Consider the following 62,744-nt stretch of genomic DNA (forward strand, 5'->3'; position numbering starts at 1 on the left):
GTCTGCTTTTTTGGCCTATTCCACAATGCTGAAAATGGATACCACAGATGGAGGGTGGGTGTTAAAAGCCCATTGAATACTGAAATTTTACTAATCTGTTATAACAGGAAACATCTGTGCTAAATGCAGTGTTTAAAAGCTCTTCCCACTTCAGTTGTGGAACATCAGTATTTACAGGACAATACCAAGAAATTGAGTTCGTATTCATGGTAACTTCAAATCTAATACTGACTGATTTGTTGCTGTGAATCATTTCAACAACTATGGACTTGGGAATACCAATGTACCTAATCAATTATCCTATGGTTTATCCAGACATCAAAGATTTGCAGTTCCAGAAGTAACAATGACACAAGCATTTAAATTCTTTCTAGTAGGCTACATTAATTACTATTTGTGTGAACAAAATCAACAATTCTGGTACTAATCTGGAACATTTTCAGGCAGTTTTTCAGACCAGATTTTCAGAAAGTTTGGAGAAGATTTTAAATGCATGTTTATCCTAACTGATGCTTAAAGTATTCAAGCTTCTTCATCCCTAAAGTAAGCCAATTTTCTATCCTATAATCTTACCTAATCTTGTAGAACTGTAGGAACTGCCACAATATATCAGATCCAAGAGTCTACCTAATCCAATATCTAAGTTCTACTAGGATGAGCAAGAGCTGTGTCAGGTCCTGGAACAAACAAAATGTTTGGGGTCAATAATTAAGCACTTAAAACAGTCTGCACCTCCCACAATTACTCTGTACATAATAATTTCTATTCTTCCTCTTTCAGCTTTCTTGTCTGTTTGTTCTTCCCTTTTCATAAAGACTCAATTTCAGCGACAGCAGCTCCACGGAGATCCAGGTTTTACTCCTGAGAGCACGTTAAGCTTTAAGAATCATCATCAATCAGCACTTGAATGTTTATTGTCTTTCAAGTTCCTTTACTTCAGCAGGGTTCTCTGCCTTTTAAGTGCTTTCATGTGTATCCCTTCAAATACATTACCTGCAAGAAGCCCTGCTTGTCTTGTCCTTGCTGCCTTCTTTATTCAGAAGAACCCTCAATCAACATCTGAAACAAATCTGCTTTCTATTTGTTGTTACAAATTCTCCCTCCTAAATACAGAGGCTAGAAAGGGAAGGGAGAGAACACTGTTGGTTTTACCATGGATTCATCTGTTTCAGATTTGCTTCTGTTTGATGTGAGGGAGGTGAGCAAGCAAGGCAGCTTCAAAAAGCATTGCTCTTGTGTTGGTTTTGCTTAAAACTATCACGCTCAGTCCTCAGGGGGGAGGGAGAAGGTTGGGCTGGGTTTCAGCCTTCCAATGAGCTTTATTTTAGGTGTTGAGCTGTTTCTTACACGGACCAATGAAGGGAAATGTCCTCAGCAGGCAGGCTGGGCTTTCCAAAAGCACATCTGTTCTTCACAGTTAAATCTATTGCCACCGCAGTGCTGATTCATGGAAGCTTTCCCACACATCACAGCCCTGTGAAAAAGCTGCTTTAAAAATCTAAATTCAATTCAAAATTTTACAGGCTGTATAGGTACCCCTGAAACAGGGCACTGACAACAGCAAAAATCCAAAATAAGACTAAGAAAGCAGATGGATAAAAAGTCTGCAGCTGCACTTACCCTTTCCAGTAGTGCATAACTATAGGGAAGTTCAGCCCTGTCTGCTGAAGAATAGAACTAATTGTCATGAAAGGCAGGGAGTAGGCCAGCTCCTCACCTGTTTGAAGGCAGGGGTGATAGCAAGCACACAATATCCTACACATAATGCAAGAGCATGGGCAGTCCAGATGTGTTGGGATCTGTTCTTCCCTTTTATTTGGTCCATCTAATCTGTGCTTTTCTGATATGTCAAGCTTTCAGAGACATACCCCAAGTGAACACTGTGTACCCATGAGAAAGACAAACACACAAGCCAAGAAACAGCATTCGTCTAAGGCAACCAAACAAGTAACGCATTGTTGCAAAAAGCACTCAGCTAACAAACTAGTTAGTAACTAGTAAAAACACTCAGTAAACAAACTAGAAAATGCCTTTTTTTAAAGTTGGAAGTAGGAGCAGATGACCCACTTATTGTACAACTATATTTATGCTTGGCAGCTGTATTTGGGTTCTCTTCTTTGTTTACAGCTGTTTATGATACGAACTGCTCAGTGTAGCATATTTCAAAAATAATTAAAAGGTAAAAATACACAAAACTTATTAAAAGGTACAAATATACAAAATGTGCTAAACTTGAAACGAAACTTAAAATTGCAAGAATGCAATGCCTAGTCCCAAATGTGCATCCAAGGAAAGTGAGATAATATTCTGGGTGATGAGTCATGGAAGAAGACTACCTTATCAGGAGCTACAGAGCATGAAATGCATCTCACAGGAGAAACTCCTATTTCACAACACTATGCTCATGCAAATGAGTGGTTTTCTTTCATATCAGAAAACAAAGTCTGCTGATGAATTATTTAGTTGTGAATTTAATCCTGAAAAGTCTGATGGCTCAATAGCTAGTGCTGTGAAGGAAGTTTTGGACTCACATGCAGCTGCTGTATGTTTGACATAGGCCATGAATCCACACACAAAACTCCATCTAAAACTGTCTCTTCAGAGTTATTTGATATTTTAAAATCCTAGGAAAGATAAAACAGGCAGAATAAATTCTGGATTTAAAAACTGCATTAAAAATTCAACCACATAAAAATTTTCTTACTCTATAACCTCAGATGTATTAGCATAACCATCACATGAATCTTTTTTTTCAGATGCTAGTGGCTTATTATAGGAACACAGGGTGGATCCTCAGCTGGTGAAAATCATTAGAGCTGCACAGAAGCCAATTTATGCTAGCTGAAGTTCTGGCCCATAAAATCTCTTCTAAACCTGAAAGAACATCTTGTACTACAGTATTATTGGTCTTCAGGTGATTGAAAACCATCTTGATGAACAGTGTGGTCTCAGGGAAAAGGCAGGACTGTATGCCTGACAAATTTGTGCCCTGTGTTCCTTTACTTAACTTGATTAGAAAGATACATTTAAGCGAAAACTTGCATGGTACAATGCATCATTAGTCACATGCTGCTTCTCAATAGTGAAACCATCAATTTTATTTCAGATGTGAATATGTGCAAGAGGTCTAACTGTAATTGGAACATTAGCCAAGAAGCAGATGGGGATTGTGATTGAGAGTTTACCTCCTGGGTATATATTGTACAAGCAGCATCTCAGCAGAACAGAGAAGGTTATCAAGCCCTCTTACAGTATATGCAAACTAGATATAAACACACCAACACAAGCTAGAAATTGGGCTTAGTACACTGTGTGTGTTTAAGAAAAGATACCATTTCATGTAAAGCAGGCAAAGCATTGGCCTCAATGCAATACTAAACATGTCTTCTATCTGTTTCACAGAAGAGCAGTTTGGATTCTGTATTTCTAAATTTAGAATGCAGATCACTACAGTTGGTATGAGTGATTTCAATGCGGGCAATGAAGTAATGTGCAAATGCTGGTTGTTATGGGAAAGAGAAATCATATCTACAGAATAACTTCTTTTTTAAAAGGATCCTTTAAATTTTAAGTCTATCTTATTTAACCATAACCATATCAAACCTTACATTTAAGAATTTAATTTCAGATATTTTTTACGCATCAAGGTTTTTGCAAATACCAAATTATCCACTTGCCTTACCCAGGGCATGAGTAACAAATATATCCAGTTCTAAAGAATAAACTTTACACTCACTCTTGACAGTAACATCAGGACAGTGTAGTTTGTATATTCCAGGTGCCATCAACCACACAGCTTTCCTTATAGTCCCTGAGATTTCTGTTCCCTGATTTTCTAATGTCTGTGTTTATTCAGCTGCTATAAATTTTGTCACTGCCAGTGACTGCAGCAGAGCAGTCTTACAGTTCATATGGCCCCAGCAGACCAGCAGACAACTATTAGTGCCTCAGATATATCCAGTTTCACTCAGCATCCTCCATGACTGACTAATAAGAAGACCTAGAGCATCTTCTTTTTTCCAGAGGATTCTCTCTTTTCCGCAGTGATTTCCACCCAGAATATTGCGGCTCCCAATCACTGCACCTCACACAGATCCAAATGTGGCTGGAAAAAAGCCATTCCGGTATGTGATGCAACGTGCTGCCAGTAACTCTGAGTAGCTACTGCACAGCCCCTTCGGATAAATACCTGTCTCCGCTCTTTCTATTCTCACAATGTACCAAAGACTCTTTATTGTTATTCTTTTTACATCAAGAACTAATTCCTAAAACAATTTAGGTTATATATTCATGGAATTTTATATATGCAATAGCAATACAAACAGCAGTTAACCCATCTGAGAGAACAGATCAAGCAAAGTAGTTATTAAGTGACCAGATAAACAAGCTGAAAACAGCAAACATCCCAATTTCAATATTTGGATTCACAGGAAAATTATTTATTGGGAGTTTCTTACCTCTAACGTTCATTACATTGCAGGTGACTCATTCTTTTCTTTATGAGTAGATAATAAAGGCAATTGGATTTACTCAAGTAAATCAAATGGAGATGAAAAGAAAACCCAACCCCACACTCCAAAAACACATTGTGTGATAATGCTGTAGAGGCCATTGGAAGCAGCTCCTTCCTCTGGAACACCATCACATCTGCTCTCTGTGGACTAATGTGCCATAACATGCAATTTTGTGCTACATAAACTCATCCTGAATATGCTCTGTGAAACCTCTCGTTCAAATGCTGCACAATTATTCCCACAACTCTGCTTAGGGCCGTCACCATTATTGGTGATACTTTGTGAACACTGAAAAGACAAATAAATATTGGCAATGGCTGATGCAGAATTGCTAAATGAAGTGAAAACCTGCCAAAGGAAGGCAGGTTTCTCCTTGTTTTCCCCGTTTTCCTCTTACCACTTTAGGCAATCCCTCATAAGATGCTCATAATGTCATTCAGGTTCCCAACACAGGCGCTATAGTGGGAAGTAAATCCAAAGACTGATTCCTCTAGTCTTTATTTTCAGGCAATCTCTTCACAAAGATCACAACAGCCCGTTCTGTCCCTAATAGATCTCCCACCTTGTTCCAGAACAATTCCTGTCTGCGGAAAATAGAGCTTGCAATTTTTCTCCCCCAAATGGTCTTGATTACTGTGGCTATGTCACCATTCAACCTGTCAGTCAGATCTGTCATCTTCACATCATCTTCAGCTAACATTTTTCTGAGTTCACTGCAAGGCTGTGCTAAATCACACCAGTAATTTCCACTAGTGTTAACTTTGCTAAAATACAGCATTTCCTGTCCATCATCACAGCCTAAATTCTTGTCTTGTCTTGTTCTTTCTTCTTGTCCAAGTTCTATCTCCTGTCTTCTTTTCTTACTCACTGAAAATGCTGCCCTGAAGAGCATTTATCATTTATCAAGAGTAATTTTGGCCCTATCACCTAATTTTCTGTATTTCCTCTTTTTTGTAATGTACTTTCAGACACACAAACTGATCAATCAGTCTCAACAACTTTTCAGATGTTGATGTGCCAAGATCACTGCCGGCTGAAACCCTGCAAACCCAGTTTGTAGGGTTTTCTGCTGTATCCTAGACTCAAAGCTCCTTGGAGTGAGCAAGGGAAGGAAGTGATCTGCGCTTTTCTCCTTTATTCATGATTAGTAGAAATGCAGGTTGATTTGCAGCCCATCCCAAGGCCTATGCTGCTACAGCTACATCATAATTGGCACTTCAGTCCTTTAGAATGTGCTAGAGTATGTCTCAAGAACTGATGTGGGAAAACTAGGATGCTCCAGGCTGATGCTAAGGTGGCCCAGAGGACCATTGTGTCTTGCTCATTTGTGAGATCCAACTTAGTGTAATACTGGCTGCCTATCCAAGGGTAATTTTGGTCCTCTCACACTTTGCACTGCACCTCTATTCCTTGTGGCATATGCACACAATGCTGCAATTAAAATTTTGCTCTGATTTCCAGTACGAGCCGCACCATATCAGTGGAAACATTTTCTCTGAGAGGACTCCTACATTTACTACACGCATTTTCTAATGATTCTTTTACTGGAAGTGGAGAGAGACTTTGGTTAATTGTGCTTCATTACTAAATTTTGTATGTGTTAAAATATGTTCACTTAATTTGAAACACTTAATGATTATCCAAAATCCGATACCAATTTTACTAATGAAATGAGAAAGGGTTTCATATATATAAAATTTTGATGCTTCCCTTGCTGAGACTTGTCTATGTTAATGAAATATTTAGATTAACCTTCAGGTCTTACCATTATTTTACAATGTGTTCAGACTGAGCTGTTGACGAACTGAATTTGAACTGGCTACCCATGGCCTTTACCAGTATTTCACAGAACAAATGCCCTCAAGCCCCCTGTGTTCAGAGCTGAGCACTGTTGAGCGAGGTAGAAGGATCCAGTTCCAAATTATTTCTGCCACAGGTGACATAAAATGAAAATGAAGAGACTGAAAACAGGCAAATTCCATTTTCACTTCCATAAAAGGAAAATCCGGGGTAGGGGACAGGAGAATTCAGGGTTAATGATTAATGGGCAAAGAATTTCTTGCAAAGCCCTGCTAATTCTTTCCTTTTCCCATCTCTTGGCAGAATTTAGCAGAACTCTCATTCAGAGGAACAAAAAATGAAAAGTTTGCAACTTCTTTCATTTTTGTGGCTTTCTTGTGTCATCGTCTCAGGAAACACATATGGAGGGAAGAAAAAAGGTAATATACTATCACATATAAATAACGATCATTAACTTTTTTTTTAAATGTTTATGCTATAAAAATTTAGTAGCATTGACTGACTGATCATCAGCATGTTGCGTTTGGGTGCTATGTTCCCTTAAACTATGGCATTTATAACTGACTGTGTTTATTGGAAAATGCAGTTGTTTGTAATTACAACAAATATTTCTCAATAGAAATCCATACTTTTGAGACTATAGACTTAAGGTACTGTGACCCTTAATAAACTTCTGATGAAGCTAATTTTAAAATTTATTGGTTTGAAAATATACACTGGAGTGATATTGTTATAATCCTGTTGGGCTGGAAGTATTCTATATGATAGATTCAGCCTCCTACTATGAATCATTTCAAACTGTCGGAGAGTGTTTAAACTTTTATTTTCTGAGTTGCCTTTCATCTCAGGTGGGATGAATATCTTGGAGTGAAAGAGGCACATCTGCAGTATGTTTTGTAGAGCAATACTGTGGTGGATCTTTGTCACTGGCATTTCCTATGCATTTGTGTTACTGCACATTGTGTCAGTATCTGAGGGACTGTTGAGTAAGTGCATCACAAAACTGCATTTCTTAAAACCTCTCAGATGTGATTGAGAGAGACAGCTCTGTGTTTGGCTTCATGTTTGACCCATACAGAGCAAGAATGAGTTTTCCTTCTTACTTAACCACATTTCTGATAGTCTGAAGGGGATAAATGTAGTTTTCTCTTTAGCTGGAAATAAAGCAAGATATGCACATTCACAGAAGTATGGCCTCTTTCAGTAGCTGTGTTTTGTATTTATGTTAATTTGTATTAACAGTTTTAGAAACCATTTGCTATAAAAATGCTTTATGTGCAATAGGCACAGTGATTTCAATCTATAGGAGGCAGGACCACCTTTCTTTTATTCTGCACATTAAATTTCCCCTTGGGTTTTATTTTGAACAATATAAAATCCTTGAATCAAAATGCTCTGAGAACTGTAAATTGCACTCAATGCCATAACTTGGCCTGGTTTATCAGACAGCAAGATCTGCATATCCTTAACAGTTGGTGAACCTTACAGAGCTGTTTAGAAACCTTGATCAAATTCTGTATTTTTGAGAGAACCAAAAATTAGAGCACTAACTTTAGTTTGAGGCATCTCATATAATCTTTGCCCAGATCTATCTAGATTCCACTGTGTGGTTAAAGTTTACTTCACCATAAACACAAACACTAGGCAGGGAGAGGAAATAATGGCACCCCTGTTCTTTCACAGTCACAGGGCTTGCCTTATGCAGCTCCACTCCCCCATCCCACCAACTGTGGCACTGTTCAGAGCAAGGTCAGTCGCTTCACTCTCTCCATCTGCCTTTCCCCTCATGACCTAGGGCTCCTGTATCAATGGACTTCACTTGTTTGCTTATTGCTTCTGCACTTTAAAACCTCCCTTGTGACAAAACACAAGTCACAAGTCATACTGACACTAGCAGATATGCCCAGTTCGTAGTATGTTGAGATAAGAGACTGATTTCAGAAGTAGAGCAGGTTCATTTCTAAAAATGCAAGAAAAAGCTGCTGTACTTCCTTGTCGAGGCTATCCACAGCCTAACTAGATCTGCTACATAGGGTAGTTACAAGGTTAAAGGACCTGGTTTTTCACTATGCTGAACCTGTACCCTCATCTCCTGCCAATTTTAAATCGGTCCAATCTAATTCCAACTATCCATTTGCATTAATGTATATTTCTGCATTTTTCACTCCCTTGTTATCCTTCTCCAATCCAACCTCAGCCACACCAACCTTGTCCAGAAGATAATGGAACTCCCAGTTCTCAAACCCTTGCCTTATTTCTATGGCCATTTGATTTGCCAGCAGAGCTCTGCTGGTGCTGTCTGTCCTCAATCAGCTCCGGTGAGTTGGCCACACTTAGTAATCTCAAAGAGTTTTTTCTTCATTTCAATTCCCAAGGAGGCAGATTCTCTTCCCACAATGGCATATGCAAATGACCATAAGGCATTACCTCTCACTAAGGAAGGGCAGTAAAGTTTTTAGTTCCATATAAGAGCCCTTTAAATGCTGTCAGATGGAAACAGCTTTCAATGAGCATTGGATTTATTTTACCTGGATACCCTCACATCTCAGAGCTCCCTTGTTCTTGCTTTAGCAGGAACTGCAGCAATGAACAGTATAACTAAAAGGGTCTGCAAAGCCTTTTCAAAGATTAATGTCTGGTATGTAATTCTAGCAAAACAATTACCTGTAAGGGAATTATTCTCTCAAAGAACAATCAAAGTCCTACTCATTCATTTGTACCCAGAAAATAACTTTGCTTGAATTTTTTTTTTCTGTATCATTTTATCCACCTGCATAGTAAAGAAATTGAATTACAAAATCAGGATTTATAGGAATTAGACTGCAGTGGGTAAATCAATTTAGATAAGTGTATGTAAATAATTTTTATCAAGTTATATAAAATATACATACTATATGTTCTTATTTTATACTTTATTACATGGAATAAGATTTGCATTACCAAGCAAAGGCAACATTCCATTTAAACCACACACAGGGTTATTTAAAAAAAAACACAGAGGGTTTCTGAAATATCATGGTTTTCTTGTACATTTAAATAGCAGGAAAGAAGTTTGTAATTTCTGGCAAAGGTTCATTATCTAAAAGCAGCATCCCAGAACCAGAAATAAGCACCTAAAAATAACAACCTTGAAGTTAAGCCAAGATGATTCTTCCTAAAAGCATGTGAAAAATGCTTCAACATAAGCTTCTATTTATTTTGATTCTTCTTCTGTAAACATAAAACTAGGTGGGAATATATTCCATTATTCCACTTCGCTGTGCAGAGCAGAGTTCTCCAGCAGCTGACATGAAAATGCCTGCTGTTGAGCTAGCACTTCTTACTTGACAGTCTCACAGCTGGCAGCTGAGCTGGACTTTTTTTTGCCCAAAAGAGAAAGGTAACAGTTGTCATCCAGTTCTGCTATGTTTTAAGTATAACAGTGCTAATATCTTAGTAATGTAACATAGACCACAGGAATGGATTACAGAGAAACCTGAATAGCTGTTACATTTTCTTTATTCCCCAAGAGTATTGCAGAGATATAAAAGATATGTTTGGTATATCAAATCCTCCAAAGCCTAGATAAAATTTCTCAATAAAATGCAGTGTATAGAGTATACACTATCAGATCTGAAAAACCTGAAGATTCAAATGCCATTTAAGCTGCAGAAAAAGAGAGCTAAAGTCTGCTAAGACAAAGACATGGTTGCCTTTAACATGGAAGGTGAATATCACTTTTACCATCTAACAGTTCTTTAAAGTCTACCCTAAATGTAAAAATGTAGAGAAGACCTTCATTTCAAGTCCTTGAAGCATATTCAGTGTAATAATAATCTGCGCCTTAAGTTTTCACTAATTCTGTGCGATTCAGGTTTATATTAAATGATGGAAGAACACATACTAAAGCAACAAGGTCACAGGATATTAGTAATCCCAGCCTACTTCCAGTTTGAGAGAAAGTGCTATGAAATTAAACTGGCTCCAAAAATTATTGAAAAAAAATATTCTTTTCCTCTCCCTCTTCTTCATACACCATGATTACAACCCATAAAAATAAGACTAAAAAACATTAATATTCCTCATTTACTTCACTGTAATTTGTGCATCACCTCTGAAGTTGAAGTTCACATCACTTCTAGTTAGGTCATTTAAACAGGGACTCAGGAGCTAAATTTTATGACATACCAAAATACTGATCCAAGAATTCTTGGAATTTGGAATTTCAGATGTCTGGGTACTAAGCAGTTACACGAATGATCTATGTTATGATATTAATAGAAGTTCTACTAAACTATTTGCTGTCTTTTTCTGACTGGCTGTGTTTCAGATACACTGTATCTGTACAAAGCTTTTGCAATGCTCTCAGGAGTCTCAGAATTCTACTAAATTTCTATCGTCTAAACTACTTATTGTTCCTTTTGGCACGTAGAAAACTCCACAAATATAATTTCAGCCATAGATTTTCACTAAAGAGTCCAAAATCCAAGTGTAGTCTAACAGAAGGCCCTTTGCTTTTCCCATGACAAGAGACAATAACGGAAATTTGATTGACAAAGGAACTATCCATGCACAAAACAAGTTTCAATTTTTCTACTAATGCAAGTGACTGAACATCTTAATGAGGAGCTTAAATTCACCAGAGGATTGTAATTCATATGACTTCAGCATTACATTCTTCTGAGCACTGCTGTATGAAGAGTGGTTGAACTCATGTGACACTTGAAAAACCTGACCTTACAGAACAGTTCTTGATAAGGTGGCACCCCAATCTAACTACTTAACTTATTTTCCTCCTTTTCTCTCAAACCAGAGAAGGTTATAGTTAGTTTTAAACATATATATATAGTTCTAATAGAAAATCAGTATCTATAAAAACATTCATTATTAAAGAGAACATTTTTCTTTTCTGCCTATTTTGTGTTTCACTCTAGGTTCATACTGCACATTTCACTTTGGAAAATGTAGTTAAGCCCAACCCACATGGAGCTGCAGGGATATTAATAGAGTTGCACCAACAGCAGTACAATAGTGATGATGTAGCTCTTAACACCATATGGTCCCCTTGGGTGGCCTTAGCACAGTGACCTTTTTTCCTCTATGTTATCTAGAGCTTAGAGACTGCTGAAGGTAAGTCCTTATACAGTGGAATAGCTTGGCAGCAGGTGGATGGGCCAGCAGCCACTTCCAAGCAGCATGATTAAGATTTCCTGGCAACATAAGCAATAACTGGCAAAAGAGACAGAAGGGGCCATCTATCTGCACATGCCAGGCCTGGGTGATAAAGTTCACTGCTTTGGCAACAGACCAAATGTGAAATACAGTTCTTGCAAAAAAAATTGTTTAATATCTCTATTCCAAGTTTAAAAAAAATTACCATTTTCACACTTTGTAGCCTTTCTTCTAGAAAAATATGCTGGTTTTAAAGTCATATCACTATGACAACTCTCTTGCTTGTTCCTTTTAAATTTTTCTTAAAATTGTTAGAGCTGCTAATATTCTCAGCAAGCATTAACTGCACAGGATTGCACACCCTTACTCATAACCATTGTGATCAGCCAACAAAAGCTTTTGCTGGGGCTGAAATGCTTCTAACACAAGATGGTTGTAGGAACAGTTGTTGCCTAAAGCTACAGAAATTCTCTTGATTTGCTTGCCTAGTCCAGTAAAATCTATTTGAATCCTTTATCAATAATATTTGGTATATAATAACAATACCCAAAATATTTGGTTTATATTTGGGCTCCTATTTGGCCTCCAGACTTTGTGGTGTTACTCCAGCTGCAACAAATGACAAGAAAGAAATCTGGAAATATTGGATATGAGTAGGCAAGGTGTTTGAACACATACTGCTCTCTGGAATGAAACCAGCATGTCCAGTCTGAAAAAACAATTTTTAGGAGAGAAACCCTCAAAACTTCTGCTTTTTTGAAATATTTGCTCCAAAAAGCATTTTCTAATTTTGCATGGTGGTTTACTCAGTAAGGGAAACTGATGGAGATTACTTACAGAGGGAGGTGCTGAACCATGGAGGAGATGATGACAGAGCGGGTCCAAGGACAAAAATAAAAACATATACACATGTTTGGTTCAATTTTGTGTCTGGACTTGACAAATGCCCCTAAAATTCTGCTACACTGGCATGTTCTCCCATATCTTAATGCTAACTTTGACAACAATTGTATAGAAACACTATTGAGATTTAATTTTTCATTTTAAAATTTTTTCTACATTAAATCACTTGTGGTTCTACTTTATGCTTCTCAGGCTGAACGTTATCTGCAGTGTCAGACTGAAAGATTTTATTTACCATTTCAAGCACCATTCTTCTCCCTTTCAGCAGCAATGGGTCATAAGGGATGTTGGAGGACAACAATTAAGGTTTATGTCCATGTTTGCCAGTCTGCATTTCCAAAAGTCCCTCAAATTAAAGATTCTGTCAAACTGGGATGGGGGTGGTATGTATGGGTGTTCCTTTGTTGTGCTAATAAAAGATACATATACTGAAAGACTATCCAATTACATTCTGATTTATTTATCAGGCAAATCATTGTCTAGTAAATATACTGTACAGGTAATTGTCCTGTCTTCAGACTAAAACTTGTCCAGAACTTATCTTTGATTGGAATTTTACAAGTTGTTATAAAAATACAAATTATTAAACTTTATGGACTTTCAGACAAAAAATATGATAAATTATATTCATGCTTTAAGAGGACAGTATTTTAATTTGTTATATTCCCATTTGATTCTGGGGGGGGAGTTGTAGTGCAATAGAAGTGTTACTTTCCATATTTATGTCGCTTGTACTTTTAACTGAAGATGACAGTGCCAATGCCCTCAAGGTTTCCTTTTGAGGGGCTGACGAGGAAGGGAAGGGACATGGGAGAAACTGATCTTCTTTTTTAAAGCAGAACCGTTTGGGCAACTTTTATTCAATACAAACAAAATATTTTGAATGGTATTATTCAGGCCATGCTTTTACCAGAGAGCTTACAATCTTCCAAGAATTTTTTTTAAAGTTTAATCATTTGTAAGAATGATGAATACTATCTAAAACCCTTATCATTTTTTTCAGAAAGACACAAATGCTACTGCATTTCTGAAACTGTTTACTATTACTGAAACAGATTATTACTTTTAGGGCCTAAACTGTGAGGAAGAAATAATATGAATTAACAGTGCTTTTAGGACATGTGGAAAAGGTTGAACCTCCAATTTACTATGCCAAATATATGGTCTGTAAACTATTCGTCCCCTAAACCTTCTACAGGTATTGAATCAAGTCCTTAGTAGCTACTTAAACTTTTTCAGTGTCTCACCCAATGCCTATTAATGCTGCATTATCACTTCTGTGATTCACTGGAGTCAGCACCTTCCAGACCTTTCAAACACCTGAACAATTTCATAACTGATCTTGACTAAAATAGCTTGTCTATGACAACACATAAATTGCCACCTACACACAACAGTGTCTGGCTAAACTACAAGGAAACCTGACAGCCCTAATTGCATTTAATGTGTTTATGCAAATGAGAGTGAGCTGGATGAAGCTGTCCCAGAGCAGAGGTTTACCAGCAGGAACAAGACTTTCACAGATTGTATCTGTGTGGGATTCCCCAAATCTGCTTTTCAGGTTAAGGACCAGCTGCAACCAGGAGACAAATGGAGTCTTCTCTGACTCTTGAAAGTAACCCCAAAGCAGTTTTTGTACAGTTTTCAAGAAATACTGAGGTGTTACACGGAGGATGCGTTCCTCCCTCCAGAGTACAGAGTAAATGGAGGGAACTGTGACCAGGTTACAGTTGATTCTCTGGCCTGTTCTGCCAGTACAGAAATGAGCAGAGCAGATTGAAGAATTAGAGTCTAGACCTAAACAAAGAAAGAAAGGAACACAGAATATTCAAAGAACTCAGCTACCAGTGTAAAGCATTAGTACTCGATCTCTGCAGCACCAGAAACTGCACAGAAAGCCAGCTGGCACATCATCTGAAAATCCACTGTGCTCTCTATCAATCATGCTTACCTTCTGCTTACCTGGGAAAAGAAATTAAGGCTTGTTCTTTTAATTGGGAACAGTTTTTTCATAAGGAACATCATAAATCATTCTTTACTTAGTAGATGAAATCAGAGAATCATGAAATCTGAGATACTAATAAGCTGGTTTTATTAGTAATCTTTGTCTATAGCTTACCCAATAAAGTTCTAAAAAGGTTCCAACACAAAACATTCCAGTGTGCAGTGCTGAAGTTACTCTTCTGTTTTCCATTGACCACGAGGAGGATGCAATTTAGCCACCTCTGCTCAAAATGGGCGGTCGGTACTTTGTGATCCTCAGGCTTGGTGGGCTCCTGCAGTCCCTGCAGGGAGAGTATCTGGGCACTGCCTGCGCCAGAAAGTATTCCATCTCAGCCAGCTGACCTGCACTTATTGCTCTCTAGGGCACACCAAGGTCAGCACAGAAAAAAGAAACTCTGAAAGGTTTCTTCCAGCCCCTAGTTAACAGTATTTCAAATACTACCAAACACACAGAGTATGTGCTAAACATGATATTTTGCTAACTACAAATGAATTGGTGACCCTCAGCCTCCATTCTACACCAGTACAAGCTGTGTGTCCCACAGACCTTTAGGAGGTTTTCACATTTTTCTTAGGGCACAGATACCTTTAGGGTTCAGTCTTGTCAAAAGCTTTGTGTGCCTTTTCTCTCTGCCAGAATGTTACCCACATCCCAATAACAATATCTGCACTGTTTCCTGGACAGAGGAGTTCAGCAGGATCCTGATGGATGCTGTTAACAATCTTAGTCTCTTCTCACACGCTCTGTGACCATAATGTGATCTTTAATAAGGTAATTTAAAGGAACTGTAACTTTTCCAAGAAAATTCAGCCAAGAAACACATCTCTTGGCACACTCTGGTTTGGTAGTGCCAGTGTCACCCCAAAAAATACAATGGAGATTCAGATCTGACAAGATGGGCAAAACTCAGAGTCTTTGATCCAGCTTACAGAACAGATAGTTGTGCTGCTTACTATTTTAATCTCCCAAATCATAGCTCAGAGTAAATGGCAATGGGAAGGGCTGCTGAATACATTGTGTTCTTCTAGCTGGAATTTTAGGTAGCAGGAATTAACACAATTATCACAGAGATTGCTGGAGAATAGAAATAAAAGCAGGAGTATGACATACTGTTCCAAGAGGAATCTGCACGCCCCTTCTCCCAAATCCATTTCTGGAATTTCAGTAAATTCATAGGATTTGCACTTTGGATTTGTTTGTTTTTTCTCTTATGATTCAATGCCCTCCTCTATCCTTCCAGTCTAGGTTATGAAGGTTATGTATAGCCATAAAAAATCTTCATCTTTACAAAACATGAAGTTCTAGTCAATTAATTCCACTGAGGATACCTGCATGGCTTTAAGATGTATGTCACTATTCACTGAAATGAAATGTTACTCCCGTGAACACCATCAAAAGAGCTGATATTAAGTTATTAGTTACTTTCCATCTATGAAGTATCAAGATTAGTTCTTTAATTGGCTTTAAAAAAAAGAATCACTTTGGATATTTTGAAAATAATCATCCTGATGAGCAGAAGGGAACAGAATTCTCAGACACCTGAGAGTTAACGCTGCATCTTCTCAGGGCTTGGGTACTCTGAGTTCACAAGGACTTCTCACCATCAGCCACCCATCAGATCAGCGTTTAGCACTCTGCCACCTCAGCACTTCATTGCTTCTGATTTCCCCTTTAGACATCCTGGACCAAGTCCAGAGTAATCCAAACAAATGGATCTTTAACAAGTGATTAAAGAATCTTTTACATCTATCTACTCTATAACATGCTGTAAGTCACAATTCAGCTACTGACTAGCTGCATTTGTGTTTTTCAAAGTCAACACAGCCACACAACTTAATTGTTGTACTATGGGACACTGTGGATCCCTGGAATTTCCAGACTGTTTGTTTCAGGTATTCCTTTATTTCATCAAAATGTAGTAATTTCCCCAGGGATTTCTGTGAGCTGACACTGCCTGGCTATCTCTACCTTCATTGCATATTGTACACTCTTGGATGGTGTGGGTAGTTGGAAAATGCAGTAAAATAACATTTTTCCTCCTGCTGTGCAGCCAGTTAGTCCCTCAATACATGACTGTGTTCCTGAGTAAGCTTAATTGATCATAATAAGGCAATTGAATGTGAATATTTTTTGCTCCTTGTTTTCTAGAATGCCATTTAACAGCAGAACCAAACTGAGACTAAAGACATGAATTATGCCAAATCAGAATTCTATCAGAAAATCAAATATTTATAGGAATGAAAGAGTTAATAATCTGCATTTGCCTAGCTCCGGGGAAAAACAAGGCCTCAGATACTTGATTTTTGTGCTTTGTATTTAGCCAGTGCCTAGTGATGGCAGACATTTTAGAGTCCAAGGAAAGGCTGTCGTTCATGACACACTGGGTGACATTAACAACTTCAGCAGTGCCTCAGGCCACTGGTGCAGGTACTTCCTGAGCCTCTCCCCTGAGCCAGCACAGCTGCTTAGTCACAGAATGATTCTACAATTTTTCTTGTAGTCAATCAGCCTGGAAACTGATCCAGTTGAGAAATAATCCTATTTCTTTCCTGTGATCCTACTTTTCAGCTGGATAAGCTCCCTGATCCTGTGCACTCAGCAACTCAGTGACCAGCTGTGCTGGGACAAGAATGGGGACCATGGGAGGTCAGGAGTGAGTGGGTGGAAGCAAGATAGGGAAGAATTCTGCCTAGAGTTCCTTGGGCAGCACTGAAGCCAAATGTCTGGTTAGGATCTAAACACCCTAACCCTTGAGTAATATTTTTTTAATTTCTTTTAAGTTCTTAATCTCGATTTTGAAAAGTAAATAAATCTGCTCCCTTTCCAGGCTTTCTATCATCACATTTAGGCTCTATTAGAAATTTAAAGATCCTTTCCTCTCCTCTAATTTGATTGGTTTTCAAAAATCACTTTAGCAAAAGGAAGGGAACTCAGAAAAAACCCTAATTTATCATTCCAGCTCATAAAATAATGTAACTCGTTGTTCTGGATAGTGTTAATAATATTTATATTGGAAAGGTCTAGGGAAATATCCTTGAAAACACAATTGTTTTCTGCACCATCAGCAACCTATTGGCCAGAAAAAAAAAATTTTGTACTTTGGAGATTTTTGGGTACTTGCTCAAATTAAAGCTTACATTTCCCTCAGACCCTCATACATATTTCAGCAAATTAACCATGGCAAAAGTACCAAAATTAGAGAGACAAGGTTTAATTTTGAACAATCCAATTCCTAATCTAATGCTTTCCTATTATTACTTCTAGATTTAAAAAGGCTATTTAGCCTACAGGAGAAATCTCTTCAATAATGGAATTCCAGCGCAGTATTTTTGGGAGATTTCTGCCTTTTTTCCTCTTGATTGTCCAACACCACCCACTTCTCTTTCCCCTACACACATGCAGCCACTTAGTTAATTGTGTATGATCCCTAAACACAGACTCATGTGGGCATGAGAGTCCCTAATCAGACAGGCACAGAAACAAAATCTCTGTCCTTCAAGGACAGGGTAATTTCTGTCAGGCATTTTAAAGCCAAGGCAGGTCACTGAAGTTATTATTAGCACTAATTAGCACTCCCACAAGCTGTTGAATTCTTCACCTGCAGCCAAAGGCCACTCAATATGGTGAAAAATTTGCTCATATCTTTGAAAGAATCAGAGAATTGGCTCCTCTTTAGAAACAAGGGGTTGGTCCATTGCTTGTGAATAGGCTTTTGCTAAAAATCTGTCTGATCCACATACCAAAGGATCTACAGAAGAGATATGATGAAACTGTTCCAAAACAAAGGAATTCTACAAATGTCTAAACAGATTTTGTGAGAAAAGGAAGACATCTGGCCTTACTTATTATAATGGTGCTGTATTTTAAACTTTCTAGCAGGTTACAGCCAATTCATACCCCATCTGAGCTACACTGCTGTTCTTTTAAGTTAGTGTTTTATGTAGGGATTTGAAGACAAGTCTGTACGAAAACTGTTATTTTTTCTCTTGTGAGCAGCCCTCCCTTGAGAATTAGAGGGATCTGAACTGAATCACTGGGCTTTAAATAAAACACTGATCCTAATTCTGACAGTGACTAAGAACTGATGAAAGCCCAATGAGCCGCCTCTTTTGTATCTTAAGCACATTTCTAACAAGTGCCATAACAGGGAAGCCTGGCAATAGCTCTCATTAGTAAAAAGCACTGCTACAGGGCAGTACAAAGATTTATTTGAAAGAAAAGAGAAAGAAATGTGTTAGAATCAGCTATTTTGGGTCTGTAAGATAATCCACACTGTGACCTTTAGTCTAGAGATAAATTTTCTACAAAAGTAAGCAAAATTGTACCAGGAGCAAAAAGCAACATATTATCAAAAATAAAATTAGCAAATATTTACTGTAGAACCTGCTATGCAGGAGCCTGGCACCTAAAGGATTCACCTCCAAAAACAAGTCACTGTCCTCTGTGGCAAGAAGTTGGAAACAATGGGAGTCTTGTAAGACAACAGGCAAGATGTCTCTCCAACTACCATTCCTTGCAAAAGTGAAAAGCAGAGTGAGAAACACAGAATAGAAACTGCTTTAAAAAAACCAGGCCCAGCTCAGTGCAGGCTGACAAGCTGCAGCACTTCATTAGCTGGACATGCAACCCACCATCCAAATGCCATCCAAACTGGGGACTGCCTGTGTCACTCTGAGCTGTATTTGTGTCTGTCACAGAGGCTGCAGCTTCACCACAACCTCCACTTGGCCATGCACTCCCACCTGTACACATCTTCAGACAGCCAAAAGTCAAATCACAGAGCTGGGAACAAGGGCCCCCAGGATCTTCATCAGCCCCTTCCATGGGACCCAACAGATCACACTTTGTGGTTGCAAAGGTCAGCCAGCCCCTTTTGATTTTATGTCATCCTTGAAGTACCACTCAATATTTTAAAGAACAAATCTGAAGCTCTGAAGTACCAGTAATATTAATGGTCACAACTTTAACATGATCAGTATCTCTTTAAATTAGACACCAAAAAACATTGCGTTTCCACTTACTATGAGACAGTGTTCAGTGCCAGGACTGGAATCCTTATTTTTAGCCTCTGAGTCCCATTCTTGAAGCATTTTCTTTGTCACATTGCAGCCAGGAATGCATTTCCTCTAAAACTAATATACAAACAGCATCAAAATTCTGGCCTTCACTCCCTCAGTGATAGCACCATTATGAAGATGAATCAAGGTCACTGCTATTTTATTTGTGTTATCCACTTCTTGAAAAGGAAGCCCCATAAACCGAGATGTGACACTGGTTGCTGATGGAATCTCTGTCATTTTCTGCAATTTGCAACAATTTGTAGCATTTTCATTATTTAGACACTTGATTTCCTGACACCAGGGCACAGCTACAAGGTAAGTTTCTGGGAAAACACAAATGACATAATCTATTTCCTTTAGTATGATGCCAGCAGCTGAAGGGTGAAATAATTGCCTGAAAGTGCATTGAGTTGCTTCAGCCTGCTAAACCAATTAGGATAATGGGAATTCTGGAACTAAATCCCTAGACACCTAACTAAAATTAAGCCTTTTAAACACTATGACAGAAATTAATGTCAAATGCATCAGGAACACTTTCCCTCATGGAGACAAACCTCTCTACAAAAACAAGCACTGGCAACTCATAATTAACTCTCAGAAAGGAAAACAGTAAAATTTTTTAACTGACTGTGATGATTCTAACACAGTTGGCTCATTGACAAGTCTTTTATAAGGTTACAAAGTTAAGTAAAGGTTGCCGAGCACTGATAGTATAATAGGACCATGGGATGCCTTGGATGTGCATTTAGAGGTCCTGTTTACCAAATAAACAGGAGCTGGAGAGATTCAGAGAATGAGGATGATGCTTATTTTAGGAGACGTTACAGATGGTTTTCAGTTTGTGTTTCAACAAATAATTTGTGCAAAATTAGAGAACTGAAATAAAAATATCTCTTTTTGTTATTGTGATGTGAGGGATCGTGATTCTAGTGTTTCAGGGCTAGAAGGCAGGTATACTACCCTGGCCAGTGAACAACTTAAACATAAAAATAACCAAACATTAAATGCATATTTATAAGCAAACAAAACTCAGCTGAGTGCGAGCATTAAAAAGTTTCACCCTCTATTTCCCTTAGTAAGGATTATTCACATTATCTCTCAATTGCTTTCACTAAATTAAGAGTCATGTGTTGCTGTTGCACCTTTGAACTTTTCCCATATGTTTTAGCGTGGATCAGTTCAGATGTTTAAGGCATTAAATATACTTTGAACAACAGCTGTCATCTCAGAGGAGGAATCTGACCCTGTAGGAAACCGCTTTGGCACACTCTGGTATTCACCTGGCATTTCCAGGCAGCCAGTACATCTCTGGGTGAATTCAGGGGCTTAGCATAGTAAGGGCAACAGGAAAATCCAGGGCATCATTAAGTGCATAGAGAGCAAACAATTAAAGAATTTCAGCTTTGCTTATCACACCTAATCTCCAGTGTCAAGCTATCTAAACCAGCTTGTCTTCTGTATCACCTATGCAAAATTGAGGAAAGCAACGCTGAGATAGCTATGCTTTAAAATAATGCTTTAAAATCTCTGTCTTTATCAAAATTATTCTGCTTCAGAAGAATATAATCTTTACAGCTTTAAGTGAATTTTTCTGTCAGAAAAATAACTTTTCCCTTTTCATCAGTGCTGACACATCCTGTAATCTACTCTGCATCAGTTACATATGAGCCACCACACAAAGAGCTTACACTGATCATTATCCATTCATCATGGAATAAGATGGTAAACAGGATTCCAAAGGGCAAGAGTTGTTTGTAGTTTCCATTATGACCAAATCTAAATGTTCCAATCCTTTGCTTTTCAAAACAAAAATGATGGTTGTCTCTGTTTGCTCTCAGTTTACCTATCAGGAGTCATAGAAACATGAAATGCTTGATAAAATATGATGATCTGTTCTTAACAAGGTATCTTCCCATAGTCAGGAGAAAAGCTTTCAAGACCAGCAGACAAAATGTTAAATAGAAGCCTAAATTCATCATTCTTATGTGGCCACTCTGGTCTCCTGAACCTGCTCAAGCCCAGTGATTTTTTTCAGTTTGCTCCATTCCATAAAAATCCAGACTTAGGTGACTCTATCGTTTCTATTAAGTTTGCTTCTGGAAAAGAAATAATCCAATCGGAGGAAGGAGACAAAAAGAGATTTGACCAACAGGTTTACAATTAGAGTTTTTTATAATATAGGCATTTTCCTATAAGTAAGTAAGTTAGAAAAGAGAATGGCAATTCCTGAACATACTAGTACATGAAGATTAAGCTCCTGGAATCAGGCTGTGCTCTTGACATCCTGACCAAGTTCTTAAATAATAGAAATGATGCAATTCTCTGAGAAGTTTCTTGCATTGGGAAGTAACCGGATAAAATATTCATGTTCTTAAATAGAATTGCTAATAAAAAAATAAGTAAAGGTTGGCTGTCAGTGCTGCTTGCAATGTGGTAGTGAAATGTGAATGAAAACAATAGAAAATATCATGCCAACAAGAGAATTTGAAAGCACTGAAGTAAATTTATATTCTTCTTGTTTTTCACTTTGTTTCATTCTTCACTGGTTTTAAAACTAATTTTTATTAAATATATCACTTGAGACTGAAAATACATACCTCAAATACGATAAGCAAGAAAAAGGCCCCGACATTTAATAATAAAAAGACATCTTCTTTCTGCTTTGGTTTTAGTTTTGGGTACACACTCCAATGCAGTATTGTGACAATATAAAAACAGAACAAGAAATTTCATATGGATTACATAATCTCCCTCAGCTTCCACAGGAGTATGAATTTATACACTAAAAGGATATGGCGTATAAGAAAGGCATTAGAAGTGCACTTTATTTAATCTATTATTTCTCCTTAGGAAATACATTTTATTTGTTCTAACTACTCTTTCTTCTCCATTACCAGCTAGTGATCTTGTTACAGTCATCTTGTTATAGGGTCTCACAACTACCTCATTGATCAAATTAGGATCATGTCTACTGCAAGAGGCCCCACAGTGCAATAACAGCATATTTGAGCAATGAGACATTTGGTGTAAAACACCAAAATGAGCCCACTCCAGGCCTCTGTGCCAGGGGAGTGGTTGGGAATGGCTCTGGGCTGGTTCTAGTCTAGTTCTGGGGATGAACACCCATCAGAAGCTGGAGCTCATTAGGTACACTCCCAGAGCACAGGTTTTGGTGTGTATTACTCTGCAAGAAGTCTGCTTTGAGTGCTCCCAGATCACTCCTCAATTCAAACACAAGCATGGAAAGATGGGTAGATTTGCTTTAAAAGTGATCTCCTGTGGGAGAACCACAAACCCAGCCAATGGATCCCCGTGACCCATCCCCTCCTAAATCTGCACTTTTTCTAGGGAGGCTACTTTTGACACTTCTGATTTTGAAAAAAGACAATATCATCAGCAAAACAAAATCAACAAAAATAAGGAGATGGCAGAAGATAAAATGTCAGATGAATTAGACCACTTGATTCCTGCTGGCAGAATCTCTACTCTTGCTTTCTACCACACATATTCTTTCATATCATTCCCTTTCATTGTGGGGCTGGAGAATGTCTGGTACCACAGAAAGAGTGAGACAAAGCCTCCACAGTGAGGATTTAGGCTCATTTAAAATAGCTTTCACACATGGTCATATCCCTAAAAATCTATTTTCTATTTATTTCATAATGGGCTCAATACTTCCTAAACCTATTTATAAATTCCTTCATCTTACGCATGCTGAGTATCTTGCTAACAACATCTTATTTTTAGAAAACTCCTTTGCCTGACAATTTTGCAAACCCTACCCAACAAGTTTCCTGATAAATTCAAATTAAAAACTTGATAATTAAATACAGAGAAGTATTTCATCCTGTCATAATCTTTGGCTGTCTGAAACATCAGAAGCTGTTATAAGGAAAACTGATTTGTCTCCATGGCAAAAAAAAAAAAAAAATCTAGAAGCTCATCTGCTTTAATTAATCTGTTGCAAGACAGCTTTCAGAGGAAGGCCCAGCCAAGCAGGCAAATTTTAGGCAATCTCCATAAGGTTTGGTGTTTGAAGAGATGTTTATTCTCTCATTTTGGCACTGCCACTGGCTCAGATTCCAACTCTCTTGCTCCTTTGGCTAAGGTGCTGTTTTCCCCTACACTGCAGAGATGATGACCTCAGTGAACAGTTCCTGTGGTGTATGTCAAATTGTCCTGTGTACTAATATGTTTTATTCACAATTTTTAGAGTTTGAAGTTAGATTAAATGACAAACAGAATACAGAGAGTGAATCACCAAAGGAAGTCCTTATTTGCTGAGCAATATTTCTGTCAGAGACCCCATAAGTTAACAGAAGCTTGTCCATGTCCCCACACTTCATATTTCCTCCTCCAAGATACTCTGCCTTTCCTTTCAGTAAATACAGTCTGCACAGTCCTACTGAAAGTTAACTTTCTATTCAAGTTAGCAAACAGGCCAGCTATTGTATCCTCTCTGTGAATACTTCTTTTATCTGACAGGTCTGTGAGTCAGCAACATCATCCTTAAATACGCACTCCTCGTATCACATGCACAGCCAGCACAACTCCTTGTTCAAACGAATGATGCTCAGTGAATATGCCCTGGGCACGTCTGCACCAGCAGGATTTAAACTCCTAAAGGCTCATGCATATCTCAAAGCTACACTGACTTAATTTATGCCTCCAGATAGAGTTGTCTTTCCAAGCAAAGCACAACCACCAGTTAAGTCAGCAGCGTCGTAGGTGTGGGAAGAAAGGAGGCAGCCCAGGAGTGCTGCTGTAATGGAATCTGTTTTCACACCTACACCCCAGATACTGGATAAGCAACTGTGCAGGATTGTCCAGGCATGTTCCCTGCACGCTGGCCAAGCTCTTAATTTGCTGACACATTCACGTCCTGCAGAGCCAAAGACAAGACTAAGAAAGCTGACTCAGCTGTGCTTTGCTGCCTGGGAGGTTTAGGGCACTTCAGTGCCAGTGAGCAGCTCTGTACCCTGGGCTGAAATGCTACAGTAAACTCTTCAAATGTTTTACTGCCCATCTGTACTGAAGAGAACAGAAGAGCTGTCTCCCTGAGGGAATAAATGGAACAGCAGAAGCTCTTTTGGGCTGTGTCTGCTGTCCCACACCAAGCCCTGGGCAGCCTCTGCCCTTTGGGATCATTTTGTATTGCAGAAACACTATAGAACATGGTTTGTGTCCAAAGGAATATGTGGTCCAAACACAACCACTGCAAGATTATGAATGAGTTTTAGGTTTTATTAATAATGTATTGGAGAGAAAGAATGGGGAACCTATGAAGATTTTTTTCATTGTTTTCCCCATTTACTTCCATTCCAGACCAAATAGACTGGCTTGGTGACTCCTCTTCATTACAGTAGATAATAATATCCCTTTAAAAGATTATGAACCAACTATAGTCTACACTGTTTCCACCTGTACTTCAGGATAGCAGAAATACCAGTGGGTTGTCAGCCCACAGCTGAGAACTTCTGACCTCATACAAGGCTTTGTTCTTTCAACTTTGTGTCAAGGACAAAAGAGACAAGCAAATGTGGACTAGAATTTCATTTTCTAATGGCATGTTTATAGTCCTTATAGTCTCCACTTCTCCTCTAATAAAAGGGAATATTTTAATTCTACCTAGAATTTGGAGGAAAATATTTAAATTCTATTTTTCCCTCCCAAATATTTCAGGCATATATTTCAGATAAATAACACTTCATTATTTGAATTGTCATTAAAAGCTGAGCTCAGAGAACTTCATTAGGGACATAGGAATTATTCTTCATTTATGAAGGAAATGTGTCAGGTCCACCAAGATCATCCAGCAGATCACAGAATAGAAACTAACAGATAAAAAGCAATTAAATTGAACAAGAAGGTTAAGAATTTTTGACAAATTTATTGTTGTTTCATTTCCACCCGATTCTAGCTGGAACTGCAAACATACATTATGAGAAATGCTGCCCTGCCCTTGTGATCTCTCTTGTGATTTCTGGGATGCTTCAGTGTGTTCTGAACTTCACAGTCTGATATACCAGGAAATACACACAAAAACATGTTGATGTGAAAATTCCATGTCAGTTAAGTGTGGCAGATTAGGAGAGGTTCTGGCAAGGGTGGGTGAGCATCTCCCAGGACAGTTTTATAAAACAAACCATTGTGACAGAGGTTGTATAAACAACTGCAAACCTCTTATGTCTACCAATTATTCCACTTGTCCTGAAAAGGTCTGCCCAGCTACAATGGCAGCTACAAAATGCATGTGGAGCAGAACCCGTCCATCTGAATAAACTCATACTTGTGTAAGGTTAAGAGCATTAGGTTTGTTAATAAACACCAAAATAATCCCTACCTCCATTCCCAAAAAGCCTCTGTTTAGGATTAAGGAAATTGAAAAGCTGCTAATAAAAGAAGCAATAAAGCTGAAAGACTGAGAAAAAATCATACTTATGCCAAAATGAACATTCATTTTAAGGAATAATTATCCCTATATTTCAGCAAATGCACACCAAAAATTGGCTACAGTCCAGCTACTACTTCAGGTCTGTGCAGCACCACAGAAACCAGAATAAAATTCAGAATACTTAGAATATCAACACTATAATTACATAGCAGCATAATTACAGCTAATTACCTTAAAGGTTAGGAAAGAACCTGTGTAAAATAAAGGAAATTCTTCTTTTAGTTAATGGAAGGTTTGGCTTATAGATTTGTCAGGCCCAGATAGGGGAAAACGTATTTCTCTTTTAAAAAATAACATGCCCTTTATGTGAATCTATAGCAGAAAATTATGGGAGTTATTAAACTCACTGTAGAGGGGTAATAGATGGTTCCAATTCAGAATGAACTGAGTAGAGTGTGACTTTTGCTGCTTGCAGTGGCAGTTGTTTAGTTGAGGCAGTCTCCCGTAAATCTGAACAAAATCCATGATGCTGCTGCAAAACAAAATGAAAAAACAAAGGCAACAAATGGCTTCACTTTCATTTCTGACAACTGACCCAGCCCCCCTGGAAAACATGTGATATATCTCTAGCTGAGAGCTCCAGGGGCCTGGGCAGCAATCATATACACCAGCACTCAGCACAGTTGCATATGGACTGTCTATTATCAGACATATACTTTAAAAAAATAAAAATAAAAAAAAGAGCATCACAAAACAAAAGAAAAACTCTCCTGACAAACAGCCAAGCCTGAAATGTCAATTTAATCATTAAATGCAATCACAACAATGTACCATCAGCAGTATTAGACACTGCGCAGAAAATGGATCAATAGAAAATGCCTGTAAAGTGCAGAGCAGAGGTAGGTGCCCATCGCTGTCAATGACAGCAGCCAATGTGTACCTCACAATCAATTTGATTATAAATTCTCAGATTGTTTGTGTTGTCCAGATTGCACCAGGAACACTCAAAATAGGCAGGATAACAATCATAGCACTGAACTAAATTGAGGTGGAGTGTGTAGGGGGGGTGTTTCAGGGGTTTTTTTCTTTAAAGTTCTGTTTGGCTTTTCTTTCTTCAATTAGCTCAGTATAAGTTGGGTTTTGGTTTTGTTTTTACTATAATTAAATTCTCATAAGCCATCTTCTGCCACTTTCCACTGGCTTATCACATTCTCAATGGCTGATGGAACTTATCTATTTTTCTTTCTTTCTTTAGGTAAAGTCACTTAAATTATTAAGACTTTACAGAATAAATAATTAAAGAAATAACTAATTTCGTACCTCCCTAACATTTCAGCAGAAATACAGTAGCAGTTTCATTCACAAGAAAATACACATAATTCCTTTTGAGAAATACTTACATTAACACTCCTAGAAAATCAATAATTCTGAAACCAGAAGAAAATAACGGAACCTCTGCAATGACTTCACTCACTGCATACTTTCTTTTAAAATTTCCATTTCTTAAACATGCCAGGTCAAATCAATTCATAGCTTTTTATCTACCTGATCTTCTTGCTGAGAAGTAACAGCTCTCAATACCAAATGTCACCATCAACAGTGAGAGTTATTATCTTCGTGTCTGTTGAGCTGCTTGCACTGCTCTACTTTTACCTTGTTTTCTCCTCATACTTATTGAATCAAAATAATTATGGTCATGAGGAGCCACAACACTCAGCTTCTGCTAATGCTCACTGTCCTTGTAGCTATCAGAATACTTTATTACCACAAAGTTGTTGGTTATTTTTTTTATTTCCAAAACAGAAGCAAGTTAGTGCTTGGAAAAGAGAACACAGCAGTAACCTTCACAAGCAAGATCTCATGACTGCTGTGAAACATGGACAAATTCACCTGCTCATTTAATACAAAATGACTCACCAAGATTTCCCCCTAGAATCCCCCAAATCTATTGCCCTGTAGTTTCAGTCTAGTAACAACTAATTCTGGGATGAATTAGGTTCAAATATAAATTTTCCAAGTATCTGGTCACACAGTAAAAAAGTTATTACTAGCAATGTTCTCTTTTTTAGATGATTTTATCATTCTTGAACAACAATATCTTTTTTTAAATTAAAGCTGCTCTGTTAGTTTTTAAAGAAAACAAAACAACACCCACAATTCCCTGTCTAAAAATCATCCTGTGCTCATTTCTTCTGTCATTAAAGAACAGAAAGAAAATAGTTCTTACAACCAAAATCCATGATGTGCACTATAGAGAGGAAAAAAATTCCAGCAGCACAGACAAGAGTCTGATGAGCTGGTCTAGGGAATGCGGATGCTTAGACTTTTGCTCCTCTGCCATTACACCATTAATTCCCACATTGTCCCAGATACCAGTATGAATGCATTTTGTATTTATTTCTCTCCTCATGACAATATGAGGAGCACCAGAACAGTGAATCTGTGACACAGAATGTTTCTGCTGTCACTATTCCCTGTCAGTGAAGGGCAGAATGCTGTCACTGCAGATTTCCTTAACCAAAAATTGTGTCCAACTGTCCACGTTGGTTTCATTACATTTATGAGCCTTTGATAAACACAAGGAAATTATTGTCCTAATGGATTAAACTGGGCTTTTCCTATAGATTTTTTTTCTGTGTTTCTCAACACACATATCCGAGGAGAACCTGAGAACTGGGTGGTGTGACAGTGATCTCAGTATGTGCCCCCTTGTCACAGGGCTGTGGGGTTCCTCCAGCAGGATTCACTGGCCTACCACCAGCTATGAGGAAATTTGAGTTTCATTAGTGTGCTGGTGATGCTGAGCTCATTTCCTATTTTTTACCTGATCAGAAATGCCATTCTAAGCCAAGATGTACGTGTGAATGAGAACAAATTTGGCTGAAGCTGACTCTGCAGTCGACAAAGGCACTGCTGGCAGCTGGCATTGAAATATTCACATTATTCCAGACTAAAAAGCAGTCTCCACTCTGAGACAATTTCTTTTATCATGCAGAATTATACTCACCAAGTTAGCAGAGGTGATGGTGAAATTGGTTTGGTTTGGTTTTTGAGCGTCAAGACACAAAGAGATTCAGGGAGATTGGATAGTCCTCAGCTCTAGAACTTGTTCTGAGGACAGGATGAATGTTCCATGTGCAGCACTACAAACAGCATCTGTTTTGAGAAACCACACGTCACCGTGCTATGTTTGGCTGCTCTGCTGTAGGACAGGGAAGATCTGAATTGCACGTGGGCATGTGGATTTGCTCAGTCCACCTAAAACAGCACAGTGCAACAGGAGGTTATATTTCCTAAAGCAAGTATTAAATGTGGGGGTTTTTTTAAAATGAGGATCTGATATGAATGCTTATTGGATATTATCACAGCTCAGAAGAGATGGACCAGAGGGAAAAGGAAATTATGCAATGAATTGGAGAGAGGAGACAAGGAAAACAAAATGTTCTGGCAGTGTATAAGACATTATCACCTTCTGTGACTTAGCCACATAAACTATGATTATTATAATTTTTTATCTAAAAACTTAGCTCTAAGAATTCTAGACTGAACTCAAATGTAGTGCCAAATAAAAAAGCTGATAAATTCGCCCACTTGGTATTCCAGGCATGACACATAGAGGTAAATAATTCTGTTTATCTTTTGACTATGCTACCAGGTTGGTCACTAGAGATGAACCAAATGATGGCTTAGCGATAAAAGAAGGCCTTGGGATCATTGTAGAGCTTTCTGTAGTTTAATAAAAGAGAACAATTAGATATTTTTTCTGGCCACAGAAGTTTGATTAATTGATATTACTGCTTGCTATAAGATGACAATGAAATGAACAGGTTCTGTCTATTTATAGCTAATTTCTGAACATTTGTGCTACAGTGAAAATAATGTCCAGTAGAATTGAGCATTGCACACAAGCCAATACACCTGACCTCCATTTTAAAAGTGACAAGAATTAAGAGCAAAAATCAGTAAGGTGAATTTCCAGAAGTTCGTGAATCCTTGCACTGCTCGTGTCTCAGGCCATGAACAAACACCTTGCTCAGTCAAGGAGCACTGCCTCTAGCACTCTGCCCACTTCTGTCATTTCCTGACACTTCTTTACTTTCCACTGTTATCCAACTCATGCAGTAGGTCAGTTTACATAAGCATGCCCTAATTTGTTTCAAGCAATATAAATTAGAATAGTTTAAACAGTTAAAATAGGTGATGTGAGGTAACCTAGCTGTTCTTCTTTGCAGGAATTAGGAAGTGGTCCAACCTTGGAGCACTGGCAACAGAACAGTAAAGGTGGTAATTTCTGACGGATGGGAGGTGACAAAAATCTGGAGGTGGTAACCTCTTTGGTGGTACAGATGGATGCAGACAAGGATGCCAGTCCACTGCTGTAATATGCACTGAATACACTCTGAAGCACATTCAAGTTCTTATATACAAAGGAAACTTTGCAGCCAAATAATTTTGCTTTGATTGTTACAAAAGTTAAAAAAAAAAAAAAAGAAAAAAAAAAAAAAAAAAAAAAAAAAAAAAAAAAAAAAAAAAAAAAAAAAAAAAAGAAAAAAAAAAAAAAAGAAGAAAAGAAGTGGATTTAAACTGCAAAGTGAATTTATATATAGTAAAAAGAAAGACACCTTCTGGAATAACCTTTAACTACTGTTTTATACAAGATTTCCTCCCATTTTGTGTCTTTAATCCTTTGCATATGAATAGCAGTTCCACTTTCTTTGCCCTACAAAATATGACAGATTCTAGACAAAACATGCCAACTAAAGTCAGAAGCATGAGTTGTAGTGTTATGTGCACCACCTATGCACAATATGGTAAAGCAGCTTTTGACAAACTCGAGTGGTTAAGAGAATAATGCAGAAAGGTGATCTCCATATTTACACACTCGGGTTTCTGTTTCTCCAGTTCCTGCTGGGTCCCCACATTCCAGAGACCCAGTTATGAGATTTTGATCTGCAGTGGCAGCCAGCTGTTCCTGTATCCCCTGGAGTACCCCTGCCCAGAGTATTGCAGGATTGAGCCCATGCTTCAGCCTTGCCCCTTTCTGTGCCCTAACACAGCTACTGGATGCCTTTATGTGTCACATCTCTACTTTGCACAGAAGGGCTGGGACAATCTGCCACTCTGACGTGGTTCTAGTGCTTTTTGTAGGCTTGCCATGTCCACCAAGGGCAGCTGTCCAAGGAGCAGAATTGGCTCTCTGGCTGTTCAGCTGAGCCACTGATTTCTCTTCTAGGCTTGTGAATGTGAGATGGCCATTTCTGGATTGATAACAAACTGTTCCTTCCCCCCACACTGCATTCATGAGACTCTTTGGCTGTGCTATGCTCTCAAGCATCAGAGAGGAATGTGCTTCCAGCTCTCTTTGAAGAATCTCATTAGGTTTTCCTAGCCAATGCTATGAAGTTTCACATTGGTGCCCAAATACAATTGATCTGTAACTATTTGGAGAATTTTTAACTTCTGAGGCTACATAACTCTGTGCTAGTCAAATGAACACAGAGATTATAAAATCAGCTTTCCAGGCACTTTCAAAGATACTTTTTCTTATGCTAATAGAAAAATAAGAAAAGGTTTAAGTGGGTTGTGTTATTTTTCACAGAATAATCTTAAGCAAATTAAAATGTAAATTTTTATACAATCACTGCTTTTGGGTGACAAACATTTTGCTTAAGCAGATGCATCCTGCCTCTGTTTGATTTCCACATTTGGAGGCTTTAGAAGAACTTGCCTGATCAGTTTTGTGATCTCTTTTCTTATTTCTTATGCTGACTTACCTGATCTCTGCAGGAGTTTTTAGCTTCCTAAGTCAACAGCAAACTAATCCAGTAGAAAGTGAAAATAATTCTCACATGTTGGGTGAGGGAACTGAATCAAAGGAGTGCCAGAGTCATGGCTGAACTGCTCGGGTATGGAGAATTATGTCCTGTGAATCCTCCAGGATCACCTCCAGGGATGTGCAGCTCTCAGGACCAGGCCTGGGCCCTGCCTTGGGAGCAGGGGTTCCACCCTCACCAGCACTGCCCACACCTCAGGAGAACCTTCATAACCTTAGAGGGACACACACCTAAAGACCCCAGCAGTGACTCCTAAGGACATGAAAAGGACATCCTCAGCTCTTCAGTTTGCCTCATGTCCGTCTACAACTGCTAAACAAACACCACGTAAATAAAAAATAAACCAACTGAAAGTGAATGTGAAAATTTTCTTCAATCTGGTGTATTGTTCTCAAAATTCAAACACCCAGGACTACAGGAACTGAAACAACACGTCTGACCAGAGACACTCTAAATATCTGGTCTGAGATACTAGGTTACTCTCAGTATTGATGTAAAAAAAATTAACATTCATCCAGGAAATCAGTGGTTGACTTATGCCCTGAAGCATTTTGAAGGTTATCCAAACTACTGCAGCTGTTCTGTTAGCATGTCCTTCATCTGCATTAGGAACCATGCTCTGGACCTGGAAAAAGTACTTAGCAATGCATGGATGCACAGCAAAGATTTAGAAATTGGATATTTTATGTATATTGTCTCTGAATATTAAACACTTGAACCTTCTAAGACAAATGCCCAAAGTAATATTTCATTCATATTAAATGCTGCAATAATGAGGGGAATGTCATATGATTTATTGAGTACATAAAGCATTATAATATTTATAAATAGTATTTAACATCCATTAATAGATTTTTTTAATAAATATATAGATGCTTCTCTGTGTATGCACTTTATACAACACTATGTAAGATAATTATATAAATTATGTAGCTATAATGGACAATTAGGAACCCAATTATACTCCAACATATCATTATACTATTTTATAGTACTAATTTACTGCCCTTTAATACATATTTACTGCTACTGGTTTCCTGATTTTTGGTCTTGGAACACCTTAAGAGTCTGCAATTTTTTAAGTTACCAGGAAACAAAACAAGTATTTCTTTCTCTCCCCAACCCAAATTTGGCATTTAGCACCCAAACCTCAAATCCTGCCAGAGGCCCAGAAACTAAATTGTCCCTGTCACTGCAGTAACAGGTAAAATTGCAGCACTGTGTGCCCTTGCAGTGATGCCAAGAGGCAGTTTTATCTCTCTTGAGATTGAGATTTAAGGCATTGAGTGAGACACAAATCACCTGCCCAGCAAGCTAACCCACTGGACCTCAGCGTCATGACTTTTAAAATGCAGTTTTGATCATTTTATACATATTTTCTCTAGGACTGGAATCCTAGAAACAATGTGCAAAGGTGTCTGGTCTTACTGGTTAAAGCAATAAAACTCCTGAAAAAGTTTTCTATGCTGTTAATACTTCTAATAACCTTTTGCTTTGTCCTGTGCATAAAATATTAAGTATTCCATAAAAGTAATATCTTCCATAATAGTTGTCTCAGGACTCCTGGAAAAGCCTGCAGAGCTCAGCAACATCTTAGTCAATTTTGATAATGGCTCACTCCAAACTTGGACTAACAAATCTTTGTAGGACACCATTGCATGGCCCTTTTTACTAAAAGAGAGTCCTGTACTGGAGTATTAGACAAATGCACTGAAAACGTTTTGTGAACTACGGCTTGGGTGATGGCAACTGTTATAATCTGCACTCAGTTCACCTCTATGAGGAAAATCATAACAAAAATTGCATGACAGTATTAATAAAAACTCTAAGACTTGTTCTATATGCAGAATCTACTTTAAAATATATCCACAGTGAATGTTACTTTCTCTTATAGTTTAATATTTAAACAAATTTACTCAATGAGAAGTCTAATTTCTATACATAATTGCATGGAAATAACTTCTGTAAACAGTGTGCACTGCAAAGGTTTTAGAAGAAATACCTACAGGCATCCACTATAAAAGATCAGTTTGGAGAAATTCAGGATACATGTAAAATGACCAAAGCTTTTTAATACCATATCAGTGAAACCATCAAACTCTTGCTTAGATGAACACACCTAGTGACTGTCAAAGCAAAATGTCCTTGTGTGCTGCAAAAACAGGATTTCCCCTCAGCTATTTTGGTTTAACTAAGGCTTTCAGACAAAAACAATAAAAGAAAACAATTCTATTATTTAAAAAAAATTATTTTTTAAAAATCAAAGGACACAATGAAAAAAACCAGCAACATTTTGGAGGGGCAAGAGAAAAGGAAACAAGAAGAATGAGAGGAGAGAGTGATTAAAGAAAAATAAAGTTCCCAAGAACATATCCTTAAAAATTCTCCCAATATTTCCTCTAAAACACAGGTTCCTTGGAAGTACAAAAATTTTAATGGACCAGATGCCAATTCACTACTCAGACTGAGAACTTTGGATGCGTAGTCCTATTCCCAGAATTGAACAAAGGCCACTTTGGTAGATTGAGGTTTAATTACACTCAGGGTAGGCAGATCCAATCAAGATCAAGAGCCTGCCTGGTGCTGGAGAGCTGTCTCATCTCGCTGTAATCGTTGCTCTAGTCCTAAAGCTCAAACTCATTCACATTCCCTTTTTTCTTTTCCCACTGCAACACTCAATCATCTTTCCTGCCCTGTTCACCTCTGCCTTCCAGGAAATGCAGCAGCTACCCTGCAGTCTGGCCTGGAGGGCTGTCCCCTGGCCTGGCGAGTGACTTCCACTCAGCAACACCTCCCTGTGGAACCTTCTAAAGATTCTGATGGTTTTATCTTCTCCTTCTTGTAATTTTTCATTATTTTTTTCTGAGCTTCAAACACATATTCTTGCTGCATATATTTCTCCTCATATTACAGAATGCTGTGGTGCAGAAGTCATGCTGAATGTCTGACACAGCAAGCTGGCACCAAACAAGTGATTTCACTGCAGGATCACTCAGCAAAAAAGCAAGGCCACAGAAGTAAAAGGAACTCCCTCTTCCAGCGTAGCTACCCTAAAATATGAATCCAAAAATGTCTTATATTTTGCAAGATTGTATATTTTTTAATCAAAATTTACACTTGATGGTATCAGCATATATGAAATGGTTCCAAGGGACATGGACATAAGTAATATAGATTTTCTCCTGGTCCCTTTGAAATAAAACTGAGAAAAACAATGCTCTGAATCATGATGGTATAAGCAAGTACATGCAGACTTTTGAATCTTTGATCTAGATTTCCTGTTTAACTCTTGTCCACCTCTTACAGGGTAAGAGCTGACTCAACTTTTTAAGAGCTGAACAGGAAAATATTTTCATATGCCAAGAACATTTTTTTGCCCAAACTAGATAAAAAGTCCAAACTTCAAGAGCAACAAAATTGCAAATTAGAGCTTCAAAGATTTCAACATAAATTAACCTAAGTATATTGTTGATCAATTCTGATTTCAAAATTACTTTTTTAGTTACTAAAAATGAAAAATATTTCCAGGCAATTAATAATTCTGAACAACAGCAAATAGTAACACTTAGCTTCACATTTGTCATTATTCATTTGCCCCTTCCTCTATGTGATAATATCAAACAAACAAATATATTTCACCCAGGCAGTTTGTGACTATTTCTTCTTTTTGCTTTTTATATTATGGAAATGCAGGCTCCAAATTAAGCATCTGAATACCTTGGCAGAAACCCTGGCCAAAAAAATTTAGTCATGCATATATTTGAAAGGAAGCAGTTTCATGAAGGGTGAAAATATTGTTTCCAAGATCTACCTACTTCTAAATCTTACTTGAAACCATGAAAATTTTGGTTAGGTAACAGATGGAGGAGAGACAATTATTTGTTAACATTAATTTATAGTAACAATTGAACATCTATATTATTCTAGTTGAAAGCATTCCTGGAAGGACACACTGTAATTATTCTTCCAGCATTCTGGTTAACAACATTCAGATTAGGCCAGATTAAACCACTGGGGCACTAATTTCAATTTAGCAACTCTGCATTACACAAATAGCATTTAAATGATCATATTTAGAAGGATTATACTTTGGATGGGAAAATTAAGAGGCCAATATATGTTACCCATAAACAATGTGAGCTGTTCCTCAGTTGTGGGGCTCCTCCTGCACACGAAGATGGTGAAGGGCCTTGAGGAGCAGCCCTGTGAGGGGCAGCTGAGGGTGCTTGGTCTGTTCAGCTGGAGAAGAGGAGACTGAGGGGAGACCTCAGTGCAGTTACAGCTTCCTTGGGAGGGGAAGAGCAGGAGCAGGCATGATCCCTGCTCTGTGGGGATCAGGGACAGGACCCCAGGGAATGGCCTGAAGTTGTGCCAGGGGAGGTTTAGGTTGGATATTAGGAAAAGATTCTGCCCCCAGAGGGTGGTGGGCACTGAACAGGCTCCTCAGAGCAGTGGGCACAGCCCCAAGGCTGACAGAGCTCAAGGAGTGTTTGGATGATGCTCTGGGGCACCTGCTGTGACTCCTGGGGATGGGCCTGTGCAGGGCTGAGGGTTGGAATTGATGGTCCTTGTGGGTCCCTTCCAACTCAAGAATATCCTGCGATTCTGTAGTCAGACAACAAAACAGAGTTTTGAGAATCAGCATTCTTCTGTGAAGTTTTCACCTGATATAAAAAGACAAAAGGAACAGCTAACAGTTTGGAGGGTGGGTGTTATTTCTTTGCCTTCTGTTCTAACCATCACTTCAATTCTTGATTCTAAATAAAGGAGATGTGAAAAATAAGTTTTGAAATTTCACATTATAAAGGAGGGTTTTATGTTGAAGAGAACGATTAAAAGAGTATGGCACAAGAATCAAAATAGGTGGTTCTTCTGAGAATTTTGAAGCAACCCAGTGTTCAAAAACAATGACCATAAAACAAACTTTGGAAGAGGGGGAATAAAAATACATACTCTAATACATACAAATAACAAATACATAAATCAGAGGAAAGCAAAAGGATAACCTATTGTTTTTTTCTCTTAAAGAACACATCACACTACATTTTACTTCTCCCTTTGAAGCCATTAAATAGAAATGCCTTATTTGATTCATAAGTGATTTGAGATATATCTCTGAATAGATGAGACACACGACAGCAAGTAGAAACCAAAACATGGGTTTTAATCTGTTTTGCCACCTTTTTCCAAGGTTTTCTAGCAAGAGTCACTGAAACAGTTTCGATGTCTCCACCACCTGACCAAGTGCATTCAAGCGAAGAAATTTCAAACAAAGAGCAGCACAAGATACGTAAGTAGAGAACTCAATATTAGCTGACGTCTTCTATCAAATTCTTTGATATAAACAACTTCTGAGAGTAGGGTGCATGCCCTTATGCTTTACACCACCAAGCAAATTGTACTAAACCATGATCTGAACCAAATACTTTGAATATATTTTACAGTTCTTGCATATGCTATGAATTCAATACTGGAGGTTTTTTCAAATTACTTTCCCTTTGGGAAGCATTCTAATTTTAAAAAAGAGAGGGAGAAATATCAGCTAGGTCTAAAGTCCTTATTAACATATTAGCAGGTCTTTTTAAGTCATGATTCTGCTGTTATTGAACAAGACATTAAATTCTCTTCCTCCAATTTCATTCAGAAATTAATTCTGAATAGGAGTAACCAGAAAATGATAGCAATCTCTATCTCTGCTGACAGTTCTAACAAGGTAGCTGATAATTACATCTGCAAACAAATTTCCCCATTCCTCAACCCTTCCACAAATAGCCCAGGTAAACAAAGAACACAGACCTGGAAGAGCAGAGCAGAACAGTCTTCCCTTTATTCAGCTGTGGCATAAGTTTTTACAGATTTTCTCACCACTGTGCATCAAAACATGACAGCAGTGCCTGATTATAAGGAATTTGTGAAAGATCAGCAGCATTTAGGCAGCAGAAAACAGAGATTTGCCAGTATTAAACATGTTTCAATAGAGAATTAGATATTTGACTTTTGGTAGATATTGGATGGATCTGATTTTCAGAGAAAACAAAAAAGTATCCTCTGCACTTTAGTGGTAAAGAACCATAGGCAGACAGAATGACCCCTGATAACTACAGAGCTAATTTTTGACCAGGCACACACACACACCTTCCATGACCTCACTGACGAAACCAGGGCACCACCCCCTGTGAATTCTTGAATTGGCCTCTTTCTAAACACATCTTTCTTCCAGCTTCAAGACTCACTAATGCCACCTGCTAATAGATTTTTTGGATGGTTTGAAAGCCATGCAACACACAGAGAAGTCAGTCAGTATGAATGGTGTAATTTTACATGCTGTCCTCTTGGATTTTTCAACAGAGAGTTGGAAGTATGATATCAGAGGGCTAACAATGGTTGGGTAATCACCCTTTGTGGCTGTTTGGGTACAAACTACACTTGTGATGAGTTTGTTGACTTACCTTTGGCATGCCTGCATGCGTATTAGACAAGAGAAACAAGAAATGACAACTCAGAAAACTATGATACTTTTCAGACGGAGAATCTAACGCTGAGAAAAGTATCACCTACTCAATGTTCATTTAAACTTAAACCAAAAGGGAAGCATTTTTTCAAAATGTCTCTTTCTAAGCAGACCTAATAATGTTTAATCCAACTGTCATAGTTTTTTCTTGCTTGCTATTTTTTCATTCATTCTTTGGTGAGTGATACCTACTTCTTAATTGGCAAGGTGAGTAAGGTAAGGAGAGTGAAAATACAAAAAACTGTCTGAGGATATAAAAAAAATTTAAGCACAACAGACCTTAGTTTTGACTGTCTTACCTTGCCTGGGACTTCAAATCAACAAAAAAGGCCTAGGTTTCCCACCTCCCCCAAAAAAGTTCAGGTTTTGGAGTTCTTCCCTGGAAACTACAAGAGATGTATTGGAATTATTCACCATTAGTAAATGACATCCTTGAGCTGACAGGAATAACAAAAAACAGCTTATATGCAACTACCTCAACTATTGATTTCAAAAAAATAGAGAATGGACCACACCCTGCTTCAAGCAGCTGCTGCAAATCAGCAAAATAAAAGCAAACAAATGCTAGCCTGATGTTTCCAATCTATTCCCATCATTAAATGGCTACATTTTAAATAGCAGAAGTCCAGTTCTCATTTTGTGTCATCTACTGTGCAAGAAACTTTGCCCCAAAAGATATACTTAGGTTAACACAGCAACTGAAACATAACATTTATTTACATTTTACATACTATTGCTTAAATTCACAGGATTTTCAGACTTAGGTGTCCTTTATCAGGTGTGTTCTAATAGTCTGCTATTGCTTTGTGTCATTTTGTGTCAGTTGCAGCAAAGGGTTTTCACTGGAAATCATAGTCTGGAAGACACCACAGGCACGCTACACAAAGCACAAGGGGTTAGTGAAGAGGATTTTCCACATCCAGCAGGAATGCCAACAACCACCCTTCTAGCAAGAGTAGCTCTGAGGGCAGTGTTCGCCAACCTGCGAGACCTGAACACTGCCAGGTCATCAGCTCCTCTTTCAAGTGCCGAAAACAAATCTTGCCATTGGAAATGAGGGGATCTGGTCTATATTCCACTTTCCACCGCCCAGACAAAAACCATTAACGCATTACTGCTTTTGCTCAGTTTGAGAACAGAATTCTCTGATTCTAGGGACTACACAGTTGTGTCGCTGGCTTCTGAAATGTGTTGATACTGGTCACGCTCAAATAAGATCACAACATATAAGCACTCCACTGGGAACATTTCCATGTAAGCAGTAAAAGCCATCCAAAAGATGCAGGAGGTTTATTAAGGCTCAGACAAACCCACTCATGGACATGAAGGGAGGCTGGATCAGAAGATAGTTAGACGCTCTAAACAGTGGGGTGTGTTCACATGTTGACATGTATGATTTTTATGTACCCTTTACATCCCAGCAGCCCATATTTCAACTTCTCTTCATGTTTACTTGATTTTTCAATTGCCTATGGATGAGGTGAGTGCCACTGAATCATCCTCTTCAACCCTCTTCCTGTAGAGTTCCATAACAGGAAGGAGGATGTTGAACATAATTTTTCTTAAGCAGAAAAGCTACTTTGTTTAATTGAGAATGACAATTTTAATCAATGTTTTTTATGCTGTAAGATGAATTTAAATTTTATGACTTAGCAAATATTAAAATTTTTCTCTTAACATTATATAGTCCTACCATACTTTATCCTCATTAGTGAAACATCTTTGTGCATATATTTTGTAGTTGTATTTTTATGCCTAATCAGACACGATACAGAAAGGAATATATTTAGATTCTGGATCTCTCCCCCAAATAAGAACAGGATATTTATAGTTTCAAACCCTGGACAGGGTCCAGACCCTTGTCTAGTTTCCAGTAAAGTTTTCATTAAGAAGTCTTAAAGCTTTGCTATCACACCCATAAATTTCAGAAGGGACTCCAAAAATCAGATAGTTAAGAAAGCCTTCTCATCTTTTGGGGTAATTCAGTTCTAACCAGCCTCTTTGAAGAACCTGCTTTTACAAGTAAATAGTTTAATTCAAATAATTTCAGTCCACATGGAATTATTATTATTAGTAGTATTAGTAGCAACACTTCTTTTTACAGAAGAATAAATTTCTTCATATTTACTAGCTTTCTCATTATTCTTCATATGCTCCTTGCATCTTACTTTGAAGCTTTCACTTTCAAAAGTAGGATGGGCATTGCCTAAAGAAATAAACATCAATAATGAAATACTAACAGTGAGAAACAATAACTTGCACCCTTCAATGTACATTGAATTCCGATGGCTACTAGACCTACTACCAGGTATGTAGGTGTGTCTCCTTATTTTATTCATTTTTTTTTAAATCCCAAATAAAAATATTTTTAATTTTTCAACTGGGAATCTCTCTTCCTTTTCCTTTTCAGTAAGGAAACACAATTATGTCAGGTCAAACCTGAAAGTGCTTTGGTTTGTCTGCCAAAACTAACCCTTAAACATTTTGGAAGAAACTGCTCTATGGCAGTGAAGTGGTTTTACAAACCCAGCCCTCAGTCTTTACTGCACCTCACAGAAACACCCTTAACATGAAGTAAGGAAGGGTAAAGGGCTGAACCTCTTCCAGGGTGTCAAGAATTCACAACAACATTTCTTGCTCGTGGTTACTGTGCTGCTCTGGGGGAAGGCAATTTATGGGAGCATGTGGATCAGTGTGGCCACATTGCACTGCCTTTGCTGAAAGAATTCATCAAAGGAGGATCTTCAGAGAAAAAGGAAATTAAGTCAGCAACCTAATGATCTGGGCAAGGGCTAATTTTCCAAAGAGAAACTCTTTGGAGTTTCAGATAGAACTCAGCACACTTTGCTGTAATTACCATGAAAAAATTCTTTGGCAGTTTAATTTTTGTAGACTGACCTATGAAACTTTGCAGTTCTCTTTGGTCATGTCACTGAGTCACTGGTATGATATTTTCAGCAGGAGTCTTTTGTAACTCCAAGCTTTTCCAACGCTATTTCCTTCTTCATATCATTACAAGCCTTAAGAGGCCAAAGCAGTTCCTTGCTGATTGACTCAACAGGTTCTGTTGGAACTGCTGACAGCCAGGAAGTAGTTTGGGCAGTATTTTTAATCCCCTCTCCCAGACTGACCAGCAAGCCCAAAGCTCAGCCATTAAAGCACTTCCCCAGCTAGTGTAGAAAGAAAACAGCTGTTTATTAGACTTGCTTTCTGTAGTGTGTACAAACAGTACGGAGAGCAACAAAGCCCCTTTGCACTGCACAAACACTGAGAGAGCAAAAAGAAAACAAACACAAGGCATTAAACAAAGAAAGGATGTGTACAATGGAACAGGCACAAGTTATTTATTTTTGGTTTTGTTTTTCTTTTTGTGCTAAAAATAGAACACAATGAATAAACCGGAGGTCAAGAATATCAACATCATTAAAACTCTTTGCAATTTTCAGTTCTTTATCTAGATTCACTTTTTCCTGATATTACTTCCTTCAGAAACTAAGCCTTGTCCCAAAGGGGAGAAAAAAAAAATCCAACAGAAATTCTCTTAAGTAGGCATTTTAAAAGAGAAATGATCAGACTTAGTCCTAGCCATCTATCAAGTTAAAAGTGTGCTGAAAGAAAAATGTGAGACACTGAAGGTAAGAATTTGGTCAACTAAACCTTCAGTAACTTTGAAGCTTTTTAAATTCCAGCTCTTGTAAAAGGCTGAACAAATTTCTACAAATGTTTACTAGCTATGAAACATCACATTGCCTGGAGTTACGTGGAATGCACAATAATTAGCAACAAACAGAAAACAGTGCACATCCAGTGCAGGTCAGTTTAGGAGTTTTCTTTCCAGAATTGCCATTCCCTTAACCAAATTAAATGTGCTATCATGCCTTATCATTACACTGAAAATAAACCTTGAATGAAGTTTATAACAAGACTGACACGTGGCAAAAATAGCCTGACCTTAACCCAGCATGTTTTCACATTCAGGTTCTTTGTACTGCTCATCATAAGATGCTGCTGCTGCAAATACAGAAACATGGGAGTTTCAATCATGAAATACATTTGCAGGGTAAAGGCTCCTCCGTGAATGGTAATTTACAAGTTCCTTGTAAATTACCAAAATCTTATCAAGACAACATATCATAGAACTTCAGGATAGATTTCGGAAGAAGTTCTTTACAGAGAGGGTTATCAGGCACTGAAATGGGCTGTCCAGGGAGGTGGTGGATTCTCTGTCCCTGGAGGTGTTCAAGAAGAGACTGGATGTGGCCCTGAGTCTAGTACCTGTGGTGGTGTTGGATCAAGGGTTGGACTTGATGATCTTAGAGGTCCTTTCCAACCCATCTGATTCTATGAATCTATGATTTGCAGATACAACAAAGAAATGAGTATGATATGACTTCAGGTATTTTCTAAAATCATCTATAGACATAGGAGTTGTGACGCACAAAAGAAGAAGGAACTGTGCTGACTTAGAAGTCAAAATACAATATTTCTAACACTAATGTTAAAGAACTTTTATGCAAGAAAAATAAGACCTAAAATTTAACTAATTTGAGTTCTTATCCCAGCACAGATAATTTTAACTTTTCCGTGAATAAAATATTTCATTTTTACCTCCAAGAATATTTTGTTGGGTCTAATTATAACAAAAGCCTCCTCCCTGACCATTTTAGCAGTGCTGGTGAGCAGCTGCTGCCTCTGGAATTGGTAACACCTGAACTTGGCAGTACCTGAACTTGGCAAAAAGAGCTCTGTTCACTGTTGTGCATGTGGTTAGCAATTACCTTAACTAACTGGCACTGACATCCTCTCTTCCTAACAAAACCATCTCCCTTAATGCACATGGGAATTATATTTTCCCTTCTCACAGTGAAGTCCCAGCAGTGACTCATAGGCAGTTTTGTTATTGATTACTACAGTCAAGTTGTTTTACCCTTGTGCCACTTCCAATTTATGATCCCCATTTATAGAGAAATTCCAATCAACTGCATGACCTCGCACCTCAGAGGAGATTTCTACCTGTTTCCCTTGATGTATTTTTAAGGTGTCACCCAGCTTCTCATGTTTGGTCTCCTCGGGATTAGTACTATGACCATGTTTTGTCAATCTCATACCTTTTCTACCTGCTTCTGTAATAAAAATATTACAAGATTATTAGCCAAAAATCTCTCCCCAAGGAATTCCATTAGTAAATTCTCTTCAATCTGAGTGTTTCCTTTCCAGCATCAGGAACTGTAAGCTTTCTTTTGTCTAGTTCATCACACCTTACCTTCTCTTCTATTAATCCCCATTTTTTCTAGCTTTAGTAATAATTTATTATATGGATTTTTTTTCAGCTAAATCAATAATCTGAAGTCTCATTAGAAAGGTTTGTATGTCACAAGGTGCTTTTTGTAAGCTTCTGCTTTATTTTACTCAATTTTTCAGCAATTGCTCTATATTCATGGTTTTTCATCTAAGCTCACAAGGTTTACCCTGCCCCACTTCCTTAATAGACATTTCTGAAAATGCCATTCTACATGTACCAAGACATTTTATCTAGAAACAAATCCCAAAAATAATTATAACTAGAACAAGAACACTTCATTTTGCCTTTTCAGAGAAAAAGAACAATTTATGATGTTGGCTTATAGTTTTAAGCAGTCACCTAAATCTCTAAGCAGAGTTATAACCCTGAACAACATGGTTATTTTACTGTAATGATGCCTGCTCAGCAATTACTAGCAAATGCACATTAGTAGAAATGCTCTGCAGTGTTAAGAGCTTGTCTGTGCACACACTGACATGGTGAACTCTCAACACCTGTCCTGTGGTTTCACAATCCTTATTCATTCTATAAAGGCCTGTAGCAATCAAATCAATATTTCCTGTCTGACTGTTGTTGTTCAAATAGAAGGGCTCATAGAGCACCTCAGACTTTAGAAGAGATCACTTTTTTGACCCAAGATGTACAGCTTAGCCCACCTGGAGCAGGTAACAACTATACATAGCTGGAGTTCTAATCTTACTACTTCACCCTGTCTTACAAACTGTGTTGTAGTGGTAACTTCTTCAGGTTTTAGATTCTTCCTACTACGCCTGTTGTTACAAATTTCATTTCAGAGGCACTGGGATCACCGAGTGAACACACGAGAACAAAGAAACATCAGAAAAACTTAAAAACCAAATTTCGACTCTATACCGATGCGACTGAAGGCAACTGTCAGATTTTTTTTAATCAGTTGGAAACTCTTGAGAAATGCAGTTTCAATGCCTCTCTTCCTCTGGTGATGATAGTCCACGGCTGGTCGGTATGAACTTACATTTTGTTTTTACTTCAAACTACATCTGATTTTATGCACTTTCCTTCTCACTACACTACTGCCAAAAATATCTTCAGATATCCCGTTGTGATTACAAAGATGGTAGATTTCCCTGGTAGCAATCATGGCTAGAAATAATACATCCCCCCAGATGCTGAAGGAACAGTCTACAAGCAATTTTTCCCATGGGACTCCCATGCCAAGGATTAGATTCAGCCCCGGTTTAAAGCCAGCAGAGCTTGAACAAGTAGCTGAATTAATGTGCTGTGCTCCTGGAAGGCTGAACACCAGTTTCATTTCCCCGATATGTTCACTGCCAGATATTTACAGACTTCTTGAAAAGTGCACACAATCTCCCCACATCTTTCTTACAGATACACCCTTAAAAAGAACTTCTCATAGGCCCCTTAAGTTAAAAGCAAAGCCTTCAACATCAATGAATTACAGCTGAACTGCTTCCAGTTAAGCTGTAAAAAAGCAATCCACCACGAGAAACCTTTCTCAAAACCACAGCAATAGCGACTTTCATCAGCTTCTCAGTTGAAAAAGAAACAAAAGGCAGGATAAGAAATTCTGACATTTTAACAGGTCTTTAATTCTCACAAAGCCACTGTCATTACCTAAGGTGACAAAATGGATCTTCCTTGCACATCTTCAAATATACAGAGAAACTCTGGACACCCCCTTGATGCAGGTAACTCTTAACAAATAAGGACAGGGCTGACTTTGAATGAAATATTGCCTCAGACTACTTTGGCCAAGCCTCACAAACAAGAACCTGTTCAAAACCTACACCCTCCTCAAAGACAAACCACAGGCCTGGAGCTGCTACCATGGAAGTTCATAATTCATATTAACTTAATTTGCAGAGGTGTTGGGCTCTTAGAGGAATATGTGTGGAAACCCTGACCTGAGACTCCCAAATTCTGTTACACCAGAAGAGATAAGGGTATTTTATCAATTAAGGAAATACATACAACTAGAACAATTTAATCTGATAGATTAAATAATATTTCTAGTCCATCAGATCAGAAAAACATTTTGATACAGAAAATTGTAATCAGGTGTTCCACAAAGAATTACTCAAAAAAAGCAGTTCTCAAAATGGAACAGCTGTAGAAGATAAATGCCCACTGGTCTGCAGCCCTCCAGCTTCCCTCCCTCTCCAATTCCTTTATCTTACAGGAACAGCTGCACTTGAATGAAATCAGAAATTTTCTGGGCATTTCTGTCTTTCCTTTTAACAAGTAACACCAGTTATCACCAGATTAGTTCAAATATTTTGGGACATCATTTTCACTGATAAGAGTTCATATACATAACATACCTTATTAAACAGTTCTTATATTGATTTTTAATTTTTTTGTCCACCAAACCCCAAAGATTCTCAGCATTAAGCAGGCTGAAGCCCCTAAAATCTAGTTATCAGCATTAAATCCCTCCTTGTTCATATTATGGTTTTTATTTCTTTGAGCTTTTCACAAGAAATATTTGGCAGACACTATTTGGCATTGTTTTTGTTTGTTTGTTTGTTTTTTAACATAACAGGTGGATGGGATATTAGAAAGTTGGATTTGGAAAATGGCAGCAGCTCTGAAGGCTCACCACAAACCAGTGAATGTGATCGTTGCAGACTGGCTTACCCTGGCTCACCAGCACTATCCCATTGCTGTACAGAACACACGCTATGTAGGGCAGGAGATTGCAGAATTCCTGGAATGGCTGGAGGTAAGAGCACCCAGATCTGGAAAATGTTTCTCTGGAAAAGATAAATTTCCTTGTTCTTATGCTCCTACAACCATTCTGAAATACTACGGCTAATGCTGTTCATTTCAGTCACTCACAATTCTTTAATAAAGTGCAAATTTTTCTTCCATATAAACTTTGATACGAGTTCATAATATTTCACCATGCAATAGAAAAAAGCAAGTGATCTTGCTTATTAAAATATTTTATATATTTTTAGATGTAAATAATTTCCTGCTACTTTGGCTTTTCTACTGGCATATGTGTAGACAGCTACCACCCTCTGAAAGCAAGCAAAAGCCGATAGTTCAGTAAAATGGGATTGTGTTACCTGTGCTTAACTCCTGCTTTTAATGCAGGATTCAGTCATGTCTGATTTTTGTCCCAGTTTCCCAAAGATTATGCTAAAATAATGGCTTAGAGATCCAGAATGTAAAGAGAGACCTTCCCAGAGGACAGACATGCTTCCCAAAGCAGGTGACATGGAGGCAGCAGTGAGTGCAGACACACTCATGCAGTGATCACTTATGAAAACTCCTGCTACGTGGGGAGCAGTGGCCATGGCTGGATTGAAAAGGCAGAAAGTAAACACTCGAATGAGAATCACTCACACAAATCAGCAACCCTAAGCAACTCATATTGCATCAACCTCTAATACTAATTTAAGCTACCTGATTTGAAACGAAATTATATTTCTGTACCTGACAACGAATTTTTGAATACATTAATTTAAATGAGGCGAGGCCTAAGGTGGAAGCTGAAAGATTTGTAGCAAATCCTCCTGAAGATCTAACTGCTTCCAACTGGAATGGCAGAGCCAAAAGCTGCCAGATACCATGGCCAGTTAGGGACAACAGGCACAAAAGAAAGGCAAAAGAGCCAGAGTCACAACTTTTCACTGAGACATTACAGGAAACTTTAGCTCTTGGTCAAATGCAATTTAAGTTGCTGGAGCCTAAAGTGATTTTTGAAGCTGTTAATTATTGAATGAATCAATCAGTGGACTTTGTTCAGTTGCCGGGGCACACCATATTGTCAACAGTAAAGACTGTCTGTGATTTTTCTAGTGTCAACAAACAAATCCAGGCTTCCATAAATGACTCCTTGCTCCAACACTGTAGGGAGATTCTCTTGTACCATGATATAGTCCAGAATTTTAAAATACTATAAATTTTCACAGCATTAAATCGAGTGTGTTCAATCAGAAAACCTTGCTTCTGTTGAGAGCTCCCCTCCTGAGTTCAACATTAAAAACCCCTTCATTCCAACTCCCCTAATGATCTTTTTGCTATGCTTCTGTCTGCTTACAGGCAGTCAATTATTTGAAACATTCTCAATAGATATAACAGTGCTGCCCAACATTTTAATTAAGAATAAACATTAAGTAAATATCAGTGCTCTTAGTCCAAGAATTAATGGGGCATCATCAGTAACAACCTCATCCCAACACCACCTGAGAGGAACATCAGTCACATTCTGTGCTTCCTAAGAGCTGCCTCTATCAGAAGAAATTTGCCAAGTTTCACCTCATCTTCAGAAGAGACAGGTATTGAGACTGTGCAATCACTCCACTGGGAGAGGCAACATCCACAAAGAAATTAAAAGAGAGGTTTGCCTTTCCTGCAAGAAAAATGTACCACGTTTTTCTTTACAAGTCAGAAAAACTTTGAGCCTTGCAGCTCAGGTGAAATGCATAGCATGTACATATATTGATTAGGTAGAAAGAAGGGCCTGAGGCCAATTCTGCTTCAATAGATCAGATACTCAGCTTTGTACAAATCAGTCCAAGAAATATCATTGCCGTATCACTTAAAGTGTCTGATCAATCTTTCAATGCCTTGTCTTCTCGTTTAGCTTGTGCTTGTATCTCGGGCCAAAGAAGCAAGGCACTTCCTGTAGAGGATTGTTTTACCTTGGAATGAAAGGACAGAGAATCATTTTACAGTCATAGGAAAGTCAGATGCTGCAGACAAGAGGCAATGCACATTTGCATGACTTGCTATAAACAACAACAGAAATCTGTGTTGGTGGTTTTCCTGTAGTAGGAGGAGGTTTTCTAAGTAGCAGTGCCTAAATATGTGGCATTTTCCTACTGCTTGCAAAGGAAGCAAGGAATAATACTCAGCCAGTGAAGAAATTTAGTGAATGATTCACACACTTCATTTGATCACCACTATGGACATACAAATTTCTTGCATTATAATTCATGGTATTTGTAGCTTGTGTTGAGTATTTCACCCTTGTCACATTTTCTGCATCTAAATCAAGTTGCCACTATCTTCCAGGAATCCATTCAATTTTCCAGAAGCAGTGCTCATCTAATTGGGTACAGCCTAGGAGCTCATGTTTCAGGATTTGCTGGAAGTTTTATCAGTGGTACAAAAAAGATTGGAAGAATTACAGGTAAAAGACTTATACCTTTAAGAAATATAACAGTCAACTGAATTAAATTATGCAGACATTTGACATATCAATGTCATATTGACACTTAGCTGTTGAATAAGCAATTTTCACCACAGTTTAGAAGTTACATCCCATTGGTTTAGAAATTAGATTTAGAAAATTTAATGCAAACATTTTTCAAAATTAAGTCTCATGGTGTTTCTGTCTTTGATCTCTCCTGCAAATCATAAACCAAAGACTCGAGCTGCATGTTGCTTGAATTTATCTTGTGTCTGTTCCCAGTAACTGGTTAAACTAAACGTTAGCCACTGACCTTGGATCTTTGGTCACTGTCTTGACCCAAAGTCACTCAAATACACTGTTCATTGTTCGCAAGTATCATTTAAAAAAATACATTAAGGAAATTGTCTAACTGTGCTTGAGCTTTTAATTATAGTACAGTGCTCACAGTGAAGTGAAGCCAATTCTGTGGCAAAAATGATAGTTCTGGATTACATTTTACAAGAGGCATATCATTAGAATATCCCTAATAGAGGTTCAAAACAAACAAAGTTAACCCTAACACTTGATTATTTTGACTAGTGGCATTCTGAACTTTCCATAAAGCTTTGTTACTGTACTAATTACGAGTGTAATGCAAATTACATTGTAACCTTTTTGATACACTGCGCACAGCACCTTGACTAATGCCCATTGTCAGCCTAAAGAAGGCAACAAACACAACCAAAACAGCAGTGCATTTTAACAAGGCCCACATCAGCTACCTTTAGTCCATCAGACAAAAGATTTTACTTTAATCAGAATTAGAAGTGAGGCAAATATACATGACTATACTTTGAAGTCACAACTCTGATCTAGGATTCATTGCCACATACCCCAGTCCCTTAAACAATCAGCTCTTGTAGCACTGCCTGCATGACAACAAGCTGATTTTACAAAATATGTCATGATGTTACACCTCTGCATACACTGAAGGACTTCAGGTCCCCAGCACCGCTTGTTCAAACCTTATTAGTCCATAAAACCTTGAAAATGGATAAGTAAAAAATATACAAAGTTATTTTTGTAACAGCTATATGCATTCTTCAGCAAAATTATTCAGACTTGTAACAATAAGCTCCAAAAATTGATAGTGATAAGAATTATTAAAACTAAAAGGAAATGTATGCCTTCAAGGTGACTTCCCTACTTGTAGCCTGTGTTATTAAGTCTTGTCTGGTTATATCTATGCTATGTTACTCCATAGTAGCAACTGAAGAATATCCAGTTTAGAAGCTTCCCCTCAAAACTGAATGCAGCTTTCAACTGAACAGAAAATTCTCTTCCATAAATCAATTCCAAACCAAGAAGAGCACCATGCAAAAAGATCTAGCAAACAAAAATCAGCAAGACTCCCTAAGTGGAATATTATTTTTCTGAATACTATAATAATCTGTGTGGAAGACTTTTCAAGTTGAAAAATTATTACAAAGAAAATCTACCAGATATACAGCCACTTTAAGCAATAAGTCAAGCTTTATAAAGTTTCAGGTCCCAAATGTGGGTTAAAAGTCAACCTTATTGTGGGACTGGTGCCTCCAAAGCGGCGCCTGAAACACACGACCTCTAGAGTTTGAAAGAACAGAATTGTGTAAACATCCCTGCGGTGACAGGGCGGCAGCGAGCGAGGTTTGTCCCTGACAAACACATCTATCTCTGCACCTGAGGCCTTGTGCAGGCAGCACTCACTGTTTGTCACAGTGCCCGTGTTTGCTTTACTTTCTGGTATAACCACGAACCCTCTGCAGGACAAATGTTCTTAGCGTTGTTTCCAGCAGAGAAAGACCTTGGAAAGTACCAGTGCTGCCTCCTTTTAAATATTTATCATAGACTTTTGTTACAGCAGTAGAACAGCCCTTCTGCACTATGTGACAAAGGGATTATTTGCTTTTATTGCAGGCCTTGACCCCGCCGGTCCCCTGTTTGAAGGAATGTCACCAACAGACCGTTTATCTCCAGATGACGCAGACTTTGTAGATGCAATTCATACCTTCACTAAACAGCACATGGGGCTCAGTGTAGGCATCAAGCAGCCTGTGGCTCATTTTGACTTTTATCCCAATGGAGGTACCTTCCAGCCTGGCTGTCACATCCTGCACGTGTACAGCCACATTGCTCAGTACGGGATCACCGGTAAGAACTGATGAAACAAAGCCTTGCACTGACAGGACCTGGGGAAACTGCATAGCTCTGTGATCTCAAACACCTTCTGACGGGAGTATTGTCACCCCTTATATGCGAGGAAATTCCTTGTCTAGAAATCAGCTGTCTGATTTTTACGTGTATTGAGTTCAAACTAGTTTTCCTGACTCCAGTAAAGAACTGAGCTGTTCAGCATTCCTGAAAATGAGGCTGGGAACATCCTGTTGTCAAGCACCTCTGAATAATTTCAAAGGTATCTGTTTATTAGAAAACTTATTCTAATTAAGCCAGATTCATCTAGTGTGTCATTAATTATTTCAAATCAAATAAAACACAGGTCTGTACTACTCAGCTCCTTAGTTCACCTTTTCCTGACTCCCTGTCCTTCAGCTGTGTAGATGATGCTCCCCCTAGGACCTGGCTGACAGTGTTCCAAGCTGGGTTTTATTTATAGAAGCTTATTTCCAACGTACCTAAACACAAATGTATAGAGAAACTGATGAAACATACTGAAAAAAGATAAGGTACTGATGCACAGTGACAAACCCCAAAAGAGCTCTGCTCACCCAGGGCATGACATTGTGGAAGTATTTCTCCACCATCATCAACACTGCCTAACACAGGCCTTACTTGTTAGCAGATAAAACCAAGCATGAGCTCAAAAGCTTATCAATGGACTTATAAAAATAGTCCACCATGATATATCCATATTACACAAAATAATTTTTGTAATTTGATAGCTCTTAAGAAACAAAAAGATACTTACTTCTCATAAAAGCATCTCTATGTATTTAATAATTTTTTAACCTGTTTAATACATTTTTTGCTCCTTTTTCCTCAGGAGTACTTTGCAAACAAAATTCAACATGAAAGTTTGTCACTCTAATAGGGACAAAATATTATATTTCTGCATAAGTATCCAAAAGACAACCACTTAGAATGAGACTGCTGTCTTTAATCTGGCGTGATCTGAAGGACTGTTCACCATCTCATATTGTACTTTATACTGACCACAACAGCCTGGATAACGTAATCATATTTACAGTCTGATACAGTCAGGCTAGAGAAGTTTAAGCAGCAAATTATGCAATTTTATTAGCTATTTTTGAATTATCCTAAAAGTTAAATTGCTACAATGCATGATTTCTGAGGCAAAATCAGGACGTAAAGGGTAGTGAGGGGATGGGGGGAAAAACAGTAACATATTTATGGTTGGTTACAGTACTCCTCTGCAAATGAAATGGTAAAAAGGAACAATAGCATGTAAAATTCTGTTTGCATTTTTTCAGGCATCACTCAAGCTGTGAAATGTGCCCATGAGAGGTCAGTTCATCTGTTCATTGACTCCCTTCTGCACAAGAACAAGCAAATCACAGCTTACTGGTGCAACGACATCAACACTTTCAACAAAGGATTGTGCCTCAGCTGTAGGAAGAACCGATGCAACACCCTGGGCTACAACATCAGGGAGGAAAGGACCCCAAACAGCAGACAACTCTTTCTGAAAACAAGAGCACATATGCCCTTCAAAGGTTTGTGGGAATACTTGTTACAGTGCCCAGATTATCACAAAGTGAGAGAATGAGCCTAAGCTTTGTGATTCTACTTACTCAATCCTTAAAGCTTATAAAATCTGTGGGAATAATCAATTTGCTGAGACAACTGAGAATCCCCTCTTGATGCCCTTTCATCAAGATCCTGGCTCTTAATATTTCTGTGGGAAAAACCATGCTGCACACTTGCCCCAGGCTAACCATGGATCCGAGGCCCCGGAGAATCTTGGGGTCCTGATCTGCAGGATTTTCCTACAACTGGCCCGTGCGGTTTTGTTGTAACAGATGCAGGCATACAGCCAAGCTGAAAAAAGCAGCATGATTGCTCTGGGAGGCCTGTAAAATATCCTGTTCCAAGTTTGCCCAAATTTTATCTGTAATTGGTCTATGAGATGACATACAAATTACTACTTTTCAAACAATAGACAGGCAGCAGAACAGTGTGGACTTTTACAGGGCTGAACTGCAGCACTAAAATAAGGACTGGCACTGTAGCCTCAGTTCTACTAAATTACTTTATCGACAGTGCAAACTAACAATTTTCTAAGCTCAGGGAGACAGTCAGGGAGACTCAGGGAGACATCCCCAGACAGAGGGGATGCAGCCTGACAGGGGAGCAAGGCCTTTCTGCCAGTCTCCAACACACTCGGCTGCCAGAGCCCACGAGATGGTTGTTGTTGAGTAGACATTCCCTTGCCACTGGCAAGGTTTACACACATTTTAAAGCAAGAACAAGCAGGACTGTGTAGGGTTATAGGCATGGACACGCTTATTCCAAGGGGTTTTCAGCGCAGGGACTCCTGGCACACAGCATCTCCTCACCCCCTCCTTGCCCAGCACAGGAGCCATGTGGGGAGCAGCAGTGGGGCAGCCTGGGCTGGGCTCCCTCCTGGAGACACAGGTCACACACACACAGGAGATTCCCCTTGGCCTGAGGGGCTGCTCCCCGGCCCCCCAGCACAGCCTCAGCCACAGGGGTCCCACAGCTCCTCTCCTGCTGCCAGGGCTGTGCCAGGCCAGAGCCTCCCTGCTGATGGAGAGCTCAGCCCTCTTGTCCCTCACCCTGGACAGCTGGGAGGCACTTTGGATGTCCAGAGTGCACCCCTGGCACAGACACCGAAAGGCCTTGCAGTCCTGAGGAGAAATGCCTTAAAATGCCGCTTGCATTACACAGCTTGTTTCCCACAGTCCAATTGCTCAATTGCAATATCACAGATTCCAATTTTGAAACTCACAAAAAATTCACATACTTGCAAAACAAATTTTTAAGTCTTTTACTGGCACAGCTATGAAATACTCAGTGATGTTTCCATAGGGGTCTGTGCAGCCCTGATTGATACTCAGAGCAGCTGAATCTCCTGAATCTCTTCTTAATACTGTTTAAAATGGTTCAGGAAGCTAATTGAGGTAGATTTAAAAATTCTAGGGGCTGCTGCAGAACAGTCAGGTCCTTGTCAGATCAGGGAAGTGACTGGATCTGGGGACACACTGTCCACTGTCACCACACCTGTAATCCCTGTGTTGCATTCTTCTGTGGACATGGAGCTAGGTCCAGCTTGTGGTAAAATATCTGTGTCCTATTGGCTCTGAATTCAGTTTCAACATGTTCCATTTTTATGCTTGGAACTGGTTTTGCATCAAAAAACCATCCTTGGCGCATATGCAGATAACAGAGCCCCAGACAATGGTCTCCTTTCACAAAAGTTCCCAAACAAGGCGGCAACTGTGAGAGGGTGCTCACAAAGTCATCTTTGTAATGCTTTTAAAAAAATGTTTGAAGATCATGTGAGAAGCCCAAACAGGAGAAATATGAGAAACTCAGCATTACACTTCACAATCCTCTGCGCCTTCGTAAAATCTGACATTTCATTTTCAAGTCAATGGCATCATATTCTGGAGCGGACATTAATCCAGTTCAAAGTTAAAAAACAGTCGTTGCAAACAAGTTAACATTTATAATAAAGCTGTAATGGGACCCCGAGTTGGAGATTTTACATGAATATGCTCATTTTTTTTCCTTAAAGTGAGCCCCACAACCACAGTAAAAGCCTAGGCTGTATCTGAACAGACACTGAATAATCAATTTTTACATGGAGAGAAAACTCAGAGAAAGACAGATTATTAATAAAACTGATCTGTAGACAAGCCTCTCTGCCTTCATCAGGTTTGCGGCAAAGGATCAGCCATTTTGTCTGATCTACTGAATGATGTTTTCAAAAGAAAATACATTGTTCCCTAACATACAACAACTATAAAACAACAACAAAAAGACACAGCTTTTCTAGCAAGTGCCTTCCATTGTGAACACCCTGAGCTGCACAGAAAAAGACATAATTCCCTTGGCAGTATGGTGGATCCCTTCTCAGATGTAATGAGGACTGAAGTGGGTGAAGAGACTCTACTCAAAAACTAGTGTGCAGTAATGTTCCTTCACACCTGAATCTACCAGTTTTGTCTAGAAGGTGGTGGGCAGAATGACCGGATCGAAGAGTTTTGGACCTTCAAACTGTGCACATGCTCTAACTGTATGTTGCTGGGGTTTCTTTCATAATTTACAAAATATCAAACTACTCATAATCTGTACAGTGATGACTTGGGCATTCTTCCTCCTGACAATGTTCAGTTCAGACTTTCCTAAACAATGTTCTTCTAGAAACCCACCAAATCTTGAAGCATTAATGACATCTGTCTCACAGAAATGTGCTTGAACAAAGTGATATTGTTAACAAAGGCGTTTGAAGCACAATGTATCATTATGCAGTCAAGGAAAGTTTGGGAGCCATCTGTTTTGCAGGGCAATTTTCTAGCTGATCAGAGAAAGACCTTGACCACACTGCAAAAGGTCTTCGATCCATGTCATACATCTCTGGTCATGCCCAGTCACAAGGATTTGTCTGGTCACTACATAGAGAGATTGCCAGAAATTCTAACAGTTGAACTTCAGAACAGCTGCAATATTTCCCATGGAAGAATGTTTTATCCTGTAAACAAACTCATCCCAGATGACCTTTTTTCTCCGTTCTTTTAAATAGAGCAATAGGGCCGTAAACCCTAAGGGATTACACAGGACAGCAACAATTAGAAAAAAAATTAAGTTTTAATTTCAACAAATTATTTTGAAAAATAAAATGGAACAAAAATCAGGTTTCTGCTTTGAAAGGCAAAATTTTTTTGCCTGAGAAATCTATTTCTTCTTTGACTGTTAATTTTCTCACTTTGCAAATTAATTCTTCCTTTCTCCAGTGTATCATTACCAGTTCAGGATCCACATCATCAATGAAATCCAAGGCAAGATAGACCCAACTTTTACCATGTCTCTGACAGGGACTAAGGAGGATGCTAAAAACCTGCACATCCCAATGTGAGTATTGGTATAATCTGTCATTGTGCATGTGAGAAAAGGTGCCAGTTTGCAATATTGTTAATTGATAGTCATGCTGTGAGTGAAATGGTTCAGTACAGCCAAGTGAAGATGAACTGGAAGTTGTCCTCTCTTCACTCATACTCCCTAAAAATCACGAGTTTTTCAACATTCATACAGTTTTTGCAGAAAAAAACCAAAAAGAACAGAGCAGATTTGGAAGTTTCCTGTTCACTCATGTTCTGTCCATCCCATGGCTATGACAGGGAGATCTAATAAATTAAAATACAGATTAAAAAATCAGCTGTAATTAAGATAAAGAATTTTTAATATTTATCAGGATGGACACCACCTGTATTAACAAAAGCAAAGGTAACTGTGAGTCAGCATTTGTTGTAGCAGACATAAGATGTAACACAGATGTAATTATGAAACACCTTTTCTTTTACTGTAAGAAACCACTCCTGCTTCACCAGCTGTTCAAGCTTTTCCCACTTCTGCTTCTTTCCTACCATGTTTTCATATTTTGCCACTTTATAAACCAGGAGGAAGAGTATTCTAGAGACTGTAATATTCTGTCCTAGAGAAGGAAAAGGAAACACAGTTCTTTCTTTGGTTTTACTTTATTTCATAATAATTAAGACAGCATTGTTCTGGTTTTATTTTCTGTAGAGTTGAAGGTATTACTGGGAACAAAACCTACTCTTTTCTCATCACCCTGGATAGTGATATTGGTGACATAATAATGATCAAGTTCAAATGGGAAGGAGCTCCAGTTTGGGAAAACATCTGGGACACAGTACAGACCATAATACCATGGACAAAAGGCACCCGTCGACCAGGACTTATAGTGAAGGCACTAAGAGTGAAAGCAGGGGAAACACAGCAAAAGTAAGTGCAATGAAACCAATAGTACCACCACAGATGTTTGGCACACAGCTTATCTCAGACATAATACAAGCATCTGAGTCCCCAGCAGGCACATCAATGGTGAATTTATCCATGTTCAACTTCTGGCTTCCCCTCCCCATCCCTCAGATCAGACTGCATGATTTTTAAGTGACTTCAAGAACTTCTTTTGTCTCAGATCAGAAATGAGTAGTGGGAAGTGCTCTGGCTCACCAGTGCCACCGATCTGAGTGTAAGGCACAAAGGCCTTTGGTGACAATGTTGTTGATACTCGGGAATAAAGAACAAAGAAACTATCACACACATCCAAGCGAGAATTTTAACAGGTTTTACAAAGTAATTACTCTACACAATTAATGACAATTTCTGACATTTTTAATGGGATCACCTCACCCCATGAGTACCATGTGAAATTTCAATGAAACAAGATACTACGTAAGATAAATGTTGATTCCAACATTAGGTCGTGAAGTATTCAGATTCCTACGAACAAAAATATTGACTTTCAATCTACTTCATAGAGAAACTCGGCATCACCACTCTCGAAAATACTCATTAGAAGGATCCAGTGCAGAACTACACAGCCTGTGATTCCTTTTGGTGTTCTTCTTTCCCCTGCTTATTGCTTTGAAACTGCATCAGCAAGTTTGAGCGGCCTTGTTTTCTACGCAGGGCAATGTGCACAACACTTCTGAAGCTGCTTATTCATACAGAGACATTTCAGCCAGAAGACAGAACTTGCAATGATTCCCAATGCTTTAATCTTTTGAGAAATTTTAACTGAGTAGTTTAATTAAGGTTAATGAGAAAAGCATGCCTTACCTTGTAACTGTGGCTCAGTCTTAGAAGGCAATTTTTCCTTGGTGCATTCTCTTTCACCACCAGTTATAACTAGTGCAGGCTTCCTGTGGAACAACAGTTATTGGCAGAGCTGCAGCTCCTTGATGCTGACACAAAAGACAAATCAGGTAACTTGAAGAGACATTTCATAAGACGATTTGTGTGTGCTGGGGGGCAGAGGAAGGGTCATATTTTCTTAGGTTTAGCCCTCCTGAAAATGTATTTTGGAAGTATTTTCCTAACCTGGCACTTGGTACATTCTCCTACCATTAGGAAAAAAAAGTTTCTATAACATCTCCTGCTGTTTTAAAAGCCATGACCCCAAATCAGTACTGACCTAGCTGCCAAAGCAAATTAAAGTGTAGCATACACCACAAATTAGGAGCTCTGTTTAAATGCACAGAGAAAGTAAGTATGAAGGCTGTGAAAGGCTCAGGTCAGGTATAGTCATTTTCCTAATCAGAAATTCCAATTCAGCTGTGTCAATAACCTGGCACAAGCCAATTACTACTGATGTACTTCGTAAGAAATCCCAGGAAAGGGGTAACTGAGGTGGATATTTATACTAATAAAAAGTCAGGCTGGTATCTTCGGGTACCTAATGCTCCTTAGAAGTTTTTTTTTTTTGTTGTAAATAGAAGTGGGAGTTTGTGTCAAGCTTTTAGTGGATACTGATCATGTGCTGGGTTTTGTTCTGTGCAATCTGGGCAGTGACAGGTTACTGCTGAAATACTGCACTAATGTTTGAGGGGGAAGGAAAGATTATTATGTGATTCTAAAAGGAAGAAGAAAGGACACTCCATGACAAGTATTGTCTTCAAAGAAAAGAGATGTGTAAATTCCTGTCTTTCTCAACAGACCAAACATTGTGTATCACAGAATAAGCAATCTTGAAAATTCAGTATTTAAAAAAGGTGGTAAGCACAAGATGTGTTTTGAATTGTCCTGTGCTTTCTCAGATTTGAGCAAGTTAACAGTATTTTATCTCCATGCACCTTTACCTCTCAGTATTTGTGATCTTTATATATAGGATGAATTTTCCTTTGTTGGATTATCTAATGACAAACTCTTAAGACACAACTTCACAGCATATATTTAAAAAGCAGGTAACAAACAGACCATCACAAGGAATAAAATACCAGATTCCAACATGTTTGGTTTCAAATATTTCTGCAGTATATTTAGTTGCTGATGTTGTTAATATCCTACATAGCTGATATTTAGCAAACTCCCAGCTAAATAACAGTATTCCAGCAGCCCAAATAGTGCAATCCTGGTGGTAATAGTAGGAGTTGAAACAATGACAATGCCCTGCTGACGACACAAAGCCCACACAGCAGCATGTGGGGTACAATACACTCAGTACCCGGGAGCTGCCTCCTCCTTTATTCTCTGTACCTACAGTCTGGCAGTCAGATAAATTATTTCCTCACAAACCTATAAAAACAACACCTTCATGTAAAAGGTAGGATAAAGAATATGAGATTCTAACTAATACTGTGCTTCCATGATGTGCTTTCTTTCTAGAATGACATTTTGTTCGCAAAGCATCGACAACGTTCACCTTCATCCATCCCAAGAGAAGACGTTTGTGAGGTGTGAAGATCGCTTTCAGAGACAAAACTGAAAATGAGCAGGAACACAAAAAGGAAACTGCTCACCAAGATATTCAAAATACTGTATACCTGGAAAAATGGTTTAAAAACCCCACAGTTACATTAAATATCCTAGTAGGTGCAGAGTAGTGAAGAAAATACATTAAAATATTTAGATTTTGTGATGCAACTGCGTTTTGTTCATCTACGAGCCTACTCTGAAAATGATTAATGACCAACTTCATCAAGGCAACAGTCAATTTTAAACTGTTTAAAGTCTGAAAAAAACCACTCGCTCACCAGAAATAAGAGTATTGCTATTTGAAACAATCATTGCAATGAACCTTTGAAAAACTACATTTTGTTGGATTTAAGGGGAAAAAAGAGTCTCAAAGCATTTTCCATTAAATACTTTGAATGGAGCTACTATAAGTTAAAACTTTCCTAAATTATTTCCTAATGAAGGAGGAGTTAAATAGTTCATAAAAGAAAATACTCCAAAATAGGTAACAAAATGCATCTCAACCTACAGAATGCTTGAGCTTTCATAACCATATGACAAGCCCTGTAACTGTATGACCTAAAAATTCTATACTAGACTTTGTTCTATTTGAAAGTGCTGTGCTGTTTAACTATTTTAATTAAAGAACTGATTTAAATTACTAGCAGTTTAATAATTTTAATGATGCTTAGTATACGACACAAAATTTTAGCACAACTAATTTCTGTTAATTTCTGCATTTAAATCATACTCACCTGTTCAGGTAAGGCCTGAGATTTTTAGATTCTAAATCACTGTATACCAGATTTTAGCATAACTTGAAACTACCACAATAAATGAAAATGTTAAAATCCTCAAACAGCTTCAGAGCATATAAACAAACTTTATCAAGTCAGACATATACAATTCCCTTGTTTCCTAAGTCAGAATACAAACCACAAAAAGAAACACTATTGTCTCAGATTGGTTTTATTCCCAGGTTAGTATATACTGAAATAAAAATCAATATGTATGCATTTCACTTGTCCCTTTGTAATGTTAAACACAAGATTCATGAAAATGATGTTTCTACAACTCTGCATTTTGAATGTAATTTGTGTTAAATGTTCTCTAAATGGTAAAAAAAATAAGTGCAAGAAACCGCTGAGACATGGAGCAAAGCATATTTTTCGTACCAAATTTTGAACCAAAATACACAGATGCTATCAGGACTAAAGAAGGACTTATGTAGAAAGCATGACAAAAACAACAGAGCAGAGTGAGCAATCCCGCAAGCAATGAACACTGATCAAATGTTGAATGCAGGCATCTCTGCCAACCATTCACAGTAATAATTTCTAACTTTTACAAGTTGTTGTCCCTTCCTGAGGTGTAAATTTCAGAAGCTGTTTCAATATTTAAAATGGCCACTAGGAGTTGCATCTTGCTTAGGATAAATATTTAAAGATTCAGATACAAATTCCATACCAAAGAATTTTAGATCTTCACTGAAAACAAATGTTTGTGCTTTGAAAGAATTTGTTCAATTAAGCAAATTGCTTTTTTAAACCCAAAAGCATTTCCACCTTCTATGTCAATAATTACAATTTGAGTGATTAATTCCATGCTTCAGGTTGCTATCCCAAATATTTAAATTCTGTAACATCGTTATTTTATTAAAGCTCTATAGTATGTAATCTAGTCTGTGATTGTGCAAAAACCACTTGCTTAAACACAAGAGCAAAGTCAAATTAGGAGCATACACAGGAGAAGGAAATTTCAGCCTTAAGTATTCCAGGTGGAGGAAGGGTCAGGGTTGTCCATAGTGTGCTGAAACTCAAGTAACAGGGATATTGCAGTTTTTTGGGAAAAACCATTCTCCAGGTAAACTGAGATAAGCTGTTATACCCTCAGATAAGATAATCTGAAAACGTTTAAAAAAGCCAAGTAGGAAAATTAAAATGACATTCAGTATTTGAACTTTCGCATGTATGAAGATACTTATTCTGAAGCCTGTCGTGGTTTTGCTCTGGGTCAATTTCCTTTCACACCCCCCACACAATTATTATTATTTGAGAGAAGGTTTATGCAGACAAAAGAGACAGGATTTGGGGAAAATAATATGAATATTTATTACTAGTAAAACAAAAAGTACTAATAAGTTAAAAACTAAAGAATTATATCTATAACAATTTCTTTTTAAGTAAAAGTGCTATATATTTACAGAAATACTCCTCTCCCCTTTATATATCAGTCAAAGGAGGAGAAGTAGTCCTTTTCTCCATTCTCGTAGTTCCAGCTCTCTCTCCAGTAACTCTGCAGTACTCTCGTCGCAGCTAGAATTCTTTCATCTCTCTCTCTCGCTCTGTGTTGGCTTCCAGGGCTGGGTTTACCCTCCTCCTGGGCTAAGACCAAAGGCTGGGGGTTACCCAGGTCCCAAAGGGTCTTCCTTCCATAGGCTTACAAGGGGACACTTGCTTACTATGGATCTTCTTCCACAGAGTTAGAGGGGATAATGGCTTAAGAGTCCACCCTTATTTCCCTATGGAGGTCCCTCCCCATGGGAGAACAGTCCTTGATAGACTTTTCGGCATGTGTCTAGCACGGATCCACACACACACGGATCCCAACAGCTCACCTGGGCCATCTCGCTCCAGCGTGAGGTTTTCTCAGGGTCACAAATCTTTAGCACCAGCAGCATGGATCTCTCACTGAGATCCCAGTATCCCACCTAAGCCGTCTCGCTCCAGCATGGGTTTCCTTCAGGGTCACAATCTTCAACAGGACTCTGTCTCATTTCAATCCCTCTCATGAAGTCTCAGTTCTCTGGTACATTCACAAACTCTCCTGAGCCGCATGGGGGTCTCTTCACCCCAACAATCTTCTAAAGGTAGCAGAGATTATTTTCCAGTCTTTTCCCTGCTGAAGAGAGAGAGCGAAAGGGGAAGAAACAGTTCTCCCCACTTTGAACTTTTCTTCTCTTGCTACAACGTCAGCTGCCAGCTTTGACCTCGGAAGTTCCGTTATCTCTAGACTGGAATTTCTCTGCAGCTGTTTCTGTCCAAGCAATTAGTCTTTTACACCTTTTTTCTTCACTCTCTTACAAGAGAGAAGGGGGAGTTTCAATGCTACACCTGCCCCCCCCCGGCCCAAGCCGGGGGAGGAGGGGGCCCTGGCCCTCCTTAGGACCTTGTCGCCACCTCTACATGGCTGCTGCTCCTAATTTTCAACTATGCAACAACTCTTCTCTCTTCCATTTTCTTAAATATGTAATTAGCAAAGGCGTCACTGAACTTTTTGATTGGTTTTTTGTCCGGAAATCACCTGGACAAAACTATTCTCAGCCCCAGGGGCTGACCGGTTGGGCAAAACCATGACAAAGCCATTTTTCACAAATAATATGTCCAAACAAATTCTGTCCCAATTAAAAATTCTGTCCATTTGTAATACAAATTAGTCATTACAGTAATTTCTGATCTAAAAATAAAGCACAATTTGCAACATACTCAGTTTCACACAATGCCTGAACGTAATCTCACCTAAACTTTCAAGTACCTTACTTTGTGCTCCTTGGAATTCTCCCTGTTTCATTCCAAAAACTGACTTGAGACCCTGGAAGCTACCAGGAGCCTCCTCCTGTGAGCATTCACAGCTCAGAATGACAGAGTTACTGCAGTCCTTTTAATCTCCTCTCTGTCATAATGAACC

The 62,744-nt window shown here is 38.4% G+C and overlaps 1 protein-coding gene and 1 long non-coding RNA gene across 4 annotated transcripts in view; one reads left to right on the top strand and one right to left on the bottom strand.

Moving 5' to 3' along the window:
- The window catches only part of LOC114056367, a 5,431-nt gene extending 2,813 nt beyond the window's left edge, over positions 1 to 2,618 (bottom strand). Inside the window, exon 1 of the long non-coding RNA XR_003570990.1 lies at positions 2,532 to 2,618. This is a non-coding gene — a long non-coding RNA (uncharacterized LOC114056367). The remainder of the gene's footprint in view (positions 1 to 2,531) is intronic.
- A 3,956-nt stretch (positions 2,619 to 6,574) lies between these two features.
- On the top strand, positions 6,575 to 60,131 carry LIPC (lipase C, hepatic type). Of its 3 annotated transcripts, none has more exons than XM_027881526.1 (10): positions 6,575 to 6,733; positions 28,474 to 28,524; positions 44,269 to 44,456; positions 46,017 to 46,196; positions 48,500 to 48,617; positions 50,556 to 50,789; positions 52,088 to 52,330; positions 55,595 to 55,712; positions 56,385 to 56,607; positions 58,989 to 59,087. In XM_027881526.1, the coding sequence occupies exons 1-9, from the start codon at positions 6,652 to 6,654 to the stop codon at positions 56,605 to 56,607; spliced, it is 1,437 nt and encodes a 478-aa protein (XP_027737327.1). In that variant the 5' UTR covers positions 6,575 to 6,651; the 3' UTR covers positions 58,989 to 59,087. The 3 variants fall into 3 exon arrangements, with proteins under 3 accessions (XP_027737327.1, XP_027737325.1, XP_027737326.1); XM_027881524.1 differs by having other exon boundaries at positions 6,576 to 6,733; positions 56,385 to 56,603; positions 58,989 to 60,131; XM_027881525.1 differs by lacking the exon at positions 28,474 to 28,524 and having other exon boundaries at positions 6,576 to 6,733; positions 56,385 to 56,603; positions 58,989 to 60,131.
- Positions 60,132 to 62,744: the final 2,613 nt, after the last annotated feature.

Source organism: Empidonax traillii, unplaced genomic scaffold (genome assembly GCF_003031625.1).
Source record: "Empidonax traillii isolate 1590-97213 ecotype Southwest subspecies unplaced genomic scaffold, ASM303162v1 scaffold90:size2128546, whole genome shotgun sequence".
In the NCBI taxonomy this organism is placed as follows: domain Eukaryota; kingdom Metazoa; phylum Chordata; class Aves; order Passeriformes; family Tyrannidae; genus Empidonax; species Empidonax traillii.

Coding starts and splice junctions, on each gene's coding strand:
- LIPC (XM_027881524.1), top strand. CDS start 6,652: ATGAAAAGTTTGCAACTTCTTTCATTTTTGTGGCTTTCTTGTGTCATC. Junction 46,197..48,499: donor AATTCCTGGAATGGCTGGAG/GTAAGAGCACCC, acceptor ACTATCTTCCAG/GAATCCATTCAATTTTCCAG. Junction 48,618..50,555: donor AAAGATTGGAAGAATTACAG/GTAAAAGACTTA, acceptor CTTTTATTGCAG/GCCTTGACCCCGCCGGTCCC.